General features: G+C 38.8%; 1 protein-coding gene across 1 annotated transcript; it reads right to left on the minus strand.

The window, feature by feature from the left end:
* Nucleotides 1-49405: 49405 nt before the first annotated feature.
* Nucleotides 49406-60617, minus strand: LOC139700336 (trypsin-like). The gene is made up of 7 exons (XM_071598976.1): nt 60560-60617; nt 56667-56770; nt 56378-56463; nt 55817-55958; nt 53493-53609; nt 50784-50939; nt 49406-49552 (listed from the first exon to the last, which is right to left on the minus strand). Exons 1-7 carry the CDS (start codon nt 60615-60617, stop codon nt 49406-49408), a joined length of 810 nt encoding a protein of 269 aa, XP_071455077.1.
* Nucleotides 60618-60948: the final 331 nt, after the last annotated feature.

Here is a 60948-nt window from a genome sequence, read left to right on the forward strand (position 1 = left end):
ATTAAAAGCCCTCTCATTTCACATACCACGTAATCCCAGTGTTAAGCCTTTCAATTGTTCAAACCCACGAAGTACCTTTGCCTTATATGGCAGCTACTTCTTCCTCGAAAATCAGACGACGGTCGAGCCGTCGAAACGTCAAAACTACATATGTGAGGGTCCTTTCTTTGCGTTTCTATGTTTTAAAAATCTACACCTGTGTGTACGTGTGTCTATATATATATATATATATATATATATATATATATGTGTGTGTGTATATATATATATATATATATATACACACACACACACACACACACACACATATATATATATATATATATATATATATATATATATATATATATATATATATATATACATGATTTCCTGTAGAAAGACGATTACAGGAAGGAAGTAACTCACGGAAGTAACTGTTTCCTAATCATTTAAGTAAATACAAATGTTTTTTGACTCCTCTCATATCATTTTACATTCGCCAATCACTTTCGAAACGCTTTTCCAACCGCTTCCCGGACGCATGGCACAGGCTTCGCAACTTTCCTCTCGAATGGAAGAGGATCAGGAAGAGGCGCTTTCACGATTTCTTTTAGGAATAGTGAGTCAGAGCTGAGTGAGTGCATGGGCCGTTCGGGGACGAACACCGTTTGGGAACACCTATTCGCTCTCCAAGCGGAATAAACTAATTAATATCCTGGTGTGTTGCATCTCGTGTGAAGAAGCGCCATTCCCTCATTATTAATTCCTTATCATTCATGGATCATTAATGGATACTTTTTCGAGAGGATTTCTAATGGTATTCTCGCCAAGAACACCGTATCCACACTGGTATGAGCAGTAGTTTCTGTGATGCTTACATAGATTTGTAGTTATTATACGAGTCTTCGTCAATTTTAACAGTGTTTGAGAAATAAAAGGGAGGATTAATGGAATGACGCTTGGAGTATCAAAGGGGACTTCTGTCTCTTCAGCTTACCATTTAATGGGCGTGATTAAGGTAACAAGGGGAAAGGTGATATCTTTCTCTCCCTCAAATGAGTCTAATGGAGATTCAAACGTATATTCTTCCTTGAATCATTTCTAAAATTCACCCTTTCATCATATAGGTATACTAGTCTCTGATGAGACTTTCCTGGCTCACTGTTCTAAAGCATGGTATAAGTCATTCGAAAAACAGTAAAAACGCATCGTTGTATCGAAACTAATTTAGTATGTAATGCAATGCATATCCTTATTTTGAATTATGATGAATTTTTGGAAAAATAACAATTCTCTCCCGAACGCCTACTGCAATTGAGAACACCGAAATGTTATGTGTAGACTCGATTAAATACTTGGGCGTTACCCTCACTCACGACCTCTCCTGGTTGAAACATTCAAGGAATATATTGTATACGAGGAATATGTGGACAAACTAATAAGAAATTAGGATTTATTAGACGAGTACTGTGTAAATGTAATGAAAGGGGTAAAGAGAGAAAATAACTTTCGTTGGCTCGGCCTCATTTAGAATACACTGCTAGTACATACTTGTACATGGGATGTTCATGAAGTTGGATTTATTGCCGAATTGGTTCGTGAGCAGCGTAGATTTGCAAAATTTAGCTATGATAAACTTAGTAGCGAATCCGAAATATTAGAGGAGCCAAACTAGTAATCACTAACGGAGCGATTGTTAAATTACAGATTAAATCTTTTGCATGAATTGCAAGGATGTCTCTTTAGCGGTGATGCCCAAACTGTACTATTACCCTTATCTTACAACGGTAGGTGAGATCATACCAATAAAATTCGAGAGATCAAGTGTAGAATAGATGGAATTTTTACCACGAACGATAAGGGATCAGATTAACGTTTTCCGACAGCAGTAGGGGTAAAGATATTCGGGTCAAAATTAGTCTGGTGTGTATTCACCCCCTGACACACACCCTAGCGGTGGCTTACTGGATAGAAAAAAATTTTAAATACTAAATATGTATTAAATATTATTACTTAATCGTGTCTTTTCATTCCTCGTTATGTTGAAAAATAATTTTTACAGCAATGCTGTATTAAAATTCGTCGTATTAGAGTGCCTAGAATCTTTTAAGGTTATTGTAGGCTAAAAATTGCATTTTGTTAAATATTGTTTTAGCGTCGGTATTTGTTGAATAAACTAGCGACGTGGCTCCTGTCGAAATTCGTGACCGATCAAATCCTATCATCGTGGATTAGGAATGACGTTTTGCTGGTTTGGATATTTTTTACGAGCATGTATTTAGAGGAAGTAGGACTACCTTAGTCATGTCACAATTGAATATCGAATCGGCAATCTTGAACCTGTCATGATTCTCTCCTGTCGAGCCAGCATGTCGGTGATGTTTGCGATCTTCTCTCCTTCCCTTCCGTCATTAGAAAGAAATGATTTCGCTGCCGCAGAAATTAAGTCAGCTTTGGCTTCGCGGAGAATATGTCCAGAGCCGCCTTGTCGTTCCCACGGCCCCGTTGTTCAAATGTTATTTTCTTTTGGCACGGATACTGGAACCGTTAAATCATTCTCGCGTCAACCCTCATTATTTTCATCGGTCGCGAGTGTGTCGTGCGATGGAGGTCAGCTGACATGTGAACCCAAGACCGTCTGCTTGTGTGTGTATGTTCCTCGGCGTTGGAACGTTGTTGTGCCCATGCATATACACACACACTAACACAAGCTCGCTAACACCCGGTATGTAACACCAAATGATGAAAACCTTGGTTCGAGGCGCTGCCCATCACACCACGTAGTATGTACGGACGCCTAGAGGACATGAGGTTATGGCTGAGCGAGGGTCTTGGGGTTGGGCCAAAGTTGGACATCCCTTAGACAACCCTTTCGGTATTTTCCGCGGGAGGCCATGCTCTCGTGATAGTACAGCAGCAATGGATTTGGAAGTTGCGCGCGCACAAGGATTGTGAGTCGAAATTAAAGAAATGAAAATTACTTCGAAAATTATCTCTCCGTTGTAAGATGGATAATTTCCCCATAGTTAAAACAAATATTTCACCAAGTCTTTCAATGTTTAAACTTGCCGTGATGGTAAAAATTTCAATATGGTTTATTTGAAAAATGACAAGTATATAATAACAATAATGTCCGGCTTCCCACAAATGGGGATGGAGATGCTGCTTTTAGGTACGTATCATTAAACTTGAAATATCAAAAAGTCATTTCATCGGATTATCATTTCTTTTTTGTTTTTATAACTTGCAGATGCTGAGTTTTAAAAGGACTTTGAAAGCAGAATTCAAAATGGGATGTTACTAGCATTGCACGTAAGCATTATAATTATTCTCTAGTTGATAAATCGGATTTGTCTATAAAAGTATGCACCTGCTACGTAGGGGCACATAGCCACTTAAACGTGAAGATAAAGTATTTACTTATTAGACCTTACCCCATATATAGTGACACTTTGTTTTCATCATCAATGTTGTTTGCTTTCTTCTTATCTATTTCGGCATGCCTATGGGGTCTTTCGCCAAATTGTAGACAGTGCACCACGTTGATTTAAACGGAAACTATGTACAATTAAATCTGGAGTAATACAATGCGTTCTGATATTTCTTTGGGACAATATAAATCGTTCTCTCAGTAAAGCTATTTTGTATTTTTTGCACCGTCTCTATATCAAATGTAGGCAAGTGATAGTATTCGACTCCCCCTATTTCTAAACATATGATGTAGGAATCTTAGTTTTATTCGGATAAATTTAGTATGTATTTTTTCAGAGCCCTTATTCTGAGGATCTTACCTAATTACAACGAAATTAATTAGATAAAGATATTATGTAAGACGCTAATAATTATGTAAGATTCGTTTTCGGTTGATTTTTTCTGACATAAATCGCTCTCTGTTCCGGCTTTTTCTTGTTTCTCACGATACCCAAGCAAGTTTTAGACTGGGACTGGACTTATGAATCCAGTAGTGACAGATTTTCTTCGGTGGAGAAAGCCTATAGAGGATGGTTGAAAATGATCCCCAAGCTACTCTTCTAGGAAAAGGCGAATGAGTATGGATTGCGTGACAAATCTGTAGGTGACTCATTTGATTTATAAGAAAGGAATAAATATTGTATAATTCAAGGACCTGATAAGTTCTTTTGATTGATGAGAAAAAATGTTACATAAGAGCGTGATGCAAAGTTAAAAAAAAATCGGCTGGAAATATTCAGCTGGTTGACATTTCAAGACCTGAAGCTAAATTATGAATTCCCGTTAGAGCATACGTCTGCAACAGCGATCCGAGGCAGTGATACTACATGATCAAGTAAGTTGTAAGTAATTATGAAAAACACGTGACGGGAAGATGGTAACCTCCCCAACAGGATAGCCTGATTAAATTCTCTCTTAAATACCCGAAGGCGAAACATGACGCTTTCGATTTTAATTTTGATTTTCGCAGACCGAAACTGTGCGTTTACGCCTCGTAATTTAGGTTTCTCTCTGAGAAAATATCCATCTTCCTGCCTTGTGACATTTGGTCTTCGATTTGAGATAGTACGATATCAAATATCAAATTTATTGACAAGACCCCAACGACAACCTGTTACTCCTCGGAAATTATTTTGTGTCATGTGCCTTTGCGTGCTTCCTGTGGTTCGACCGCCCTTCTTATCGACCCAATTTTACTCTGCTTCCCTGACTCCATATTTGAATAAAAAACGACCCAAATTTGAAGAAGCAACACCATATTTCCCGCTCGATATTTCTCATAATTCTCTCCCAATGACATCCTTCAAAATTCACGCTGAAGTCATTCCTGGCCCCTCTTTCTGTCCCATTTTATTTAACAAGCAATGATGGAGCGCTTAATATGATTTCACTATTAAATACGGAGGAAGATATAAAATATTTTTCTGTCCATTGCAATCAGTACTTTTTTATCCATACCTGTACTCAGGGGAGGGACATGAAAATCAATTTGGTGGAATTTTCATGAAAAATTATCAGTTGCCGCTCAATATACGCTTATTACTCAGGCAAGGTAAAAAATTTCTGTTACGTAAATTCTTCCATTGTCCATGGACGACTTTATCGACGTGGGTGATTTAGTGTGCCTTGGGGAGTCCACTTCTTTTCTCGATTTGTACCAGATAGAATACAGGTAAATACCTGTATTCACAACTTAAGTGAATTTTGATGGTAATAACGTTGAAGAACTACCCAATATTCCATTTACCCTCGCGCCGCAATACGAACACTGTCCTTATCTTAGCGATGTTTGAGAACTGTCAATTTTTTCAAGTTGGGAGTTATACGATAGAAAGGAATAGGCAAAAATAATCATACAGGATTATTAAGAAGAAAAAATATAACTAAGACTATAAGGTATAAACTAAGATTGAGTAACATTCCTGGTGAGGAAGGAATGCACACAGGCGGCCGAAGACGATTGGTTGGAATGGTGTGGGCAATGCCGATTACGTGGCGTTACTCATTTTACGACCTCCATGATCCGGATGGAAGATCCCGCGTCAACGAAGATTCCGTGGCGAACAAGAGGTTTTAGCATTTTTTCTATGAGCCCCGCCCATCAATGCGTTTGATCACCATTTCCTGTGCGACGCAAAGAAAATTTGTGAATGTTCCGGCGTCTCGACTAATCGGTCGAAACGGCGTGCATGTATTTCTCCGCAGCCGTGCTTTGTTGGTTCTCTTTATAGAACTTTGAGCGTCAGTATTTCGTCGTGGATAAAAGACGGGAGCCCTTGTGGCACAAGGTATAGGCAGTGCTCAGAGGTATCATTCCATGCATTGGGTTCATCGAGATAACTGACGGAACTGAGCATATTAAAAAAAAATCTTCAAGTTCTTTCGAGAACCAACCGACGGAACGAGAGTGCAGCATTGCGAGAAATCCGCAAAGATTACGAGCAAATCGCGTGAAAACAGTTCCACGGTGCACACAGAAAGCACCGAGCCTTCACCTATGGGTGAATAATCTCATCGTAAGTCAGAAGGTCCGCATTCCTTTGGACTTTGTACTAATAATTACCTTCGTGCTTTTCCACTGAAGAGAAACCATTAAGACAGATTCAGGATTTAACAGCAGAACCTGGCACGTAAGATCTCGGGATCGTCGCAGTTCATTCCTTTGATGGCCGTAACCATGAATTACTATTTCAGATTTTCCTTTTGTTCTTTTAAGACCTTTATAAACTTGTTAACTCTTTAATCTAGTTAGCCTTTGAATCGATGTTTAACATTCTAAATCTTTTCAATCTGGAGTTGTTATATACATTATTTAAAACTTTTAGACCCTGGATTTCTAAAAAAATTGTTTTAATTACCTGTAATTATTTATTAAAAGATCACAAAAACGGTGCAAAAGTTTTATACACATACTGACACATTAAACAAAAAACAAATAATCAATGTGGCATTAAAAAATAACAAATTGAAAGTATTTAAATAGTGAAATTGCAAATTGAAGCTGGTACTTGAAATTAAGGAGATCACTGAATTATACGGGAGCACAATTGCCTAAATGGCGTTTAAGAAGGGAGCTGAAGACAGCAGGTGAGAGAAGAGATCCAGGGGAAGCAACTGCGTGGCCAGGCAGTTAAATATAGTTAGGATTAAATTTAATCGGGATAACGAATCTAAGAATTTATATTGGTACACAGTGGTCTTCTTGGAAATTTGTTCGAAATTAAATTAGAAACTTTACTTCCAAATTAGGGAACATATTATACTCCTGATAAAGGTAAGTAACTTAGGCTTAGTTAGATTTATTCTACCGGTAAATTAGGTGGCGTGGTAGCTAGGTGGCTTGCAGGGTACTAAAAATTACAAAATAGCGATCAGGCACTCTGAATTAGAGCCCGGTTTAGATACCGAGAGATGAATCTGGCTAACATCAGCTTATCCCAGCTGTGTGATTTCTCGGGTACCAGATTTTTCTGAGAAACCGCTGAGGCAGAATAAGGCTTAGTACGAGTTGACCTCTGCCCATCCATACCTATCAAACGAACCATCCGGTTGATCCATATGGTCACAGTGCCAGTGAATTCGGAGTCGACTCAAAGTTAGGCTCTTGACACAACTTTTGCCTCACTCAAACACTACTCTCCGTAGTTTTTTAGTTACGCTTAACATTGGGAATTCTTGAAAGCTTAATCTGTTAAGTTTAAACCTCTCCCACTTGAGGCGACGCCTACAAGCATTCAATTTTAAAAACCGAATTTCTCTTTCGTCTGATATGTAATGTACACTCCGAATTTACATCAAACAGCTGCCTCCCTATGGTGGGTAACATCCCTTGTTATATCGTTGTTATTTCCATCATTTAATTTTTTTCTACCTTCCATATCGGCGATCATTACCTTTTGAAAATGGCTGGAGAGTTTATTGACCCGCAAAAAGGTATTACTTTAAAATTTCCCTCGCGACATCATGTGAGTTGAAGATGGTCTTTTCCTTTTTGATACGTAAAGAGGTTTAAGATTACGGCAGATTTAAGTCTACTGCCTTCAAATGTAGCTAGTTTACTGCCTCTAAATGGGTACATTTAGTTTGTGAAATGCTAAAAATCACAATGTAATATCATCAACTCTCGTAACCGTTAGTTTTAACGAACATGCTTTCCTTCCCTGTGCAATTTAATGGTTGATACTCGCACAGTAGTCTCTCATACCAACTCACGTTTTTATAAGTGCCTCTCCTCTCCTTCTTATTCTGTGTATCCATCCCTCCAGAGTCGCAACTAATCCTTTTCCCTCGTAATCTCCTCAGTGATTCTTGGAGCTTTTACTTACTTCTTTATTTGCCTCTGTTGAGGTTTGAAATAATGATTACTATACATATATATATACATATATATATATATATATACATACATTCAAACACGAAATCCCGCCAAACGGCGAATAAATACTCATATATACAGAAACATATATAAGGAAAAGGGATAGGAACACGTATAAAGGACGAACACAATAGAGGTGGGGAAGGCGGAATCGAACGGATCACAAGAGTAAAAATATTTCCTCAACCGGGACTCGAACACCGGATCTTTCCACTTGCCGGGCGGATGCTCTTAACCACTTGAGCTATCGAGGATATGTAATTTTCCCTGAGATCCGTGGGTCTTATATGTCGCCAAGCGCCCCGATTCTTTAGCCAAGAGATGGCTGTCAGGGGGCTGGAAGGTCAATATTTTTACTCTTGTGATCCGTTCGATTCCGCCTTCCCCACCTCTATTGTGTTCGTCCTTTATACGTGTTCCTATCCCTTTTCCTTATATATGTTTCTGTATATATGAGTATTTATTCGCCGTTTGGCGGGATTTCGTGTTTGAATGTGTATTTGGCCAATGTGGCTCATCTCTTTCTTCTGGCTATGCGTGCCACGAAACGCACTGTTCTTTTCCTGTATGATGTTGTATGAATTCTAACCACTGACCTTTCCTCTTGTGTATTGTCTATTTCTCCTTTGGTGGGTGAAACAGCCCCCTGACGCCATCTCTTGACTAAAGAATCGGGGCGCTTGGCGACATATAAGACCCACGGATCTCAGGGTAAATTACACATCCTCGATAGCTCAAGTGGTTAAGAGCATCCGCCCGGCAAGTGGAAAGATCCGGTGTTCGAGTCCCGGTTGAGGAAATATTTTTACTCTTGTGATCCGTTCGATTCCGCCTTCCCCACCTCTATTGTGTTCGTCCTTTATACGTGTTCCTATCCCTTTTCCTTATATATGTTTCTGTATATATGAGTATATATATATATATATATATATATATATATATATATATATATATATATATATATACATATATGTGTATATATATATATATACACACATATATATGTGTATATATATATATATGTATATATATACACATATATATGTATATATATATATATATATACATATATGTGTATATATATATATATATATATACACACATATATATGTGTGTATATATATATATATATATATGTATATATATACACATATATATGTATATATATATATATATATATATATATATATATATATATATATATATATATATATATATATATATATATATATAGTCGTGATTTTAAATTATAGAATTGTAAATGCCATGTCATTCTATGGTTCAAAGATTCAAAGACCCAATTCTACAAGCACTCAAGTTATTTAAGATGGCATTGGCAAGGATAATGTTTCATTGGCGTTCGCCAGATGCACAAGAAGTAGTAGTTCGAAAGTATTGACGGGGTAAAACAGGATTACTCATTACAGAATTGCAGGATAACCCGTCTATTCTAGTATATGGAAACAGTCTTTCAATAAAAAAGTGCTGGAATGGAAGGAAATCTGCCCTTGGTATTCAAATAATCAGATCAGTTACATGCGTATGCATTCAATCAAGTTTTATTGGTAAAATCAACTAAAATATCTTTCTATCCTAAAATATGGATTTACACTCATCCTTTCTCTTTCTTACTCACCAACTTCCAAGATAATACTATATATTATAATTCGCTGTCACGGGCAATTACGGGAAACATTAACACTCGCGTGAATTGATAATTCCATACATCGCTATAGATTTCACGGCTTTGCAAAGAATTCTTTCTCATGTTTCCTGCATGGCTCTGCATACGTAGTATCAATTCGCTTAAGGGTTCGGGGTGACCGGAAGATGGAATTCATGCGTATCGCGTTAATATTTCTACTGGAATTCCTCAATGATCAGCCGCGTGTGCCTCTGATAATAGCTACGCATTGTATTTTGAAGCACCAAAGAGGAAATAACTAGTGGAACCAGTGGCGCGAACAACATTCCATTTCGTCAATAAAATTTTCCGAAGCGGTCTTTGTGATAAATGTTTAGATTCTTCTAGGAAAATATGAGCAGACTGTCTTTGGAAGGTCAATAAACGTCCGCTACATTATCTCATTGGCAGATTATGTCTTATGACACGGTATCTCAGCATGCAACACGAATGCTAGCAATGGATCGGATAGATTAACTCTAAGATAATTCAAAATGGTATCCATTAATAGAATCCGTCTCATACATTGAGCGCCGTTTCCTTGTGTCACAATTCGAAGCAAATTATCTCAAAGGGCTTAAAAATTAAAAATATCAACCGAGTCAGTCCCTTCATGACCGGTATTATTGCTATTTTGTTTTTCTCGAATGGCAAGATAGACTTTGATAAAGTATTTTAGCATATCATCTGTGGGGGATAGCATGTTAGCCTAAAGAACAGAGCAATCGGCTGCCGACCAGGAGGTCCTGGGTTCAATGACGGGATACCTTAGTGTATCAAACGTTTCTAATCAGGTCTCCATCTTCTGGCACGTACTGGATGAACTGTATTTCAGCTGTTAAAGATTGTAGAATGTTATTTTTACACGAATAAAATTTCGGTTTTTATTTTGGTAGGCATTCCAAGTAAGGCAGTGTTTTTGGAAAGCGTCGCACTGGAAGGATGTGAAGGCTGAACTTTTACCAGGGGGCTTAACCTTGATCTATGTCTGGGTGAGTGTAAGCTGTCGAGCCTGGAGAGTGGTTTATCTCGACCTTTCCCTTTTAGATTTATGTATTATTTGCGGCATGCTATTTGCATGGAAGTTACTTAATATAAAACTGTATCCTGCAGCACTCAAGCTACATCCCTAAGGATCAGTGAAAGCAATGGCGGTGCTTCTCAGCACCGAAGCATATCGCGATGGAATGAAGTTGAATAATGAGCAGGATATAATCGTCCCATCCCGCTAACAATGCCATATTTATTAACTAATGTGCTCTTGACATATTATAAAATTTAAATGGAAGTATGACGTTACCGGCATAGGATATACTGGTATGAAGTCGGTGCTTTGCTTTAGGTAAGATTAGATTTAGAAAAATAAATTATTTATAGTACTTAATTTGGATATAATGGTATCCTATTAGCACGAATTTCCCCACGATAGGTAGTTAGGAGACATCGGTGAAGGGTTACACTACGTTCTTCACGGTTACATGCGTCATTTTATTTTAATTTATTCCAGCTTTAATGTTGCACATAATACGTCTATTCGCTTGACCAATCGTCATAATTACATCATTATATCTGCTGTATATTAAGTTAATAATGCTACATACTTCTGCATATCTAAGCATTAACTTTCATTTGCTATTTTCAACCGGTATTTGCCGCAGTTCGATCGATTGAAGAAATTCGATGGAGTCAATTCTTGATCGAATCCTTCCGTAACTCCTTTAAGGATTGACAGGAGTTAAAAGTAAAATAATAAAATAGCCTCTGGTGCGGTAGGGGTTGCACACGCCCAACGACCTGGTTTTGATTCTTGGTATTGGCTGGAAGAGTCCAAGACATTCTACTTCTGAATGCAAGGCGAAACCAACACGTCTCGGATTGCTACATCATCCTTTTGATTATGGTAACGCAACCCTCTGATGCCTTTTGCCTTATAATACAAGCATTTTGCTGTCGCCGGTTTCCACCCCACCCTTTTCGCCTCCTCTCTCGTAAGCGTACCCAGCTATCCATATAACCTTCAAACGGGTCGCACCGCAACTGCATATACTGTGCCTTAGTAGATGACTTTAACCGCAAATCATTATAATAACTCTTTCCAGTTTGGTTATTCTTTACCACCTTATTCAATTTCATCGCCTCGCTTTCCCAGCCGTTGATGGCTACCACGTGCTAACTTCAATCGAGTTAGTTTAAGTACATTTACAAGTCATTAATTTGTTGTTTTAGACAAATTAACGTTTAGCAATGCTAAAAAGAATTGAGGACAGTTGACTGGACTGACGGGAGATGGAATTTTAAAGTGATATTCGAAAAGACGAGAAACTTTTACCGGCTTTCTTAATCTTCCAAATAAAACAAGTGTATAAATATATTCTGAGGGCTGGTCTGGAGTGGAAAATTAAAGAGAGAAACCCTAACCAATTGCAACAGAAGAGGTGGGCGGCGCCATAAGCAATCTTGAAATTGTGGACATAAAGCTTTAAATGACTTGAAACTTCGTTACACGAGAGAGATCTGTATGAGATCGTGATGGCGACAGCTGCACATGCGCACAACAGGACGCGCGCGTTACGCCACAGCGTTGCCCGCCGCCCTCCATGGTGGCATCATTACCCTGTAAGCCCACTTCTGAAATCCGCCGAGGCGTTTTGATGGCGCTGCTCTGCAGGGAACGTACCTGCCCTCTATGGTAAGACGACCGAAGTCAATGAAAGAGCAACCGGAGACGGCCTAAGGGGGGAATATGGCGTGCTTGACCGATGGACTCAGCCGCAGACGAGATTAAGAAATTTCTAGAAAATACCAGAATGTGACCCCTTAGCGTCTACAAATGTCCGCCTCTCGCAATTCACCCGCTTGTGATTTGCCCCGGGCAATTTCACTCATGCCTGAGTCGGATGTCCCTAATTCCACTCAAATGTATTGACCCTGCTCTATCGAGCTATTTTCTAGTTGGTGTCATATGCATTTGAGATAGCAGAGAGAGAGGACTTCAAAAGGAAGTTAATAACTAATCAAATGCCTGCTAAATTTTTTTAGTGGCTCATGAGTTACATCTTTGAGGTCATGATTGTAGATAAGTAGGAAACAGATTAAATTCGTTGTGTACGCTTTTCAAAACGATCTCCTGAATTATAATTATTTTAAAATTAATAAATCCCATACTTATGGACTGAAGTAATAAACCAGAATAATACAGGCGAACGGTTCATTTTGTCCGGGAAAGATAATTTCACATTGATCCATACTGCGTACCACATGAGAACAAAACGGTGAGGATTATTGTGGACGGGATACACCTGTCGATTACGAGTAATGGCCATCCTCCCAGGATGGAAGCAGAGGGATCAATCGACCGCATTATTCCACGCCAAAAAAAAAATGAGAACACGAAAATTTTTCGACCGGGATGACATGGAAGCGACGCTCTTGGACGCACGAATCGGATGACTTACGCTGTTAAATTTTAATAGCGCGAACTTTTCGCTGGTTCCACGATTCCCCACCACATTTCTTCTCTCCCGGCGCTGTCACCGACGTGGGTGCAGGAGGAAGAGAGGAGGAAAGGGGGCGTGGCCCGGTGTTCTGGAGGTCGCCGGCATTTGCTGAAGTGAAAGAGGTCGCAATGGATGGAGAGAAGCATCATAAGAGGCGAAGCCTTCATTATTCCGTCTGCACTCCCCGGTCGCATTACCACGTCAAGTGTGACTCACGTCAGCGGGGATGGAGCGTTCGTTGTACGCTGCCGGTTCCAGCTTTAGTAGCCAGCTACCCAGAACCCCCTCGTTAGCTTTCATCATGAGTTCGTGGAAACTCATTAAAACTGTTTCGCGTCAAATTTTCAATGATGAACACGCGAAAAACGTTTGCCTTGATTGTGAGGCATCGATAAACTGATTAAGATCTGTCACCTATCATCTGATTATCGGTATTTCATAACTTATTTAATTATTATTATTATTCGTGGAACCGCTCAATTGATATCTCAGCTAAAAGAAGCGAATTATTATGGTGTCACAGTCCTTAATGACTGTTAAAATGAATAGTTCGATGTGGGTTACTGCTACGCCTAGTGATTAAGGCCTAATGACTTATCTTGAAATGAAGAACTGTATTCTGAAATTCAGTAACATGCAATAAGCAAAGCTAAATATGCTAATGAATAATATACTGCTTATTATATTTCTTAATATTGTTATATAAACTACTGCATACTTGACCTAACGTAATAAATAATAAAAAGTGTGTCAAGTTTAAGAAGCATTTAAACACAGACTTGTTCATTAGTATACTTTGATACCATAGTAACATATTTACTGGCACTTCTGATTGATCGTGCTCGGGAATGATTTTCGTTGCATGCTGGCAACTGATGTGAAGTATTGTGGAAGCCCTTGAATGCAAGTATTATTTATGAGGAGATAATTCCAAATGATTCTCATTGGATGCAATAAAGAGATATATGGCGAATACATGCCAACTTCACAGTTCACGGTTTCCACAAATTATGAATCATTATTCCCTACACAAGGCCATACATTTGTTAAAAGCAGGGCTGGTTCGACTGATGTTCACTTATTTGAAGTGCTAAAAGGTGTAAATATGTGCGTAAAAATGTTTATTTAGTTCAGTTTAGTTTATTTTTTTAATTTAGTGCCTTTGGCTTATTGAAATTTGTATCGCTGAAATTACGATTCCTCATGCCCCCTATTATATCATTTGCCCTTTCAGAATGAAAAGTGAAAAAATATCTATAATGGACCTGCATGGATTATTATCTCCAGAAAAAGAGTGGGAAAAACTCAGGAAGCTAATGCAACTACAGTAAAAGGACACCATTATAGGCTTACCTTGTCCGTGAAACGTATGCTAGTTAATTATTGATGTTTTAAAACGTGTGCCATTGATAATTTATGCCATGAAATTCGTCGTTAGTGAGAAAATGCATCTCAAGTTATTAACTCTGTAATTAAGTGAATGTATTGCGGGGGTCCATCTCCGGAAACCGTACATTCCTATGGTTCATGTCGTTATCCCATCAATTAACACTCACGGAATGGAATTTTACGGAGAACTAGGGAGGAGATGAGCGAATCGATCAATCCCGTGAGGAGTAATGCGAAGAATCGAAATAGATCGATGGAATTAAGTCTATTTTTCCCAAGCCCTCATTTAACTGTGCTGCGTACAATGAAATCCACTTGACCTACATTTCCTCTTCAGCCTTAATATTTTTTTAACGCGAACTGAATTTATTTCATTGATACGTAGCTCGAGCTCCACAGCAGGGGAGGAGCTACCAAAAATGGGGATTACGTTCAAAATGAGGACCACGCGTTTCGAGTTACTCCTTTTCACTTTTTGTTTGGCGTCGTATTCCAAATTCTACGTCATCTTTCGCCGCGTGAAATAACAACCGATCCGAATAAACGACTGATTTGAAAACTATATCGTTGAAGTTTCCAAAAAAAAAAAATAGTTCGCTGAATCTTTTGGAAACGATGATATAAACAACATCCCATTGCCGCTGCATCTTGTTCCTCTCAAATTCCCCAAATCCACCTCAATCGATCCGCTGAGCTTTGAGGGTCGACGAGAGAGGATGAGCAAAACGTATTAGGTAACTCCATTGTTGTCGAAAACGAGTACGCATGTCGTTCCAGTGGTTTTTTTTGTGCGGGCAAGTGGAAATCTTCGACAGATTAAATTGGAGGAAAAAGGTATGGGTGTCGTGAAGTAGAAAGAAATATTTTGCATTATTACCACCCACGAGTTTATGGGACGGATCGTCCATTTAACAAAATTAGCACCAATCATTAGCTTTGACATTGATTCTATTTTTGTGGGAGAAAAATTAATTCCATGGCTTGCGAAATTTCATTCTCGTTGCTTACTGCGTCTTGTTTTACATAATGATCGATAAGTATATGAAAATTTCAGATTAATGTATCTGTGGCCTGAATTCAACGTGTACAAACATTTGATTGGGAATGGAATGCAATATAATCTTGCTGTCCACGAAAACACTCGCACCACGGTTATTGAGTTACCAGGTTCATGTTAATTCCAGCGCCGTCTTTCTCATTTGAGCTGCAGTGTCTCTTTTCCTAACGCACTGAATTTCCTTGTCTACCAGCGGTGTTTAGGCGTCAAGGAAGGAGATATGCTTACCGAACCGAAAGCGAAAATAACTTTGACGCTATCGAAGAATAATCTGTTACTCTGATAATTCGAGCGCGATGTGCCTAGGACGCTGGCCCCGTGTCGTCATGGCGACATGCGACGTAGTTCAACGGCATACGAAATTTGGGATATTTCTGCGAACCACATCTATAAGATATGACAATCTTTATTCTCAAAACGGAATTCTTACATGAATGTGTGCGGGAGTTTTTCGCCCAACATGATTCGCCCACTCCCCCCAGCTCAGTAAAATATATACGAGGAGGAAAAATGAGGCGCTCACAAGAAGCACTGTCGTGGTATTATAAATCTTGGGTTACTTCCTCGCGCTTTGTTGTTTATTCGCGTAGGGAAAGAAAGTTGGATGTCGCAAGGCAATGGTTATCAGTTCGCCCGTTCAAACATTCTTACTTGCTAATATTATTGGATACTCTTGCAATCCAATAATATTTTTTTTATTTTGCACTACTTGACCATAATTGTTTTTATTATTGTATTCACATAATTTATATTTTTAACTTAGTTCATGTCATGAAAGTGTCTTCATGCATTGTAATTGGTGGACAATGAGTTTTGCTCCCGCCATCGCTAAAAGAATAATTTATTCATAATTTATTATAACAAAATATCCTCAGCAATTACCACGTTGTAAGCTCTCGGATGGAGTGACACTTGTGCTTCTATTTCCGATTCAATGAAATCTCACGTCATCGATCCATCCGAGCAAGCACATTGCCTCCTCTCAATATTCAAAAATAGGGAATCCAGTTATGGATCCTGGCTCGCACCAGAATTTCTCAATATAAGTATAATTAAATTACATCATTAAAATAGTAATTCCTCAATTAACAAAAGTCTACCCGCTCTGTGCGCCTCTTTCTACAACTGCACATAAAATACGACGCGTGAAAAATTATCATAAAAAATGCTAAGCCGCAGGAAAAAAATTATGCCGAGGTATTAGCACCCACTGTAATTCCCCCTCCCTCCCTCCATTCCTATCTCATTATTTGCGTATCTGTTGCTTTTCAAATGTCTCAATCCTCGTAACAACTGCCTGGAAACTGGAGTTGTGAATTAGTGTCGTGGGAATTAACAGCAATAATGGGATTCGGCGCGGTATCTGACCTGAGATATTGGTCGCTAATAATATATTGGGCAACCTATTAATAAAATTAATGGGAAACTCTAGTCATTGCGTACCACATACACCGTCATATCCATATCTCCGAACACATAAATTACCCCAATTATTTTTCTCGTGCAATCTAGAACTGGAACGAGTTCAGAAAATGCTTCGGAGATTCAGTCTGCCAAAAGAATTCGTCGGGAAAATCGATTTTTACGTTAGCCTGTCGTCTAGAAGGTCTTATATCCTTAAAATAAAATTCACTGATGAACGAAAAATGAATCTGCGACAGTTTTAACCTTCAAAGTATATGATGATACAAAAACTTTACGGATCCGGAACGGTTGAATTTCGGATGGGTCTGAAGTAACTGGTTGGATATTGAATTCTCTGTTAGGGGAAGTATTTATTTCTTTGTACCGCACGTTTACCGATTAATGTCGAGGCCGGCATGAAAACCCGACGCCCATGACGAATGGAGGAGGTGAATTCGCTATCTTTAGGTTAAGCCGGCGGGTTTATCACCAACCCGTTAAGTTCATCCGGCCAGCCACGGCGGAGATAGTGCTCGGCGAGCTCTCCATGCGATCGCTTCTTTCCAAGAATTCGATCCCCCTCCCCCCCGCGGTCATAAAATTAACACCATTGCGAGTGCATTCTCGCCTCTGCGCGCCATCCTTCGAATCGACCCCCGCCCTCCTCCTCTGCGCGTAACTTAATTGCCCCTCTAATCATGCTTCACCTAGACAACGAGGTGAAAAGGTTGAAATACCGGCAGCGGCAAGGGCGGACCTTGATTGGTGCACCCCATAACGAACGAGCGATAGTCGATTCGACCACAGACTTAGTTCACGGAAATTGTAAAGCTTGCGCATCAAGAAAAAAAATACATGCCTTGTCCTAAACGAGCAGGCATCGGCACTTGTGTGCTGTTTACGGTTGTCGGGATGCGACCGTGGCGCAATCGTTCGTTCCTCCTTCCCCTCCCTTCCCCCCTGGAGACTCCCCGACATTTAATCCTGGCCTCGGGAGTTTGGCATCGATCCCTGATTCTTTCAATGAGAGGAGCCGAGTGTCGGAGGGGCTTGAATGAACCGCCCTCTCCTCCGCATCCCCTAGAACCTCGTGTGGAGGTGGTTTCGCTCTTACACTTCGCAGGAAAATCTTTCCCTCTTTTTTTTTCTACGCCAACTTCCGGCCCAGGTCTCGTTCTCTCCCTCGCCTCCCACACCGCCCCACTCCCGCAAATCCCCTCCCTCCTTCAACCCCGGTCTCACGACTTCTCCCCAGCCCCACTCTCTGCCTCTCTCCCTTACGGAGAGCACTTCTACAACCTCTCCTCCCCGTGTCTCGCTCGCTCGACCGACTCTTTGCTTCTCCACCTCCATTCCTGCATTCACGCAGTCCGCTCTTCCCTTCTGTGAATCTTTATCGCGACTGGCTCCAGAGTACAATGGAAGTAATTGTCGTCGGGTGTTGGAGTGTTTCCTTAAAATTGTCCGAGCGAAATTTTAATTTTTCAGTTAGCAATCCGGCGGGGTTTCTGTCAGTTTGGGAGGGATCGAAAAATTCGATTAGAGTAATTATGTAGTTTTACAGTATATATTTAAAGATACCTTAACAGATTCGATTGCGAAGTTAACGCACAGTCTCTGAAAACATCTTTCCTTGCACTGAGCTTTACACCAGCGACTACTGGACCACATTTTATGAAATACTTTTTTAATAGTTATTTTAATAAGACGCCGGCGATATTAGAGACTTAGATTAGAGAAAATGCATCCGAATCTTGATACCTTAAGCGCATTACTGGTGTTTTATAATTGAATCTAAATATTCATGACAGTAATGGACATTTTGTTAATAATTAATCGTATGAATTGTGATCAAAACGTGATGGCATGACAAGTTACCATAATGATTTCGCGCCCACTCATCGTTTGTTTGACCAAAATGTAATGAACGGTTATGGATTATAGATTATCTGAGAGGTTCCCTAGAGGCAATACAAGTATAATTCTGTGTGTTGTGTGTACCGTATTTAATACTTGTATAATTCTGAGGAAAATTTGGATGACAGAAATGCATTCATTATTGTTTCAATGTAAAGAGTAGTTGAGTACAAAAAGAAATTCTCATTCTGCGCCGCCTCTCCCACGTGACTATTTCTTGTTCTCATTATTGATACAGTGTGGCGCTATTTGATGTACAAATACCAGCCACAAGTTCCGAATTGGAGGAGCGGGTATTGTTAGGTTTTCATCAGCTTGTGATGCTTTGGAAGGAAATTTTACTTCTATTGGCTATCCAAAGAGAAAGTTTTATTTGACTAAAATACGGGAATTGGCCTTTTACTGCAAAAAAGCAATTAGTACTAATTTGGATGAAGCTATCTATTAGGGAAGGCGAATGACCACTGAGGTCATTTGCGCCACTAGTGATAGGTGGGTGGTAATTTGATAGGATTAGGCTGTTCAGAGAATGGAGGAAGGATGGAGAGAAACCTGGCGTCAGCATTAGCCCTAACGGTAGGCGCCAAGAGTTATACAGCTTAAAGTGCTATTCATCGGACGGAGTCCTCATTCAAAAAGGTTCTCCGCAAATCATCCCAAGTAGGAATCGGGCTGCAAAATCCTACCAACTCCGGAATTTGAACCTGAAGTTTCGGGGTGGGAGGCCGGTGCAGATTTAAATGAGCATCATTCTCTAACGTTAAATGTGTGGGAGAAAAAAAATATGTAAGGTAAAGTATTGGCAACTAAAACATGTTTAATTGGTCAATCTTTTGCCTTACATATTTTTCTTACATTTTGGCTCAAAAATGTAGCTTTTTTATTTGATTCTTAATTTAAATGATTCCCATTATCATAAAATGAATTAAACATGATTATCATTAAAAAAACCTTTGCCTCGTTATTAACACCCCTATATCTTCTTTACTTCTCTCTCAACTTAACCTCTCCTTTCTGTTGCTTCATTAAATTCTCATTCTTCACTCAGCCAATAGGTCGTAATTTTATCTTCCTAGTCAAAACCCCTCCCATGGCAGTATTTTTGTTAAATTGAATTAATTGGATTGAATTGAATTAAATTGAATTAATTCTTAGTAAGTAATTTTTTTGAGCATGGTGGAACCGAAATCCCCATAGAGAGTAGCTACTTATTTGCGCCAGGGATTGCAATCAGCGCTAAATTTAGATTCACAAATCAAAGAGTTTACATATTAAGTTTTAATAATGCTCATTTTTGTCAGTGTCTCTTTCATAGTGAGAGGTGCCAATGGGTCGAGTTGAGGCAATCAATCAATCCTATGGACGGTGTATATACTACTCTACAATTGAAGCTCTACCTTTATGAGATCAAGATGGTACCGGTAGCAAATCATCTCTCTGTCTGGCTGAAGTTCAGAATATCCTACGGTATGCATGTGACGAGGTACGGTAAGATCTAAAGTCATTGGACTGATTCGATTCGATTGTTTTCCGAAATGATATATTTTATTCCTGGGGTAATGCTACATTTTTTTCTTTTTCAATTGTTCCATATGTAACACCTAACATAGGGGAATGCGTTTTATCCAAGAAAAAATTTGAATTTCGAAATTCGAAGTGAATATTTTTTTTATATCTCCTGAATGCAAGTACCTTTTGAGACATTGTCTTCAGTTAGTTTGTTCAAATGTGTGTATAAATGTGTGAATGGTGGTGGTAGTTAGTTGGGCAATCGACTGACAGCTAAGGTCATTTCCATATATGTATGTGAATTAAAATTTTGTGGAAAGGGTAACTTCACAAACAAATTTGGCACTCGTCATATTTATTTAATGAAATATTGATCAGGTTGTATTGATTTCAAAATCGATCCTTCATGAGCGTCCCTTTACCGAAGGCCATTGTAGTATTTGATCGATTTTGTCCATTTTAAGCTTCGTATATTGTTATAATATTGAATTTAATAATTTTAGATGCGCCCTTTCTGGAACTCATGTTTCGCGTCTTTAAAAATAAAACCGACATCCTCATGAAAAAATAAAATTAACATCCAAAAACAAGTAAATAAAATATGAATGGATTTTTTTCAGAAAAATGTTCTTAAAACTAATAAATCCAAGAATATTTAAGTTTATCGTAAATCCTTCTTTTTCCAATTCTCCATCTAATGGCTGCTTCCAGTTATTTAAAATGGATAGAAGTAACCTTGTGTTAAAGTACATTCGACATCTTTTCCCCTAGCTGTTAAATATTACTTTTTAGAAAATGATCCTTAAAACTTTGCAAGCTCGAGCAGATTGTCCAAAATAGCCAATGGAAAAACGCTTAAAAATAAACAAAGAAAATTGATCGACAATTTTCATACGTTGACTATTCTGGACGTTATTGGCATAAGAGGCTTTGTGGAGGGAATTATATGTAAGTGGAATTAATCTGTGGGTATAGATGGTATTAATCCGTCGTCGGAAGACTTCAATGTTGTGATGATTTTTAAGCAATATTTCATTATGTTTGTCTCTATAAAGATAATATCATATATGTATTCGTCAGCATTTGATAATTGATTGCTAATGAGTTATTTTTTACTGTGGATCCCACAAGTGCGCAGGATAAAATTCAGTGGCACATCAAATTTTTTAAACCTTGAGAGATATAGCATGGCGTTAGTGAGGGCAGGGTCAAGGTCGAGGGAATGCACGTTGGTCACCTCGACCTAGTGGCCCAGGATCCTTAAGGCGGTCATGACCTACTCAACAAGTACTCTTTCAAATATTGATGGGGTATGACTCGTTAAATGAATATATGTAGTTGTTGTGCCTGCAGTAGACATAAAGGAATAAACAAGTTATTTTTGGAATTATTCTCGTAGTCCGAGAATTAAAATTTTAATGCTGTCCGTAGATCTAAAAATGAATACTATTAATGAACAGTATTAGAATGTAGTAAGACCCCGGGGATTCTTACCTGGTTTTGTGGAGCATAGTGGTAAAGGAATATGTGCGAGTTTTGAAAAACCTATCTCTCCATAATGATTATCCCTGAAAAAAAGTAGAATTGGCCATTTTATTTCCATGTCGTTTGCACATTTTTCTTGTTAAATGTGTACTTTAATTTAATTCTGCGAAAGAACAGTAGTATTATGACTCAGGAAATGCCAATTGATTGATTTTGAGTGACAAAAATTCTACAAAAACACTCGATCATATCCACACATTAAGCTATATATAGCTTATCAAGTAATGAGTAGTGTGTTTGATTGATCTTACAATTTTAGTCTTTAAATTAATATGTTGGTTCGCTTGAGTTTGACTTTATTATGATTGCGTATCGTACGAGGTTAGATTTACGCATGAATTTACCTTCATTGGTTGGCAAAACAACTATCAGAAATGTTAGTGAAAATGAACATCCAACTTGAATAATCATTAGGAGCATGAAATCAAAATAATCTTTCGTTTAACGTATTTACCTGTATTCGTTAACTCTCATCAGATGAGTTCGTAGATCTTCCGAGATTTTGCACGAATGAGTTGAGAAAAGCGGTTAATTTAATTGTATAATGCAATAATACCTACGTAATTAATAGTAAAAAAGTAATTAGAATGAAAAAAAATGTCTTTGAATGGCTATGCATTCAATGAGTGAGAGGAGATATAGCTGAGATGATGATCGACAGTTATTCAATAATTCCTTTGAGTGATGCTAATTAGAATCTCTGTTACCGAATAAGTAAGCCGTAGGGTCATTTACAGTTCCTTATGACATGCAAAAGCCCTTCAATTCCATAAAATACAACTTTGTTGATTAGAATTCATTGCGTTGGCACATAGCGAGTGGGCAAGGATGGTAAGGATCTTTTAATAGAAAAAAAAAAATACAGGAGTAGATAAGAATATTTGAGAGAAAATGGGGAGTCTTGAATAAAAACAATTGAGGAGTTATTCCATTTCAATGGCAATCACCAAACTCCCTCTCTTATGAGCAAGCCAACAAAATGGTCATTCGTACCTGCGGTTCACGGTAAAGTGATTGCCTATTATTAATTTGCTTCATGGATAATGGCTTATAATTGTATTTGAGCGTTACCATACCGAGTTAACAGTTATGGTACGGTCGAATACGCCGGGAACAATGGATGCTTATGGCGACAACGTTTGACGCCGAAAACAATTCCTCAAAATTTGAGTTTCAACTCGATGTTTGCCAACTTTGCGAGGGGAATGCGAGGAAAGGTTGACAAAATAAGGATTTAACAGCATAAAGGTCTAGGTTTGAAATCTATAAAACGATTCTTTCGTATTTTAACGCAAAAAAATAAAATTATTATTCGAAGGTAGGAAAACCGTTTTACATGCTATTCAAATTATATGAATTTCGTAGAAATTGCGAACCCGGCATTCCTGCATAGATCACCTTTATACTATCGAAAGAAGACTTTAATTTGCGCCACCCTGAATATTTCAGGTCGTTTGTTTTGCAGATTTTTATTAAATTCCCTCCAATGTCAATGAAATGACAAAATTGTTTTTTTTCAGCAACGAACCGTGGGCACCTGGGATTGAGGTACAATATTTTCTCCTTCGTGTCTTATAGATTTGCAGCCAAATGGCCCTGACGGTATTGGATGGGAATTTTGTATAATATATTATCATCATCACCGATGATAACCCGGGGGGGGGGGTTGGCAAGGATGGTAACTAGCGAATTTTTGGGTCACCGTGAATGTACGAAGCAGCAAGGAAAGACAAGATAAGTAATGACTGCATCCGAGTTGCAGTCACAGTTTGACCTAGTCGTGAAAATTTAGAGGAGAGAAAGCTGAGATGGTTTGGACACGTGGAGCGGAAGAGCGAAGAATATTTTTGACAAAAACTGCATTAGTTGGATGAGTAGGAAAGAGAAAAAAAGACGAAGGCTCATTTTAAGATGGTAGAGAACTAAGGGAGAGATATTGTGGAGGAGAGCTGCGTTAAGTAGTGAGAAATGAAGAAGGATCAAAGATGAGAACCTTAGATGCTGAAAGTAAGAAGAATCATTACCACAACGTCCTCGCTTATCCTCGGAGGTAATGATTGTAGATAGTCTGCTTCCAGTTTACGTTAAACACGGTATTTCAGGTAAAGTATTAGTGTTAAGGAGTTATTAAGTGCGATGCAATGATTTCAATTCTGCGTTGTCTGTTCCCACAAAGGTTGTCACATGATCATTTTGTCGGCGATCTTGGCGTAGAAGTCATTCAACCGAGTCCGGAGATGAAAGAATCACCATGACGAGCAGCGTCGCTCACCACAGTCCGCACGACTGAATCTCACGAAATAAGTCCTCCCTCTCAGGTAATTTTATCAATATTATCTTGCATGAGGTGGAATTTGTGAGTTCCGGTTGATTGCGTTGTGCCGAAAGGCTGCTTGAGAGGTCACCGCACGGAAGAAAAGTCCGCTCATTTGCTTGGAGGTGATGAACGAAATGTGGTTCAAACTCTTGTGTTGGTGGTGAATTTTGTAGCTAACCGCTGATTGATATTTAACGCACTCCTCAACTTACGCTTCACAACTGGCAAACCATGACATAATGATTTCCGCGGGGGGAATGTAGGAGGGCCCGCATACACATTCCTGTCATTTGGAATAAATGGGGATATAAGCAATAAGCTATGTTAAAATTGTAATTTATGTGTAATTAATTAATCATAGTGAGAACTAGAATAGAATAAAAAATAGCGCACCCGATGCCAACGAAGTCCTTATTACCTATGACCCGGGAATAAATTGTTTCTGGGTGCCCTCCTAGCGAGTAATTCCACCGTCGCTTATCTGTAGAATAATTTCACGCTAGATGTGCTATTATTATTAGGAAGTCTAACTTTTAATGTAGGTATTGGATGGGCACAGAATGGACAACGATACATTTCTTTGCTTCTCCAACGAAACACAACCTGACACCCGTAATGACAATAAACCCTTCTTTAACTCTGCGTACTTACCACCTCCATTTTATCCGTCCAACATTATTCTGTAGTATTTATACCTATAAAAATAGGAAAATATTTATTGCCAATGGATATTTATAAAAAAAATAATGGAAATAAATGAAAGTAGGAAACAATTACGTCAATATTGTTTTATAAAGAAGGTGTTAAACATTCCTAAATATTTGTGGGGGATTTGCAGACTTGATTTTGAAACTCACTGATTCCAGTCGCGTAAGTATCCCCATGGAGTCATGTGACATCAAGTCTGCTTATCCTCAAATCTTTCACTATATAACAGCTGCGCTTGCTAGAGTGCATAAATACTAAACAGACTTAGTGAAAGCTTATGTGATGAATTGCAGAGTGACGTTTGGAAAAAAATATCGAGGATGCTAAATTAGGCGATGTCCGGAATAATGGATTGATAGGGATTAATGGTGGTGTGATATGCTGGACGTTTCAAGTTACAGAGCACGTCCGTTTTTAGAGGCTCAAGTTTCAGTGTGCGTGGCACTGCGTCCTTCCTTGAAAATGAGAACAATGTCGAGGTCTTGTTTCTCCTCGAAGTCCTGCCCCCACATCATTCCTCCCTTTTCCTTGCCACCAGCTCAAGAGTTACTCGATGTAAATGACCTGTGCGGCTTCTAACTGCCTCCAAATACACTTTAAAACTCGGATGAGAAAGAAAATCTGGCCAAGATGCGTGCTCTTAATTTCATTTTATTTCGGTCTGTTCTCGTCTTATCAGCCTCGCCCGATTAAATACATTTGCGAAATTAAGTGTGGTCATTTTCGTGCTCAGTCTAGCTTATTCATACAATTGATAATAATTTAAAAGTTGCCCTGAGTTAAACTTAGGAAAACGTTACGTGTTGCAGTCAACATTTTTAAAAACTAGGAATATCTTCGCATGCTTTCAGGTTTTGTCAAATAATGATATCCTTGCGGTAATACGACGTCATCATCGCTATGCTTGATAGTATGTGTATTCCTTTGAAATGCATAATATTTTCGAGGAAGATTTTATCTAGTTATTGTGTAGTAAATTAATTGTTCCTTAGCATTAATACAATCAATATTTAACGAGTTCAACTGTATGCTGAGGTTTAAAATCCCCTTTTTCTCTACATCCAACGATATACAGACAGGCTAATGAATTTAGGGCAGTTACAAATACTCATTTTTCCCCGAACAATCAGAAATCATAACTGTGAGATACCAAAGTCACTTTAGAAATATTAAAAACATTTAATTTACAGGTCGGAAAAAAATTAAATATTGCAAAGGTATCAGATATACTTTTAGGTGCATGTGTATGTTAGTCGGTAGTTTGTGTATTTGCATGTGTGTGGGGTGAAAAAATGCTTGCATGAATGTGTAACATATGTTTTGTTTGTGGACTGTATAAATTTGTGCCTTTTGCATTCGTTTTTTTCTTATTTACGGGTGTTGCCCTAACACCCCCCACCACACGCTCTAGCGGCGGCTTTCGGGGCATTAAATAGATGTAGATGTAGGGTGTACAAGGTTTAAGGATAAAAGCCATTTCAAGTTTTGAACTTGAAAAAAATGTTTGGGATCATTTTGTCATCTTGCTTTAGTTGGTATGATTTTAAGTCACATGATTTGGATGGAATGATTTTAAATCGGCAAAGCCACGTCGTGGTAAAAACCCACTTTATTCCTAGAATCTATCCGAAACGTATCTACTGCATTGTTCGTGTTTCGAACTCATATTTATAAGCACAGGAAATGTTGGAAAGGGTGAGGTCCCCAGGCGGATGGCATAATCGAGTCACACCATACGGTTGGCAGGGAAGCAGCTTGATGAGCCATCTTCCTTTATATCGACCGCAGGCTTCCATTCAAAAAGAGGCGCACAGGCGATTGGTGGGGGTCTTGAGGCCGATTTCTACGTGTTCCCACACAGGTAGCCAATGACTGCAGAGGTGAAATTTTCATTTCCTCCTGAGAAAGTTAAAAGTGGTTGATCGAAACAACCATTTTGGGTATTCAATACTTACTGCAATTTAAAGGAACACTTCAAACAAATTGAGGACGGGATTCCACCTTTTAAAATTCATTTGACCCTCTGATTTCGTAATTTTATTTGACAGCGTTTAATAGAATTCAGTTTGAGTGGATAATGATAGTCATTTTGAGTCCGTAGCACGGTCCGGGCCTCAATATTAATCCCCGGTCGATTTCGGTTTGACCGAGGACGAACGACCGATGTCAATAATCTAGTCGAGAACCAACGAAAATATCAGTCTTCAGGACTTTCTGCCGATGGTGCACATATGCTTTCTTTGTCGGTCACTCTCTTGTGAATACGCGTATGATACTCACATTTGAAATGTTATGTGGAGAGAACATGAGGAACGTATTATTTATCTGTGGTTTCTTTTTATCATCCGAGGTTGAGTGATTTCCTGAAACATTCGGTCACACTGCATTATCTCCCGCATAAATACATCTGCAACAATTTGACGTACCTTAGAGATTAAATGGCGAGCGTCCGTCTTATTTATCGATTTTTTTTACCGTTGGGTTAGCGAATTTAACCCACATTCTCGAAGAGAAAGCATATCCCTTTTCTAAACCGCGACATAGGATGGGAAAATGGGGAAAGATAGTGAATGAAGAGAAGCGTGGTATCGAATTAGCTCAAATATTTACAAAGGGAACAAGTGTGCCCCTTGTTCGAAGAACGTTTTTTTTAAATTTGAGATGTTAACGGCCGTACTATGTGGATATTTCTGTCGTGGTTACACGTCACTCATGAGCTAATCTCAGCATCGAGAGCTTATTTCTTTGAATAACGAGACATCTCTCACTTCTCAATCTCTCCTGCTCGTTGGACTACCAAATCGTCAACGAGGGAATATTTCGGTGAAATTCTTGTAGTAAATACCGCCCAGGAAGCGGAAAAAATGTGAGAATAAGGGCCGAAGGAGTCCCTATAAAAATACCGTTTCCTCATGGTATCAAACTTATGTCAAAGTCTCGGTGTTCCAATAAGCTCTCATGCACAAAATTCGAGGACACGACAAATCGGGCACCATCCGGAGGCTGCAGCCTTTGCTCGGTGAACCTTGACGTTTGAACACAGTTGCTCGTGAGTAGTACCATGGTGCCACATTACAGGAAGGATTCTGATTGATGCTTCATGCTGAGAAAACAATTCAGGCTGCTAGCTGTGGTGCTCACGCGTTTTTCCGCCTTCCCGCACTGGGAAGCCGACCCTCCCAACCCTTCCGGGGTGATAATCTGCTTTCACCGTACTGTCTTCTCTTTCACTCATTGTATCCACTTCCTCTAAACTACTTATTTTTGCTCTTTTTTCCTCCCCCACCTCTTTTCTCCCTAACCAGACGCCCTTCCCTTACTCCTAGAAGGGGTGGCGGCCCCTACATCTGTGCGCCACAGGGGATGGCGCCACTGCATACCAGGGTAAAATTAGGAATTCGCTTTTCCAATTTATTTTATTCCGATTCATACAAATGAATTGCGTAAGTCTCTATTTTATCGGAATGTTTATCCAACTATGAGTCCAGGGTGCACGAAAAACGTTCTATTCGATCACGGTAATGGCAGGGACTTGGAAATTAACTGGTAAGTGTCAAAATCCACTCCTTCATTGAAACCTATTTTAAACCGCTCAGGTGTTTAAAATAAAATTATCCCTTAAATTCAACTGAATCACGATTGAAAGAAGCAACTCACGCCGTTGAAGAAACAAATGGAATTGAGCCGCGCGGCGCTTGGCTCGGCGGCATTGCATGACTCCCGAAATCCACCTGCCACCACAATTATGCTGGATGAGGAACATTATTAAGTAAACATGGGAATCGTCCCACAAAATGCGGGATGCATGGCAACCCTGGACGAAAGGGGGAGGGGGGGGGGTTAGGCATTCTTCGGGAGTCGATGCAAGTCGATGCATTGCCGCCAGTGAGCGCGGCGCGCGCGCCTTCCCACACGCATACACGTATCGCCTTTCCCCAGCTACCCCGAAAGCAGGGGCCGGCGTCTCTCGTGGTTGAGTGGAGCGGGGGACCCAAAAGGGAGAAAGGGGGCCTGCACATATAAAATAGGGCCGGGGTGGAAGAAGAGGGCTGTAAGAGAGGGAAGACCCAATCCTTTCGCCGGCCTCTCCTCTTCCGTCCCCTCCCGCCCTTTTTCCTCCTCCGCCTCATCCCCCTCTCGCCGTCCCCGTTGCCTGTTCCCCCTTCCTTGGCGTGCATCTTTTTTTCCCATCCGTCTCCTGTTTCTTGGCCATCCCACATTCTTCTCCCACGTCGTATATAATTCCCCCCCCTCTCCGCCCCTTCCTTACCTCGACCACCGCCATTGCGGCGCACGCACGTTTCTGCCTCTTATTATCCTCTTCACTCTTCCTCGTCCTTTCCTCCTCATTTCGTTGACCTCCTACACCGCTTCACCACCTCTTCATTCCTCTCTCTTCTTCCTCGCGCGAAGTAAGGTCGGGAACTTCTTGCGAGCAAGTAGGAATTCTTACTCATCAGCTCAACGGGTACTCTCATTGCCAAGAACATGATTTTGCAACTGTGATTTTGGAGTCGATGTTTTTCATCGTGGTTTTGTTATTTTCTTTTCTTTTCCTTCCTCTAGGAAATGTTGACTCTGGATCAAGACAAAGAAAAACTTCAGAATGCTTTTAAATTACTTCTCAGGGGAAAATCTCCATTCTGCTTCGGATGACATATTTTAAGGTTTCGGAATTTTTTTTGTGCCCTTGAGTTACCCTCATCTGATGTTATGATTATAGTTCGACAAATATCGCACGAAGTCGATCACTGATTCAAAAATATTATATATATAGTATATGTTATATATATATTATATATATATATAATATATATATAACATATACTATATATATATATATTATATATAATATATATTATATATATAATATATATATATATTATATATATTATATATAATATATATTATATATATATATAATATATATATATATATATATATATCACGTTTTCAGCAGGAAACTAGCTCTCAGGATTGCGATAGTACCTTTATCGACCAAAGCCAATACGAGGAAAAGAGTGAAGGAAGGCAATTCGTTTCCCATTTGATTAACGCCTATAGAACAACGTGCATCGAATAAATGGATAGATTGGAAATGCTTCGTGACCTTGCTGACTTCGGCCAATGGCAGTCATAGGCGTCCAAATCGGTTTGCATTTTTAACTAAAACATTGCTTCCGAAAACTACTCATATCCTTGACTATTCGGAAAACTTTCCTTCCGCTGAAAATTTAACGCTTGCATTCACTCACCGAATATCACCGATGGGATCGCAATTGATCAGCTGAAGTATCCATTCCTTGCCCTCTGGCGTGCTGGGTAGTAGGATAAATGGTATCTCCTAGGTGATTGACCCAAAGCGGCAAGCAAAGGACGGTTCTCAAGCAGTTGAATGTACATCAAGCGCCGGAAAGGATACATGTAGTAGTAGTATTGAGGGGAGGCGACCGACTGCTGAGGTCATTTGCGCCATAGGGGATGGACAGGAAAGGATGAAGGGTGGAGAGAAACCCGGCGTCGGCATTAGCCTACTCTTTACGAAAGGCGCCAAGGGGTCCGCAGCTTAACGTCCCATCCGACGGACGGCGTACTCACTCAAAGTGCCCTCCACAAAGCACCTCAAGAAGGGATCGAGATACCTCTGAAAAATATTCAACACCGCTGGGATTTGAACCCGGGCCCTCTGGGTGGGAAGCCAGTACGATAGCCACCGCACCATCTCGATCCCAAGGATACATGTAAAGTACTTAATCTAGTTCTTAAGCACTAGTGCTTAAATTAAGTACTTCTTCTAGGTCTTAGGAAAACGGTCTGACCGTGTGTCATCTCAAAAAGTAAATTCGTTTACGGTTTTTATTCTTGTTGAAAAATATATCTATTCTCCGTCTATTCCTGTTGTTACTGTAGCAATGACAACCATATGCCTATTCCTTTCTGAAATATCGGATTGTAAAATAAATGTAGGGGTGTTAAGTTTGTATCCAACCAAAATTAACCTGAAACGGTAAGCTGCTAAATATTAATGATAAAATTATGATGGAAAGGAAAAATGGACATGCAGGACCTGTGAAGCAATTGGAGGTTGTTTCTGGCACCGTAAGGATTTTGATAGAAGTAAGCGAGGACGCTAGACGAGTTGTAGTAACTAGGCATGCAGCTTGAAACGTAGAGAACAGGGTCACATTAAAGAATTTTTCTCTTTCATAGCTCCAGTAGGCCATCGATGGATAACGTCCCTCTCTGTGTACAGTATGTCTTACCGCAAGGTAACCCAGTATACCTGTATATCTCTTGATGCAGCTAGTATAGAGCGGTGTGACCAAGTGGCTCCGTACTTCCTGCCCAAACCAATCGGACGACTGACCTCTGCAGCAGCTGCAACAATTTTGTGTTCTAAACATTAAAACTGTGCCACAGTTTTGATGGGAATTGATAGAATCGGCGCTAGCAAACAACGCGATATAGTCCTCCTGCATTGTGTCAGACCGGATGCGACCCCAACTCCTATCCCGTTCTAGCGAATTTTTCTCGTCTCTTCTCCAATCATTGCACTTATCCTTTGTACGGCCGCTAATATAGCAATGCACAAGCATGACCATCGACATTTTTTCATTCATCTTCTATTTTGTTGGACTTCTGTTGCCGGAGGTGGTGTGCCAACTTCGTTCGTCTGCTTCACCTGAAAGGGTCGAAAGCAGCTGATTGCTGTAGGGACGTACACTTAAATTTCTTTCAATAGGCACGAAGAAAATACTGAAAGTATGAGGAACATAAATAAATTGTTCATCCCCGTTGTTTTTTTCTTCCGTGTCCTTATCCAGAATAAGGGATTCGTATATCCCTTTTCACTCAGCGACATCTATGGACAACAAGAAGAGAGAAAGAGAACTGTGGTCTCAGACTAAACTTCCTTTCGTGTGATCTTGTTACCTGATGTGGGTAGTAGGCTAACAGCACCGTGACAAAACTTACGAAGTCGTTTCTGCCGAATTTAAACCATAATTGCCTCAGTTCATCAAGGGTTTTCACCCCGTGTGTCGCCACCTATACCGCTTATCCATTTACCTCCCCTATTTAGACTTACCTTTGTATAAAAATAAAGGGAGGTAAGGGAGAGAAAAGTAGATTAATAGAAAGAACCTTCTAGTCTATTCCCTTTCATTCGAGTGCTGCCGGGGATCGAGATGGTGCGGGGGCTAACGTACTGGCTTCCCACCCTGAGGGCGCGGGTTCAAATCCCGGCGGTGTTGAATATTTTTCAGAGGTATCTCGATCCCTACTTGGGGTGCTTTGTGGAGGGCACTTTGAGGGAGTACGCCGTCCGTCGGATGGGACGTTAAACTGCGGACCCCTTGGCGCCTTTCGTAAAGAGTAGGTTAATGCCGACGCCGGGTTTCTCTCCACCCTTCATCCTTTCCTGTCCATTCCCTGTGGCGCAAATGACCTTAGCTGTCGGTCGCCTCCCCTCAAAACTACTACTACTCGAGTGCTGCCACCAACCTCCCCCCCCATTGTTCGAGGCTCTCGTAGGAAGCCGGCGGAGATGGAGACGCCAAGTTGGGTAGCCGAGTGCAAAATAAACTCAATGGGGGAGGAAGGGAGAAGTCAAGTCGCTCGACTACTCCCGGGCGCAAGCGAATGAAAACCGTTGCGTACAGTGTGCTTACGCTGTGTGTTTGGTGTGAGAGTGTATGTGTGAGCGGGAGATAGACACCCACTCATGGCTAGGTGGGAGGGGGTGGTTGCGAGAGGGAGGAGTGAGGACGAGGGTGGAAGGGGGGGTGGGAGGATGACGCGGAGGGCTGGAAGGGAAGGTGTGGAGTGAGGGCGCGGTGCTTGGGCCAGGGTGGGAGTAGGTGGAGGGGGGAAATGTGCGACCGTAGGCTGGGGAATATGTCGTATGCTTTGACCTTGCATGAGAATGAAAAAAACATCTTATCTGCCGGGGATGCGAGTTGTCCTTCTCTCCATATTTCTTTTCATCTCTTCCTCCATTCTATCTCATTTTCCTCCAATTTTCCTGTATTTCATTTCGCGCCTTCTTCCCATCCTGCCGCGATCCTTGTTTCCTTTTTGCGTTTTCCCGGCTCCTCGTTTTATTTTCTGCGGTGGTTTTTTATTACGACCTCCTTCACACGTCCGCGGGAGGGAGAACACGCTATTTTCCGGTCGTGTTTTCCTTCTGTTAAACTTTCCTTTCACGCCCTCCGTTTCCCAACCTGCTGCAATCCTCTCAAGAACTGTCTCTCCCCTATCCGCGGTCTATCTCTCTCCCGGCTTGCCTACGCCCTTCCTTGCCCGATCGCTTGTGCCACGTCCCTCGTACGTCTGTGACACGGGGAAGGTGGTGGAAGGGGGTCGATACAGAGCGGGGAATTTCGAATGGCAAGGACATCCTACCCCCTCGCCATCATTTTATTTCTAAAAGGTTACCTTCGCCCTCTCTTCCACCGCACGCCTCGATCATGCCGGCCGGCTGGCCGGCGACCGGCTTCGTCTGAAGCGCGGAGTTGTGCATCTCAGTGGCACCTAGCGGTGGAGAGGATGAAACAGAAACCTCTTAAACTGCTTCGTTCTCCCGAACCTGTAGCACCATCTAGTGCCTTTTTTCATCACCACGTCGTTCGGCGAGTCTATCGATTTTGTCGAGTTCTCGCGGTGAACTGTTTGAAGCTCTTCTATGTGCTGAAGAAATACATACATATATATAATGGCGCGTTCCAATAAATAATGAGGGTGACCCCTACCTTTGAATCAATTTATACAAGTAAATGCTTACGTATTGGTCAGTTAGTTTGAAAATGGGATGATAGTTACTCTTGTTGGGGGCTCAAAAACAGAGGTCATAAGAATGACTTGATGGGAAAAAAAATTCAATCATTGTTTCGAAATGAGATACGGTGAGCTCTTTCGGAGAGTTAAAGGGTGTTTCAAGCGAAAATATTTTTCTTGCTCTGAAAAAAAATTAACCAGCCATGAAAAACCTTTCAATTCCTAAATGGCGGAGATTACCGAACTGAATGCGTCACATAGCGAAGTTAATATATGCGAAGAGGGGGATAGGGATTTAGTTTTTTCAGATCACTTTGGTAAATCGACTGGCATTTTCAGTGAGCCAAATCTGCTTTCTCCAGAACATAAGGGTCACATGGTATATAATCTAAACGTAGTCTTGTATTTTCCTATTGATTCCTGATGATCAGTATGGAGAAAATTTTAGATTACTTTAAATCATTGAAAATATTAAACCTGTTATGAAAAGTGCCCTCTGTTGTGTCAAATTTCTAAGAGTAATGGTGATAAACGTTAAGGATCGAGCTTAATTTTTTTCGTTATTTTATGCATTAATTTAGTAGAAATTATATTTTCCAGGCATTAATTGAAATGTTTTGCAGAATCGGTGAGAAGCGATAATATATTTCGGCCTTGCGGTCCTTTGCTCATTTATTCAATACTCAAGTTCAGTCAGTGTAATTGAAAAATCGAGTGGATGCTATATGCATGTACACATGTGCCTATACAAGTCGATTTTAGATAATGCAATGCTGCTACATCGCATTTATCAGTCCTTTTGGCCACAGTTAGTCGTTTTTTTCTGGATAAAAGATATTTAAGGAAAGATGGAGTTATCGATGTTACGCTATTGACATACTACTCCTTTTCAGATTTCAGAATCCATGTTACATTTTTTCCTGCGGCGAACGCGGCCCGAGGGGAACCTTTTCAAAATCCAAAATTCCTCATTTTGAACCCAGCCGTGGAGCCTTTGACTGGGCGTGGCAGTACAGCCTTTTCGGATTATCATCTCCATTGCCAGAATGAGTTTGAGGATCGTAGGGCAGGATCATGCCAAGCCATCTCGCGGCGGATCATGCGAATCAGATTTCCATCTAGCTGCCGGTTGCCTTGGCAATAATCGCCATTGCGCTAACCCCCATGTACATCCTGTCAGATATTAAAAGGATACGTAAATTATTAAGAAGATATTATATATATGAGAATGAGTGACGGTCATTCTCAGACACAATTTTATAGGATACTCTCATGGTTCGGGGACACCGAAGCTATGTGGGAGATTATTCTGATGCCTATTATATTCCAATTACAATAACTTCACAGACTGGCATGGTTGTTATTTTCAAATCCCTCGTTCAGGTCAGTGAGGGTCCTTACGTTGTAAACCTGGCTTTTCTTAAAATGTGGCTCGACAGTTCGTATCTCCATCACGGGTATCTTATGTCTCTGGTGTCGGAGGTCATGAGAAACCGGATGGAAATCCAAAGTCGCCTTATCTCCTCAGCGGTCACGCGGACCACCAGTGACCACCAGCATCAAAAACGGCTGTTGACATTTTATCGGTTTCACGGAATTTCAATCAACTAAATATATCCGACTTTTAAATTTTAACTGCGTTTGACGAAATATTAAGAGGCTCAGGTAATGTAACGCGATCACGCTTTAGGACATAGATCTTATTTCTTAGAGTCAGGAGACATACTTGATAATGATACTACGTAGACCAGAAAAAATATACTTTAATATAAATCTCCGCAGTAAGATGATGAAGGTAAAACACAATAATGGAAAGTGCAAACATATTTCTGTGCCTACCGGCGGTATCAAAAACCCAAGAATAGTTTATGACTGGTCAATAATTTGCAGTCGGGGTGGGTTCAGATTGACACAACACTCAGGAAGTACGTAAAAGTAATATTGAATAGCGGTAGCCAAGGGGTGAAGCGTTGGACCATTAACCGGAAGGCCCGCGTTTGGTTCCCGGGAAAACCTCTTTGAGTACCCTCAGCCTTGAGCTGGGTGATTTTTCGGGTACCTGATGTTCCTGGGAAACCATAGTTGGCACAGGGGAAGGAACTGGCTTCCCTACCATGATGTGTGATTTTCATACACTGTCGGACTTACGTGTAGTATTACTGGGTGGACTATACCTTCACCTACCAAACCAACCTAAGGGTTTATTACTATGTTTATGGGTGATTTCGATCGAACATAATGTTTATGGGTTTTTTGTAGGGAAAACTTAGTATTTCCCGCTCTGTTGTCACTATTCCCTTTAATAGTTTCCATATTTAAGACTTTTCTTATTATGTTCGCTCCTATTTGGTGAAGTGACAAGTCGTTCTATGGATTTTAACGTGAAGGAATGTAATAGTGACTCTCGGGTATCTTTATCTTTGCCACTGTTTTAAAACTATGTGTGCTTCAATAAATAGATGGATAGTTAAAATCTTCATCTATTGTGTTGTCACGATCGTTGCTTTGAGATAAGGCATTGTTCATATATTTAACACCATTTTCGCACCCTTTTATTTGAGCAAAAGTGTACTTCCATCGAGAAAATATAAGCTAGTTGTAATATGGGTCTATTCGACGAAAAGCATTTGCGATTCTCCGAAATGGGTGATATTTGAGTACGAATTTGTTGGAAATTATGACTGACATAAAATGATCAATATAATTAACCTGAAGTTTTGATGGCGACTTACAGTCAATAGGAATTGAAATTTGTCTCATCAGTGCGAACCAGGACTAATTACACCTTGGCATTTCCACAAACACCATTTGAGAAATTGGTCTTACTGCGCAGACTTATGGAGTACTTATAATATGCCAGAATGTTAAAAAAAGACGCGTCAGCGATTTTTCATCAGTGGTACACCTTGAATTTCTTACAATGAAATCATTAGCTATTTATGATTTCGGTGGCTGAAATAAAATAAAACCCTATCTTCACAAATGGCCTTAGTTTCTCCAATGGCAATACTATATATAATTTATGTAATAATAATATTTATGTATTTGATGTCTATAATAGCACATAACAATATACGTAAACTATATGATAATACATATACCTGTATGAGTTCGCCGCGTGAATGCTACCACGTTGTGGCTCACTTCTGTGGAATGTCTTCAAAAGCAATTTTAGAATCTTTAGTGTAAAAATATTCATGGAAAACATAACTAGTTTTATAACTCGTTTAAGTTGTCTCTCGCTGAAAAATTAATGCAGGAAGGGCGGCTGTCTACTGCGGTGCAAAATTCAGGGAGTCGGCACTCAACAGGGACTTGAAATGTGGTTTTTAGGATCCCGTAGGGATCTTCGGTTTTCGCCTTTGGCATTAGGTTTCTCACATGTGCTGTTTCGGTACACATGCGGTAAATGGAGTATTTTTGCGATTTTAAGAGAATAACACATACATAATTGAATGGAATCTGGGGCTGTGATATCCAAAAGTCGCGTAACCATTACTTCCAAAGTGTTCGAAAGGTAACTATGTAAAATATTTTTCAGACAGGTCGCATAAGGGGGCGGAGAGTACATATCAGGATGCGGGTCCGTTTGAAATAAACTAGGATCCATTAAACGAGTGGTGGAGAAATGTAATGAGAAATTTAAAATTTCTTTATTTACAAAACCACAAAAAATTTTAAAGAGGTCTCCAGTGTATACAGTTCATGATCGAACCCCCTCCATGAAACATCTAACACATGTGGGTGGAACACAAACTCAGGTTTATAAGTGTCAATGCTGACATAACAAGCTGTGCTGTAATAATTATATCAATTTCGCAAATGAACATGGCTGTCGGTCGCCTCCCCTAATGACTGCTACAATAATTATAACTTTGCAGCGTTGTATTCATTCTTATTTACACCGTAGTTTATCCCTCAAATGCCATTACGCTACACGTTCTGTTGGTATAACCGTAAAAAAATAGAGATTAGGAAAGAGATCAAGATCAAGGCCATCACTTTACTAAGACGACCACATTAGAATTCAAGAAGCTGGTATTTATTTCTCTGATTTTTGTAATCACGTCGGAGTTAGCCCTGGGACCCATTAGCCCATTAACTGTCGGAGTTAACCCATTATTCCCCAGAGCATTTGACAGGAAAAGAAGGGAGTATGGAAATAGTTAGCTATTGGATTTTACTTTTCCACCGCAAGTTAAAGTAGCAGTAAAGAGCGACGGAAAGCGACGTAAACGAGATAAAGAGAAGAAATGAATCGGTGAGTATTTAACCGTAGAGTGAGTGAAGAGTAGTGTGTATGCAAGACAGGGATACGTAGATGAGAAAAACTAATTTGACTCATTCAAAGAAGGGAAATTATTTCCGGCGTAACTTCTTCGAACTGCTTCAACTCAAACACCTTGTTAAGCCCTCTTTAAAATCTTTATTATTGCTTTTCTCTTCTAAAAGCATGTGTTAACCAAAATCACTCCACATTCAATGAAAATTTTTACAAACAATCTGAGGGTCAGGTCACGGATTCCCCAATTTACAGTATAATACATAAATTAAAATGTGACAATTGTAATGCAGCTGACATGGAGCAAATGGGGAATGAATTCAGGGAGAGACTCAAGGATTATGAACTCTGTTTTAAAAAAACATGGCTTATTTGTTCACGAAACATTTAATTGAGAATGATCACGCAAAAAATTTACTCCATAAAATCCACCTCGAAAAAAAGGGTCCTAGATTGGACGGCCTCGGACAATTTGGAAAGATACCGTGTCTATTTTTAATAAATATAATGTTGTAAATGGAAACATAGACATCACCCATTCCCCTCAACCTCTCTATATCCATATAGGTCATCTAAACTGCGAAAGGACGTTATAAAAATAAAAAAAACATCTTTTCATATTTCTCCGATTGTCTTAAGAGAGGTCGGCATATGTACTTCAGAGACATTTGGAATTTTCACTAAAAGGGCATATGTACAGGTTGCCTATATATGTTGCCTGTATATGTTGCCTATTTATAGTTTGTTTGCAAGTACTTGTAATTCCATGTTAGAAGTTAAATAAAAATACTAAAATTAAAAACATAACGAAAAATATAACAAACGGAAACTCGATTGCTATCCCACAATGAAAGATGAAAATTCGTAAACCAAGAAATTCAAGCAATATCAGTCCAAGGTGAAAATTACCATGCACCTAGCTCGTTAGTTCAATAAGCACGCAACATATTAGGGTAAAATATTAATGGCGTCTTGTGTACAAATCAATATGTTTCAGAGGCCAGCCGATTAATTTCCACTGTTGCAGTTCCACTGCTGACCAGCCAGGTGTGGGACACTCCATAACCGCAGTAAATAAATCCGGCTGTGCATAATAAATACATTCGCATTTTCTAGGGACAGGAATGAGAAAAATAAAGGCGAGGCATATTGGAAAGAATTTTGCAGGAGAATTCATCCACAAATGTCTCCTCTAAAAATGAATTTAGGAACATTCACCTTATTTCAGACAGAGATTGCAGGATTATCTTTCCATATTGATTGATAGTCGAGGTTGTACACGTGCATTCAGCGATAACTTACGGCCAGTTTATCTTTTCATATTATATCTGAAAACATGCATATGGAATAATTTGCTGCACATTCATGAGAATGGGTTACAACAATGTCCACTGGCATCTTGTCAGGATATCGGGATATGAGGCGGTGAATTCTGACTGTTCATTTCTAACAAAGAGTCCTTCTCAGGTCACCGAATCGAACCTGATAAGAATTAGTGAATTCTTCTCGGGATATCATCCGGGTAATCTCCTCCATCTCCATCGCTGCCGACGTTTCGATGAAATCCTTTTCCATCGTCATCAGGGCCGATGAGAAGAATTCACTGCCATCATCCGCCGGGAGAAATTGAAGTCCTGATAAGAATTACGTTATAGATAATGAATTTCACAAAAAAGGGCTTTTAGATATAAAAAATATGTGCGTAATCTTGATGCCAAGGTGGATAGCATTAAACAGCAGATAATGGAAGAGATTAATCCGTTCACTTGACTCCTTCCGTCAGTTATTTAGTTTCGTCGTGGCGTGTCAGTACATTGTACGAGGGTCATCCGGAAAGTAGTACCCGTTCGTGAAATAAAGACACAAAAGTAAATATTAACAAACATAAAAAATTTTATTTGAAAGAGGATACTTTAAACTACTTCTCAACATAATCTCCAAGCAAATTAAGGCATTTGTCATAACGTGTGACAAGTTTCTGTATTCCTGCTGCATAGTCCTTCGCCGCCAGCTCATTGAGATACGCGAGGGACCCATCTTGCACAAATTTTTGCATAATGCAGATGGTGTTTAACAATTTCATGAACAATTGTTCGAGAAACATTGGGAAAATGCTCACAGATGTCATCAATTGTGACGCGCCGATCGTTCCTCACGAATTCGTCAACTGAGCTCACCAGTTGGTCTGTAATGACAGACGGTCTCTCCGAACGCTCATCGTCGTGTGTGTTCCCCCTCCCCATGTTGAAGTTGCGACACCACCGCCGAACAGACGACTCGTCCATTACATTGTCTCCATACACCTCCTTTAATTGGCGATGAATATCACATGGGCGAACGTTTCTTGCATTGAGGAATTTAATCACTGCCCTCACTTCACAACTGGCGGCGTTCTCAATTTTTTTAAACATTGTAAACAATCACAGAAACAACACAGGCAATGCTAGCGTCACGCAACTTGGCTCAGAGAAGGCAGACAAGCCACTGAAGCTATTTGACCTCGTCCAGCGGCTACTCGCGTCGTCAGCACTTCATGCGGCACGAACGGGTACTACTTTCCGGATGACCCTCGTATTTACTTCTTAGTGGCGGGGCATGGGAAAAATTACGCCGTTTATCAAGGTAGTCCATTCGGAATTAGTCTCCTAACTTTTCTAGAATGCTGGAAGAGTCTTCGGGTCATGATCTCGGTTTGGTTAAGCTTGTTGCTTTCCATCGTAAGTGTGACAAAACTGACCGATACAATACATAAATGGTGGCTACGTGACAGGTGACGTGACGTGCAGGTGACAGAGGTACTGCAAGACAGTCAAATCTGCATACCCCACTTTTATTTACGTATAATTTTCAGCAGAAATAATCCTCGAGTGATGAAAGCCATGATGGGCGACGGATTGCGGATATTTGGTCGACCCACCGATAAACGATCGAGGCGATACCAGGGTAATTGTTCATTTGACTTTGAGAGGAGAAAATGGAAGGAGCAGGAGTTGGCGAATGAAATAATTGAGAAACGAATTAATGCTTTGATTGTTTATAAAACTAAGCGCAGAACGTGTGATGCCATTTAAATTCATGGAATTGGTATTCGTGTATCATTATAGTCAAGAGTTAATGACAGCGTGCGCGGCATTCAAGGCGTACAATCGAATTTGAGTGAGAGGGAAAATATGTAAATTAGAGTTAGTGTCCCGTACGTTGTTGCGGGTTAACATGAAAGTTGATATTCCTACGTCTAATTCTGAAAGAGTAAATGATAATTTCCGGGTTTAATCGAGATAGTTCTTGATCGTAGTAAAAGAGTAATAATATTCGGAGACATCAATGGTAGGGTTGGTATTGGAGGGAGACCTCTTAAAAGGTAGTAGGGTATTTGGCCACCTCCGAAATTATGATAATTGAGAAAATTAATGGGTGCTAACGGTTTATTTGTTTTGAATCCATGATTTAAATGTGAATCTATTTGTTTTTACACATGGCAAAGGTGTGATGCTAAGAATAGGAATGATTTAGTTGCACAAGATCAGATTTCGTTGCTATGTGATCAGAGGCACGCGGGAATGAGGGATGCTGAATGGGAAACAGACTACTATTTGGTGGTTTCAAATATATATCGGGGGTAAAATGGGTAGAGTTTGAACAAAAAACAGATATTATATTGAAGGTAAAGCTGGAGGTGCGTAAGTGTAGTGAAATGTTTTCAATGAAATATCTCCTCATGCATTGGAATGCTATTGTCTTCCTTCCTAGGATCTTGCATTGAAAAAAACACGATAAATAACAATGAAAAAATAAAAATCTTAAGAATTTCTAAACAATTTGATGTTGCTGCTTTATATAATGTATCATAAATGCAAGCAGTATATAGACCAAAGTAACAGAGACGAAGACTATTGCAGTTTTTCGCCAAATAAAGATTTATTCCCGACTAGTTTCGATGCACTGCATCATTTTGAAGTCGCTTCAAAAGGACGTAGTGCATCGAAACTAGTCGTGAATACATCTTTAGTTAGTGGAAAATTGCAATAGTCTTCGTCTCTGTTATTATGAAACAGTTCCACCACATCACACCTGAATCTATAATTTATATATGTATATGCACCGATTAGATTTGAATCATTAGTAAGTCAGTAAAGTAGAAGCACTTCTTGAAAGTTTTCGCTAACAGCGCAAATTAATTGGCCCCGCCCGTGCCCAAACTGTTTGGATCTCGACGGAAATATAGCCTTGGTTGTAGATGTGATATTGAGTACAATGCAACTGAATAGTTTTATCAAACTGAAAATATGGCGGAAAAGATTATTTTGTGATGATTTAACATAAAAATTGTGTAAATTAATTTGGAAACATTTGTTTGGTCTTATGCTATTTCGCTCATTTGTTGCGCAAGTTAAGATTATAAAAAGTTATATAATATTATTAATCATATATATATATATATATATATATATATATATATATTTATTTATTTATTTATATTTATATACTTATAGCCAGTATATATAATATTATATATATTATTTATACTGCTGAATATAATATGAACTCTAATAAATCTAAATAAATAAAAATAAATAAGATCTTATATTAGAGATACCATGTATCGCGTAAGGATAAAATAATTGGTCGATAAGACCACGATCAATACATACCAACATAATCTAAAATGAACTGAAACAAAAGGCACGTGGCAGTGACAAGAGAACCCTTTGGAAACGACCTTTATGTACTGTGATTTCCATTAGCCTTGGCAACGAGATAACGCATATCTTTCATTTGTAACTGAAATTTTTCTTATGTTATCTATTATTCTGAACGTGAGAATTGCTCCGTATGTCCTGATAATCAGAGACACCTTTCGTTAGCACTCATAGCATTAAGTGCCCCGCTTTGGACCTTATCACTGTGAATTCCTCCCTTCGACACAAGTCTTCGACATTCCATCTCCAATCAAAATCCCTTGCAGTCACCTTTCCTGCCTCCTTTGGATTTCTCCCAACAATCACTCCTTCCGGAACATGTCTATTAGGTGGTAGAAGATATTCCACAGTCTCAATCTCGCCCCAAAATAAAGGCGATCATTTTTCTAGTGCGTTTCAGTTTGCTTCCATTCCCGTCCGTTTCACCTCTTCCATTCTTCTCCACACCCACATCTCAAAAGCCTCCGACCTACACCTATCATCTTGCTACAACGACCAAGTCTCCGAGTCGTACATACCACGCTCCATACCATGGTTTACACTGGGCTTGTCATAACCTCCTTACTTACCGTCTCCGTCATTAATTTCCTCCTTCTTGTGACAGCTTCTTTGCCTAAGGTATTTCTTCTTACCTCTCTTTTACCACTACCATCTAAGAAACTTCCAAGATACATAAACTGTTCCACCTGCTCTATTTTTACCATACGACTTTTAACGTTTGACTTAGCCTTCCTACTTTTCCAAAACCTCATATCCCCTGTTTTGCTTACATAGAAATACATTCCGTACTCATAACAATTATTTTCTGATGCACTTAGAAATAATTTTAACTTTTGGCTGACTGGATAACCAAAGCTTGATCATCAGTATACCTAAAATATTCTATGAATTCTCCACCAATCTTCAGTTCTTCCAATGAGTCTTTTGCTTTTTTCCTCCACGTATACTCGCAAGTTGAAACCTACGAGTGAATGTGGCGATGCATGTCTTACTCCTCTTCCTAACACTGTCCATCCTGAACTCCATTCGTCACTCCCACCTGAGTAGCCCGAGACAGGTAAATGTTTTGGGTGAGTTACCTATCCCACCAACGTACTCCTATTTTCTGAACTACATTCATTATTTCTACTCAATATTCTCTTACGAACGACCTTCTAAAATTTAGGAAGCAAGCAAATATAGTTGTGTCCCAATTGAACTCTATGTCCCATTATTCCATCAGAAGTGTTCCCATTATGTGTGCCTCTCCCTTTCCTGAACCCAAACTGATCATCCCCTAAGTAATCATGTTCCCTCCTCTTCATCCCTCTTATTAATGGTCATAAGTACCAAAACCAAACTTTAAGAGAAAAACGACCATAGTTTTAAAATAAAAATAAGAACGCAAAAAACAGATAGGAAAAAATACACTTTTTTAAACAGAACTATTGTTGATTGGAACCAGCTGCCGGGAGGTTTGTTTGAGCCCTTTCCATCCAATGTTAGGAGTTTTAAGAATAATTGTAAAGCCAGCCACCGGATACACTTCATTGATCAGTGATTATTATACTATTGTGCTTATTAAAATATTGTTTGAATGTGATGTGTGCGGTATGAGAAGTTGTATTGTAAAAGTGAATGATGTGTTCATGATGCGTGATTTTGAACGGTAAATGAAGTTGAAGAGTGTGTGATTATGGACGGAGTGCGGCGATGGACGGCGCGTTGTAGGTATGCTGTGAACCTAGCCCATGTAGTATGATGGTAAAGGTGCGGTGGATAATCTGGAAGTGCCATTGTATATAAGAGCATTTTGTCTCATATCTTTTTTTCTTTTGTATGAATGTGTGTGAATTGCAAGAGTTGGCCGTTGACCAGACTTGGCCGTTTCCACCAGGACAATTGCCTAATTGCAACGATATGACTTCTTAAATAAACAAATAAAAATAAATAAGTACCATCATAGGTGGGTAAGAAAGCAAATCAATTGTTCCGTAGACCTCATATATTACGACTGCCTGTCAATTTTTTGAAATAGGAGCTAACAGTGCTCTAGAGAAATCTTCGGGCCGAATTCCTCCCTGTTAAATGCTACGAATGAGCCCATTTAAACTCTTGCTTCCGCTTCCTATATCCATAAGTTGTTCTTCGGGGATCTTTTATGTTCCCGTGGTCTTATTTAATTGTAATTCTATTAATATCCTTGCCATTTTGCAAATATTACCGGGTCTAAGATATTCTCATTTAAGTCATATTCTAATTAAATGCCTACATTTACTGGCATAACATCCTTACCACAAGCATCCTCTGTCTCGTGAACTCTTCTGGGTTAATTATTATTACTTTTACTGCCTTGTCTTTGAAAGTTTGAATTTCCGCTCCATGTTTGGATATTTCCTTATTACTTCCTAATAGTGATTTCACTTTCCTGTGCAGTGCACTTGTCACCTTGCCTTTCTAAACTTTCCATATCCTCGCACTGCCACTTCCACCACGCCTCTTTCGCCCGAGCAGTCACCCCTCTCATTCTGTTATTCAAGTCTCTGTATCGCCTTCTTCTAATTCTGTGTTTACCTTCTCCCATTTCTTTCTCTCTGCTATATATTCAATCATCCCATTTATAATCCGCGGTTTTCCTGTCATTTTCCTGTTTACTGTTCCTATAGTTTCGTTGGCATGTTCAGTTATACCTTTTTTGATATTTCCCGTCTATCATCCGCTTTGCCTAGTTTCCCTATCCTCACGCATAACTTTTTTCACTGCCTCGTGGTACTTCTTTTTTGCTCTGGGTATTACTTACACATATTGTATCCTGACCTGACTTTCCTGCATTATCCTCTTGAATCTGAAGTTAGACTTCATTAATTCGAAATTATTAATCTGATTCCGCATAAGCTCCCTGAAAGAAACTGCTAATTAGTTAGTCTATTCCTAAATCTGTGACAAACCGTTATATTGTCTAACAGATATTTTTCCGTGTCCCCAGACATTTTTCACGTTTACCTACATCAGTTGTGGTGTTTAAATACATCCCCCATGACTGATAAATATTTCTTCCCACGGACATCCTCGATTATTTTCAGTAACTGATCATATACACTATTTATTTCTCCCTTTGGTTGCTTGCTGCCGTTTAGACATAAATATTCACCCAGTTTGTCGTTCCAGATTTTAATTTTAGTAATAATATTCTACTATCACCTTTTCTCTGTTAACTACGCTTCTACCTACCTTTTGTGCAGTATCATAGCCACCCCTTGCTGACTATCTTTTTCTCCGCTGTAAATTACTCTGTATCTCTCGCTCCTGTAATACCAAATACGAGTATCCTTTCATGTGACCTCGCTCAACCTTAAGATATCTCTATATTTCTCTATATATCTCTATATTATGGGTTAAATGGAAGAAGGGACCATTTGGTCTCAATTTCGCCCAAATAAAGACCACTATCTATCTATCTATATTTCCTCTTTCCATACCCCGATTTATATTTTATAATTTCCCTGTCCGCAATATCACCCTATAATTCCATGTCGCTATTCTAACTGGTTCAGCTTTTTTCTGTCTTTTTCGCTGCTGCTGTTATCGATTCCGCTTTGTGAGGAGTTCGTGAGATGAATGTGCAAGGCCTGCCTCTCCCGCTGCCGCGAACGACACACGGCCCAGCCGGCCGGGCCCCGTGGGTGTGAGGAGTCGTAGTCATATTTATGCCAAGCATAGATTCGTTGGATAAATAATTGAAGTGGTTTCCTATTGCACTTCTCATTAGTATTTTAACATGACACGAACACTCAAGTGACCACACCACGGGCGTCGATCGCCTTAGCAGCTGCCTCACTGAGGAACAGGCGCTGTGCGGACTACCTTTCGTCTGCCTACTGCCCTTTCACGTATCTGTCATGGATACCCAGCCAAAGCATCCCTAGGGTTTATCAGGACGCACAAGCCCTTCCACCATGTCAAAATTGTAGTCCATGTTAAGGTACTATCAGATATACGATAATAAGTGTTCATGAACCTAGAAAAGATTGACCAATCATGAAAAGAATAGAAGTAGTCATGATATTAGAATAGAAAGTTTAGAAAAATAACGAGAACATGAGGTCAACGACAATAGCTTAGATCCAAGCATACTTTATTGTGAGATGGAGGGGTTACTATAGGAAATTAAATATAACAAGGCAGTGAGGAAATGTACCATCTCAGCAGAACTACTCAAAGGCTTAAGAAATATTGGAAGGAATTTTAATAGGTTCATCCTTGGTATTAATTAGCGACGAAATTTTCGACAAGTCTTGGGTTGTTCAGTATTGCTTCCACCTCAAAACAGCGATACTTATTGATGGCCAAACTGATGAGTTTGATTTCGTACGCAGCAATGGTAATCTTTCGGATCGATAGTAAATCGGATGAAGAAAAGGTAAACGAATACTCAAGGGAATTAATCCCTGCGGAAAGTCAGTTTGAGTTTAGAAGTTAAGGAGTCTGCGTATTTCCAAAGTTGTTAAGGTTGTTGAGGGCAATGATGAAAAATAATATGGAATTCCTCCAGGATCGGTACTTTTTTCGTGGAAATTGAGAAGGCTTTCGGCAGAGAAAATTGGGTACACTTAATGAGTGTGTTTCTGAAGATAATAATAGATTGTAGGAATAGATGATTTATCTTAAGCAAGTACATACGAGAAATTCGCTGGGGTTGTTAGTGGATGAAAAAAAACAAAAAAAGGCGTGCAGCAATATGAAACCTACGTTATTTTTAAACATATTTACCTATAATGTATGAAATTAATTTCAATAATATCATAAAATTCTTACGGAAAAATTAAATTTTTGAAGCTCCAGCGAAAATGGATTGAATCATTAAACACGCCCAAACTGGGGCATATCGATGTTGGGTAATCTTTCCTTCATCCCTTATATCCTAATCGTTATCGTGAGAAGCCATCATTCTCATCAATATTAATATGATTCAGCCGTACAGTGAATAATCACTCAATATCTTTTTATTTCTTTACCGTTATTTTTTCATTTAATTTTTCAATAAGAAATTATCCCTCGAAGAAAAATTAGAATAATTTTACTTATTTGGCTTATATTCTCGATAGCTCTCATGACATTTTAAAAAGAATGAACAACCGTAAACGATATTTTTCCAGACCAATTAAAACTTAACATTAATTCTTTCGGCAATTTTGGTCACGTAACGTAACACGATCACGATATAGGGAAGGGATGTAGATCATATTGACTGCGGCCGGGAATGAAAAATACGGCGATAATGAACTCATTCTGGATTGGCGTCCAGTATTTTCAACGTAGGCTTAAATATACGTTAAAACTTTTCTATTCGAAAGAGATCGTTCTAAGGTTAGCTTTTGATTGTGGATAGTATATCAATTGCGTTATTCTATTCCTCGCTTGTAATAAAAGGTTTAGCTTTGATCACTTGTGAAATGGTAACGTACTGTTGTGCTCTTCTCAAGGCCACGAAATTTTAATTTGTACGGTCTAGTTAGACAATCAGCGAGTTATAATGAAGACCATAAAAAACAATGAACACAGTAATCAATCCGGTTTGATAGGTGATGGTAGAGTTCACCCATTACTAACCCCGACGGCGTGTGAAATTCACACATCAGGGTGGGGGAGCAAGTTATTTTCCCTGTGCCAGTTATGGTTTCCCCTCTGGTGCCCTTGTTCCCTTTCAATGTGAAATAAAATACTTATGTTTACAGTTTTTCTGTTAGTTTCCCAATGTCAAATTTTCCATCATAGGACTGAAAACTATAAATTCTATCCATTGGTTTTGCCTGAGATTGTAGCTCACCGATGAAACCGCGTCTGTTTCTTCCGCTATTTTAATAGAACTTGAAAATGAAATTGTAGCTTTTAGAATCGGGTCCCAGTTGGTACGGATGCTCTAATACAAACATTTATAGTAATACTAGCAGCAATGACTGGCTTTTCCGCACTAATTTAATCGTCCAGCTGTAACTGGATATACTTCTCAGTTTATAAACAATCATCTTCAACAGACATTCGCAGTTTTCGAGGAACATACCAAAATGTGATACCTTGGCGTCGGTTTATTCATTCGCCAACTCTTCCAAAAGTTTTGATGGATAACCTCTGTAATTCCTTTTGCAAATTTAATTCTTTTACAAATCCAATTTATCACCCAGTTGCGTCTACTTAATTTCTTTGTGATAAAAAAATATAGAAATCGGTAAAACGGCGTTAGCATAACATGCTCGCAACGCACCGCAGATTAGCGAGTATCGTGTTATCGGATGGAGGAACTTCAGACCTTGCATACGCATGTTGGGTAACATAATCAACGGGGATCTCGTGAGACTCAATGTGTAGCGATCCACGTTAAGTGGTACTAGACCGGCTGGAGGGACTTTCGTCAGTGGACCAGCTCTCATTAGAGTGACTCAAGTGTGTTCGCACCATAATGGGTTTTCTATGTAACTATTCATAATAGGTTCACATTTGTGGAATAGTTTGCGATCGAATAAGAAAGAAACAAACAGACTAGCCTTTATGGAATAGTGATGCAATGCAAATTTATATGCTTAACTGAAAAAGTCACGAAAATACATAAATGAATTCAAAAGTTGTGGTATTATATTAAAAAAGTCCACAGCAAAGCGTTCGCGCGTATAGACACGTAAGGTATTGAACACATTAAGTATGACTTTTGAGTTGAAAATTATTGTCAAGTTTGACTTATTTTAGGTATTTTCCAATAAGTTGTTATGAATAATGTGTATGAAGAAAGTATTAGCGATTGGATTACAGAGCACATTAATCAATTCTTTATGTGCTCGTTTATCCAGTCGATGTAGCCATTCAGATCCGTATATACTGCTGGATACTCAGGATTGCCGATTTTCCTGGCCCATGACACCATTCCAACAACTTTCTCACCAACTATGAGTGGAGCCCCGGAGTCTCCCTGGAATATTAAAAATATAATTAGTATTAGATATTCATTCGCAGTGAGGAAGGAGCCCATTAAGGGCATAGTGATGTAAGTTAAATTGATCTCGATCATATTAATAATATTTTTCATTTGTTTAAACCATAATCAGGGTAATATAACCTAGGGTTTGTTTTGATAGGCGAGAGTAGTGCTCCACCCGAACTGAACCCTTAGATGTTGTATAATTCACGTGCTCAGGCTATTGGAGTCAGTTATTTGCCCAGTGTCGCCAATGGATTCCCAAGTAGTTCATGGAATAAGAACGATTTATTGCTTCTATTTTTTTTAAACTGGTCGAAAATTACCCTCCGTGAACCGAACCAGGAACTCTCTATTCAGTAACCTGATCCTTACACACCAAACTACCATAGCCACTTTCTTATTTCATTCTAATTAAAATCAACGCTCTGGCAACCTGGTGGCTTAAGTGTTTCAAGTGAAATGCCCACCCGGTTTATGAAAAACTGCTATGAAATAAAAAAGGTCACACAGTATTTAGATGGATCTAAGATAATATCTAAGGCAAAAAACTAATAAATTCTATGTAGGTTGAGCCACTTTAAGTCCAGAAGAATTGTAGGGTAAGTATTGATAGGGAGGAATCTATCAATCTATATTACTTGCGATAGAAAAATTAATGAAACAATAACAGTACGGTAAAATATAAGAAGGCCCCCTAAAAGAGGAAAGAATCGCTAATACAGGTGAAATTAAAAATGTTCTCCATAATTAGATGAGGAGTCTACTTTTCTTCGGACCCGAGACAGCAGTGGATGAAAGACGTTTGGTAACAAATGAAATGTGGGACTACAAGAGAACGATGATAATTGAACGAGGCAAATAATAACTAATACTTGTAAAAGAATCGTGAGAAAAATAGGCAAATAACGTATTAATTGAAGGAAAAATAGGAGAGGAGAGATTTTCACGTTAGAGAAACAACACTTGTGCGTAGATGTTATAGTTCTCCTGGGGCAGTGAGTTGATTGGAAGAGATTTCATGAAGCTGATCCCTTCACACTTGAAAGCGAATAACATTAAGGCATTGAACACAATCAAAATTATGATGATGAAATAATATTATTACTAAATGAAGCAGTCGATTTCAGTTTGTAATTTTTTGGAGACTAAACTATATCTTTAGAAAAACTATTCTGAAAAATATTTCAACCAGAAAATAAATTACTCCTGGTGTTATACTCACATTAGTCGGCGATTGCCCTGGTAATTTACCAGAGGCGCAGATCTGAGATGAGTAAATGACTTTCTTCGGAATTGGAGCGTAAATCTCTTCGCATTTTCTATGGTCAACCACCACAACTTCAAGCTTATGTAGGTCGTTAGCCGCCGGTCCCGGGAACTAAAAATAAAATGTCTCTTAAATAAATTCAAATAACTGCACGAGGTGCTGCGACAGTTACTTGAATAGAGTCCATTAAAATTCAGCTATTTCTATTGTAAAAATCATTCACCTTGACGGGGATTCGCACGTTGATCCTAGATTTCTGGCCGAGTGCTTTAATCAACGAAAATTCCGAGGCGTCCCCTTATGCTGCTATGAATTTCTTGGGAGTTTTACAGTGCAAAATGTTTTGACGAAATACCGTACATACAATGTCACAAGTAATCATAGTCGAGCCCGTTGCGCCACAGTCCACGAGATTAAAGACAACGTTTAAACACAGAGGTATTTTCCTTTCCACAATTTCACTTTACTGCGATAGATACCACACAATTACTTAAACGTAGTCATCCGCTGATATGCATTAAAATGCAGCAATATCAAGTCGTGAAAATCATTCGTTTTGATTGGGTTTCGAACCCGAATCCATCCATTTCCGGCCAATTGTGGCATATTGCGAAATTCTTAGAATTTGTGACGACCTCTACGACTCCTTGTGACATTCCAGGCATGGTAATTTGTCATAAATGTTGTTCCTTTAGTCCCTAAAAATTCAGAGTGAAAAATGACGCCTCGGTAGCTTGGTTAAAGCACTATGACGTAAATCTACATCTACATAATACCCCGCAAGCCGCCGTAAGGGCGTGTGGCGGGGGATACGGATTTGAATCCTGGTCAGGGCGTATGATTTTTCTATGTTAGAGTAAATGCATTTTCCTCTTAAATATGTTAGGATTACTTGTAGCCATGAACCAGGACGGTTCTGAGGGAAAAAATTCCACGGATTCATCATTCCATATTTTGGGTTTGAGTTGCGCTTAGTTAAACATGTGCGGGGAATACGGGGAATATCCCATCTAGTCAAGCTAACGAAAAATCATTTATTTATTTGATGAGTATTGGGGACATTTAGTGATAGGGCTAAAGAGCAATGCTATCTGTTATTATTTAGGCTTCATTCCCGAAACAGTGTTGACTATAGAAACTATAAAAGGAATTATTGACCACAAGGCAGTAAATGCTAAGTTTTCGCTTCAGGGGGTCCGAAATAAGAAGCCTAAAAGGAAAATTTACATTGAGAGCACCGAATCGGAATATGTAGACTCAATTGAATACCTAGGCGTTACCCTCACTCACGATATCTCCTGAGTGAATCTCCTCCCTCCACCACCTCCACATACGGGGAATATGTCGACAAGCTAGCTAAAAATTAGGATTTATTGGAAGAATAGGGGGTAAATGTGATGAAAGAGTTGAAGAAAGATGTTAACTTTCGTTGGTTAGGCCTCATTCAGAATATCCTGCTAGTAAATAATTTTGCATGGGATCCTCCTGAAGTTGGATTTATTGCCGGTTGGATCGCGTGCGGCGTAGGGGAGCTAGATTTGTAAAACGTTATTATGATAAACTTAGTTGCGTATCCAAAATATTAGAGAAACTTGGCTGGGAATCACACACGGAGCGAAGGTTAAATGACAAATTAAAGATTTTCTATTAATTGGAAGGAGGTCTAAGTAGTGGTGTGGAAAATGTATTATTACCCCCATCGTACTACGGTAGGAGAGATCATGCTAATAAAATTAGAGAGATTAAATGTCGAACAGGTAGATTTAAGATGTCATTTTATTCACGAACGATAGGGGATCTTAATTATATTGTTCGACTGCTGTAGGGTCATGTTCGGGTAAAATTATTCTGGTGTGTATACACCCCATACCACACACCCTAGCGGTGACCTGCAGGGTATCTATAAATAAAAAAATATACATTTAGAATATGCTGCTAGCATATGAGCTCATCATCAAGTTGGGTTGATCGCCGAATTAGATTGCTTGCAGTGTAGAGGAGCTAGATTTGTAAAACGTTCTTAGGATGAATGATGCAGAACGATGAACTGAGTTGCGTATCAAAATTATTAGAGGATTTAGGTTGAGAATCACTTGCGGAGCGAAGTTAAAATTAGAGATTAAATCTCTTGCATACTATACATTGGAGGTTGGTCTCTTTAGCGATAATGTCGAAAATGTATTATTAGCCCCCATCTTACTGTGGTAAGAGACATCATGTGAATAAAATTAGAGATTAAGCGTAGAACTGTTCAATTTAAGATGGAACTTTTCCCTCGAACGATAAGGGCTAACAATATCCATCTCATGGAGGGATAATATTTTGCGTCCCAAGTAGTCTGGTGTGTAATCACCTCCTGCCACACACCCAAGCGATGGATTGTGGGGTATCATGTATAGTATATAGAATGGCATAGAGTGATAGGGATCACTGAGCGTCACGATGTAGAGAAGGAAGTAGCTGCGACTCGAAACATTGGCAGATATGAAGAATTTAACCTGCTGGAGATCCCGAGAATAATTCACTATGACCAACTACTATACCGCGGTACAGTACCAAATCTTTAAAGTTGCAGTTACTTAGCATTAATACTCGTGCATACATTTGCTGAAGGCGTTACGGGCAGACCAGACTGGGCCTTGGAAACTGCCAGTTTGCGCTTACCTGGAGTGCTCCCCAGCCAGCAACAGTGGCGGTTGTTCCTACTGGAGGTGCCGCCTGTCCTTGGTCCGCCAGGACGACTGGGGACACCCCATTGCCCATTTCTATTGGAGGACTGACCTGGGACATTAAACGAATTTCACATTAGATTGCGGGGGAATATTGAAGGAATATACCTATCTCGAAATGTGATGGATTTTTTTCTGGGCTAACAGTGTATTAGCCCATGTTCAGCGTATTTAAAGCTAATTTAATTTCAGTTTAAATTTTCATACGAAAAGTATCTTATATAGGTCCATTGAAGACAATTTTTTTTAGTCAAAATTTACAATTAAGTATGATTCAAATGAATTTGTAATCATGAAAGGAAATATCGATTACTTCGATATTCATAACTTTCACATAGCAATAAATTAGTCTCTCTTTTAGTGACTTCAATTTCAATGGGTTCATTCGCAAGGGATCAATCACAATAACGATTTTTGTTTGGCTCTTTGATGAATATTGATGAAGGCCGTTGGCTTTCATGACATAACAGCAGTTTTATTTCATTAAGTAACACATTAATTGTTCGGAACATTTTAAAATTATCTCATATTTTATATGAACGAGGCAATAACTACCAAATGTTTTTCAAATCTCTTCAAAATCTTTAATTCAATTGTGAATTCTAAAATGTGAATAATTGTTTTTATTCAGTGATATATTTCGAAACAGGGAACTTAACGCTAAAGTGCTGAATCATGTTGGTACACGAAATACCTTGCCGTAAGATCAGTACTGATTAGATTTAACGCAATGGAATAAGTCACCGATGAGTTAATTTTTAACTATCAACAGTGTATTCGCAATGTTGGATGTTATATTCGAGATTTATGGCAATTATTGACTACGAGCCAGCATAAGAGCATTCCACTTACTATATTTACGTCCTAGCGGAGCGCATTGTCACCTCTACATAATACCCCGCAAGCCACCGCAAGGGCGTGTGGCGGGGGGTGTTAGGGCACCACCCTTAATTAAGAACAAAAACCTTACGCAAAAGCCACAAATTTATACAATCCACAAACAAAACAAGGCATACATTCATGCAAAAACCCTTGCATCCCACACACATGCAAATATACACAAACTAACAACTAACATACACATGCACCTACAAATTTACCTGAACTGGAGTCTATCTTCCTTCATTTATTCCTTTAACTCTTCCTTCAACTTCCTTCAACTCTTCATTGGGTAATGAGAAACCTCAAAGGGAGCGTTAGAGCAACCAAGGAGAAGGCTTATCAGACCCTAGTAAGACCAATTTTAGAGTACGCTTCTCTTGTATGGGACCCTCATGAAGAAGGTCATATTAAAAAACTGGAAAAGGTGCAAAGAAAGGCTGCCCGATATGTTCTGGGGAAGCATAGGAGGATGGAGAGTGTGTCTGACATGCTAGAAACGCTGGGCTGGGAACCTCTAGAAACTAGAAGGAAAGTAAGCAGACTTTGTGGAATGTTCCGAATTCTGAAGGGGGAGAAAGCTTGGGCAGATCTTAGGAAAGAGGCGGGGAACCCAAATTTTATAGGCAGAAATGATCACAAATTTAAGGTAAAATTCCGGGCACAGAGAACAAATAAAAAAAAATTTTCTTTTCTAAATAGAACAATTGTTGAGTGGAACACCTTACCTGCAAAAATATTCGAGCCCTTTCCTAACAGAGTGTATACTTTTAAGAATAGATGTAAGGCATACCTGTATATGTAATAATTTGATTGATGTGCGGTGTAATGTATTATATGTAATAGCTTAATTTTATTTTTAATTTATCTTTTTTTTTCTTGATGATTAATGGCTGTAAATGGGATGGGGATTCACTTGTTTTGTCAAAGAGATTTGTGTTTTGAAGTCTGGTTTTATGTACTATCTTTTGCAATTATTTGGGACTTGTGTGCCACCTGACAATGTCTATTAGCACATGTGTATTTTTATTAATAATAATAATAATTTATCTTTGTGCTGTGATCTACCGAAGTAGTGTGGGACTGTAAATAAAAGGTTTAATAGCAATCATTGCTCCAGTGTCAAAAGTAGGTGATTTGACACTGAGGCAATATTCCATATCACTGATATAGTTAGTTGAAGATCTGGACGCGGCCAGCATGCAAGATTGAGAATTAACCTCCTGGTTATATGGCCTTCGGTCACTGTACACGCATACGCACATGCTACGCATGCTTACTGAAGTCATGCAGTAAACATTTTCCTTCTGAATTGCTTACTTCTGTCGTTATCATTCGAACAGAATCAATTAGAGCTAAACCAATCTTAAGTTTACTTACCTGAAGCACTGCTATATCATTTATCCATGAATTTGATTCATTGTATGCTTCATGCTTGACCACTTTAATTACATTATGGATTGTTCCAACGGCATCCAAGCTATTACTTCCAACCATTACAGAATAATAGTTCCAGTCGTATCTATAATACAATATAAGAAATCAATTATTTGTTCGCTTAATGGGGTTGGTATAAGAAGGCTTTGCTCATATACCTGTATGTTAAATAAAAACATATTTCATTACTCTTTGCCGTGTTTAATATGAATTGCAATATTCCTGTCTTCATGGCATATGCCATCATAAAGCGAAGAATTTGATCATTATAATCCAAAGAATTTAAAAAAAAGCCATTCGATTAATATGCATTGGTAGTTAATGTAAAGGAAGGGTCTGTTTTTTATGATGCGAGTTAAAATAAGAAGCTATATTCCTGCATGAGATTTACGGAGAGATAAATTAACTACACGCCTACATAACACCTTACTTCTACGTATTTTGACTGTTTTCCACTGCTTGAGTTAAAGATTTCATGGTGTTTACTCCCATTTCGATACTTACAGCATGCAACTTGCAACCCCAAGTATCCATTCTGAGTTAATAATATTGAAAGTGCAGTAATGATATCCTGCAAGACTCAGCGATGCCTGTGAAAGATTGGCAGACGTTTTAACTATGGGAAACACAGTTCAATCTGTGTTAGAATTTAAATAAGAAAGTTTACAAACTGTAAACTTTCTATTAAGTAACTTCGATGCATTTTAAGAGATATTAAATTAATTTCACAATGTTAATGTATGCGTTTCATTAAATCATAAACTCATCGGGTGGAAACATCTTGAATACTCACCATCCATGGGAACTCCCTGCCTTCCACTATTTCTCCTCCCTCAATATATGGTTGAGGATTGGTATCCCGAGCAAATTTGGCAAAGAGAGGTTGACCCGTTTCATCTGTAGTGGAAAAAATCACATTGCGTTTCGTGTTAAATAAATATCATGATTTGAAAATTTCAAAATTTAAATTTCTTTTATTATTTTCACTTTTACATGATACTCGTATGATATGTCTAAGTAAAAAGTCTATCATTCCTTCTCATTTCATGCAGAGTATGCTTCACCCATGAATAATAGCGTATTATATTCCATTAAGCAAATGTGACCGAATGAAATAGAGATTAGATACCTGATCAATGAAACATAAGTAATCAATATTGACAATTTAACCCCGTTGTTCGGTTTTGTTCACACTATTATGTTAAATCACATATTTAAATGAAAATTGATTTTAATTCAGTTCTGAAATTTTCAGAAAAAGGATTCATGGAGGGAACTCCTTAATTTGGAAAGTGAGTCCAAAAAATAAAATTTTTAAAATAGTCTATTCATATATCTCCCACAAGACGTATTGATGTACAATAGAGAAATCCGGCATGCTCCAAATATCCTAACTTGAAAATTGTTATTTACCATCTACTGATATGTTTCATAGGAAATTTCTTCATCTGAATTTATACGTATGTAAAGTACTAAAATTAATAGTGTAAAAAATATAGCAAATGAAATCATAATTGTTATCCTATGATGAAACATTTTAATTCGAATACATCCTGGTAACCTAGATCTATAACGAAAACTACCCTTCGCATATGTATTTCGTTGTTTAAATAAGTATATAAATACTTGGGAGTGCAAGAGTTATGGTATTCTATTGTAAACATCAATGCTTTCGAGTTTATCAAATTGTCGAATGACTCACATTTTGAAAGGTAGGATGTAGTAAATAAAACTGAATTCACTAATATTATGGATGAAAAAAGTATAAATTTGCAAAGCATAATGGGAAAAGGTTTGCAGGGAGTGTTGTTCTTTCAATGTCTTGACCAACACTGGAATAAAATTGCTGAAGCATTTATTATATTCCAAACGGAGATTTTAGAATTATCTATTCATATTGGTTGATTATTTGAGGGTCATTCACAACATCAGCAATTTCATCAATTATCTTAACGTCCTAGAAAATGCATTACGCAAGGAAGGCAGTTTTAACTGACGATAAAAAAATATACGAGATATCTCGATATCGATATGCACTTAATTAAATGATTATGTAAAGAAATTAATTCGTATCCGTTGATAAAAGCTTGGTTTTTTCATCTATTATTCTGCTGGAGAGTAATCACAAAAGTTGATATAGGGTAAACATTTCTGGATTGTTCCGCTGCTTTCAATTTGATTTGATGTTTTTAAGGAAAATGACGAGATGAAGTGAGAGCTTCTCTAAATTGGTGTGTTTATTTTATTTCTTAATAATAGAGGATCTTTGTAAAATTTTGGATATCGGAAACTGTGACCCGTAGAGAGATTGCTCTTTGAAGGCACGAGTATTATGCGAAAGGCGTTGATTGAGCAAATATTTCATTAATACGAATAATGTGAAATCAGTTGCATGTGAATAATATCTGATGAGCGAATATAATCATACGAGGATATGAGTATAACAAGGAAAATTCTTTCTAGAAAACAAGTCCATACGTTCATGGTAAAAAGTCAAATTTTCAATGAATGGATGGAGAAAAACAAAATTGGCAATAAGATGGAGTTATTAGTTCTTTAATGGACAAATAACTCCATCTTATTGTCAATTTTTGTAGTTATAGCAATACCAAGCATCATAATTAAGCCTTATGTTTGGTATTATGTCGAGAATCCTATTAAATTCTGAATGAAAACCCAATATCCTAAATCGTCTCTTTGTATGGTTGATAGAATATCGATGTTTGAATTCAAAGAGGTGCCAAGGGAGAGATTGATTTGGTGAGGTGTATTAATAAATGGGTGGTGGGAATATTAACCAGGATTAGGTTTGAAGAAAACTTATTGGGAGAGAACTCAGCCTATGAAATTCATATTTGGCAAATATATTCTTCAATGTTAGCTTAATTACGACGTCTAATTGTTTCTCATTCAATTTTCCAAAATGTGTAGCAGTATTTCATTACCAAATGGAGTGGGAGAGACAAACAACATATATTTAAATTATCAGTGTTGAAAATTATTTATGAACTCGAAAATTATTTATTGGAATGATATTTTTCACTTTTAATATGTTCATTTTTCCAGTATGCTCTTTACGTGTAACACTACCTCAAATACTTCCGGATATCCCAGTGCATTAACATTCCGTTGTCATGACACAAGTCACACCACCTTCATGTCCACCAGCAGTGGAAGATCTGAATTGCCCTAGAATATATATATATATATATATATATATATATATATATATATATATATATATATATATACATTCAAACACGAAATCCCGCCAAACGGCGAATAAATACTCATATATACAGAAACATATATAAGGAAAAGGGATAGGAACACGTATAAAGGACGAACACAATAGAGATATATATATATATATATATATATATATATATATATATATATATATACATATATATATATATATATATATGTATCATCGATTTATTTGTTGGTTTTGTGTCTCCTCCTTATGTTTTGAAGCATTTCTATCATTTTTCTGGACGGATAGTGCATATGCCAATTAGATAAAATTAAAACTAATCTCATCATGATGCGATTGAACTCAATCGATAGAGTTTATAGAATGCCGATTCCCGAGAAACTCATTGACGTGAACTTTGAATGACATGGCAAGCGATTGCCGTAAAAGATGTCGCAGCAGGAGCCGAGCGAACAAGTGAATCAACAACCATAACAAATGGATGAAAACATAAGATGGCCTTATACCCGGTTCTTTTGAAGAAGCCAATTTTTTCCCTGGTCACCAAAGATTTTTACGAAAGATTCTTTCTCCTATTTATGAATTTTCTACGTCAAATCTCTCTTCTATTGCCTTAAAATTTCACTTGTATTAATAAGAATTAATATCATACAATAAGGTGAGCATTAGATAATAGGGACACGAAAAAGGGAAATTTGGGTTAGTCTATGTAATCTAGTATCCAATTTGGTATTCAGCATTGTTCGTCCGGCACCGCAGTGGCCCAGTGAGTATAGAGTTTCAATAATGGCCAAAAAGTCTCGGGTTTAAATCAGAATGGTGCCTTTAAGCAGCCGCAGCATAGCTTGAAATGTGTATGTCATTTCTTGGGAGTCCCGCCCCTGGCATGTGTATGCATACTGGTGTGTTTGGCCTTTGGATATGGTAATTTAAAATTGTGAATGGTTTAGAGGAATTCTATACCCATACGTTCGTGCGGTAGTTGCAAGTGGAACGTTTGGCATATTTTCTCCGTGTTATTTTGGTGTATACGTACAGGGAAATAGTAACTGCCAGGAGTGATTTCTAGGTAGGTACTCACCACCGATGGGAACTCCCTACCTATCACTGATTCCCCATCTGCGATGCAAGGAGTGGGCACTATCACCAATGATAATAGGTAATGGAGGACCGTAAGACTCATCTGATATAAAAAAGGGTCTGATTTACTTTCAGTTTTTTCATTCCTTATATTGCTTTTCATAGTACGAGTTTTCTTCTTTTCAGTAATTTGTAAGGTAATAATATTTCCAATTTATTTTCAAATCACAAGAGGGTGCAAATAAACCAAGTAATTTAAGATCAAATTAACGTAGCTCATTTTTTATAGATTGCAAAATTATGTAGAGGATATAACAATATTTTCCAATTTCATTGTTATTCATTGTATACATTTTACGAGAATATTACTTTGTGTAAATTTTACTCACCTATTACATACAAGTATTCGGCACTCCATAATTCAGTTCTTCCACCTAGAAAATCCATCGCTCTCATGATAAAAAGTTAAAGAGTGAGGGTATCAATTGAATTGCAATGATCGTGATTCCACCTTCAATTGATATTTATGTAGCTGAGGTGCCGCTCGGTCACGCGTGGTTGGTTATCAACATAAGTGTACTAAATGGCTTCTTTCACGCTGAGAAATGATTTTTTTCCAAAAGGTACTCCATGGTAATCTCCAACTCTACGAGAAATTGGGAGATTGTGAAGCATGATAATATGCCCCAATAAGATATCCCAGCGGTTTGCCATGATTTTGTTATCCAAAGTTGATTTGTATAAAGGCCATTGATGGTGTTATCACTAATGATTTTCA

Source organism: Hetaerina americana, unplaced genomic scaffold (assembly GCF_022747635.1).
Source record: "Hetaerina americana unplaced genomic scaffold, ioHetAmer1.1.p SCAF_10, whole genome shotgun sequence".
NCBI lineage: Eukaryota > Metazoa > Arthropoda > Insecta > Odonata > Calopterygidae > Hetaerina > Hetaerina americana.

Excerpts from the sequence above, each read along its gene's own strand:
- LOC139700336 (XM_071598976.1), bottom strand. The coding sequence starts at position 60,617 with ATGGATTTTCTAGGTGGAAGAACTGAATTATGGAGTGCCGAATACTTG. Across the intron at positions 53,610-55,816 it reads ATGATATAGCAGTGCTTCAG|GTCAGTCCTCCAATAGAAAT; the intron begins GTAAGTAAACTT and ends TTAATGTCCCAG. Across the intron at positions 50,940-53,492 it reads CTGGCTGGGGAGCACTCCAG|TTCCCGGGACCGGCGGCTAA; the intron begins GTAAGCGCAAAC and ends TTTTATTTTTAG.